A 70,767-nucleotide genomic window follows, 5' to 3' on the forward strand; every position below is an offset into this window, starting at 1 on the left:
GGACCGATTTGGACCACTTAGGGTGGACCAATCGAAAAATTATCAAAAACGGCACCGTTTCAGACCATGGCGCGTCTAATGGTGAAGGTTTCATCGAAATCGGTCCAGTAGTTTCGGAGCATGGGCTCGTCTGCACCAGTTTTTAGGGGTTTTGGACCGATTTGGACCACTTAGGGTGGACCAATCGAAAAATTATCAAAAACGGCACCGTTTCAGACCACGGCGCGTCTAATGGTGAAGGTTTCATCGAAATCGGTCCAGTAGTTTCGGAGCATGGGCTCGTCTGCACCAGTTTTTAGGGGTTTTGGACCGATTTGGACCACTTAGGGTGGACCAATCGAAAAATTATCAAAAAAGGCACCGTTTCAGACCACGGCGCGTCTAATGGTGAAGGTTTCATCGAAATCGGTCCAGTAGTTTCGGAGCATGGGCTCGTCTGCACCAGTTTTTAGGGGTTTTGGACCGATTTGGACCACTTAGGGTGGACCAATCGAAAAATTATCAAAAACGGCACCGTTTCAGACCACGGCGCGTCTAATGGTGAAGGTTTCATCGAAATCGGTCCAGTAGTTTCGGAGCATGGGCTCGTCTGCACCAGTTTTTAGGGGTTTTTGACCGATTTGGACCACTTAGGGTGGACCAATCGAAAAATTATCATAAACGGCACCGTTTCAGACCACGGCGCGTCTAATGGTGAAGGTTTCATCGAAATCAGTCCAGTAGTTTCGGAGCATGGGCTCGTCTGCTTTTAATGGAGTGTATGGTTCTGGACCATTTTGGTCCGATTGGTCCAGTCAGAGTGAGCCAATCGCCAAAAGACGAAAAACGGCACCTATATAAGTTCTCTGCTATTGAATGGTGAAAGAATTATCAAAATCGGTCCAGTGGTTACTGAGCATGGGCTCGTCTGCTAATCTCGTCTGCTTTTTAGACACTCCCCGTATCAACTCCTGCACAGTGGTATGGACATTGAGGCAGGCGGTTTCTTCAAGCCGGGAAACGCTACTACAAGAGGCCACTCGTTGAAGCTCATGAAGTTTCCGGCTGCATCCCGCGCTCGGAGAAATGCCTTCGCTTCCCGGGTGATAAATGACTGGAACGGGCTGCCAGCTGGGGTTGCCTGTGCAATTTTTTAACGCAGTTTTCGCCGCGGGACTTCAAATGTTATTCTCACGTTATGCTAGCAATCTAATTATTGTTTAGTGAATACACCTTTCCAACAATTGTCAGGGCATCGTTATTAATTCTAAATCTAGCCTGTAAAGAAGAGCACCTTCTACGAAATTCCATCGACGGCCTTCGACTGCCGGCTTACCGCCTGGCGCCTACCGGCAAGGCCGGAAGTTACCGCACTTGTCGAAGTCGCCCTGGCTGAGTGCAGTGGCGGCGGAACACCTTTAAGGGGGGGGGGGGACACTGCCGACTTTTGGTCCCATTCTTTCCATGCAACGTCCATAGGGCTAATGTTTAAATGCCAAAATCAAAGGGGGGCATGGCAGCCCCCCCCCCCGTTCCGCCGCCTATGGCTGAGTGTTGCATTTCAGTGCATTTCAGAGCATTTTAGTGCTCAGGCTGTAATTCCTCGAAAGTAAGAGGACAGCTCCAAAACTTTCTCTCAGGATTCGGTTCGTACGCCGTGCGTTACCTATGGGTCGCGCAGTGTTTTGGACCGGAACCGAGTCCGACATAGTAACATATCCTTCCAGGCGGTGGGGGGGTGAATTTTTTTGCCCCCCTTTGGTTTTTTCAATATATCTCGAGAACCGCTGCGCCGATCGTCCCCAAACTTTCAGTACCGTCCCGGGAGCAGCTAGCGCACATGGTGACCAAAAATTTTTCCAAAGGCTATAAAGGCTATGATAGGTTGGCCGCTAATGACGTCAGAGTGACGTCATTTTTGCCATTTTCGACCCAAAAAAAAGTTTCGCGGGAAGAGCTGTCAGGCCTACAGCTTTAGAGATACAGAAAAATGTTTCAGACATAAAAGGTATGGAATGAAAAGGGCTACAAAACTGCTATTTCGGTTTTTCGAATTTTTTGGATTTTAACCCCCAAAAATCAAAAAATAGATTTTTTGAATATAATATCAAAAAAATCCAAAAAGTTTTTTGAATTTCGAAAAAACCGGAATATATGTGATAGTCCCTACCGCCTTCTATCTACATACCAAATTTGAGATCGATAGCTCTTTTTTTGGCCAAGTTATAGCGAAAAAAACTGTTCAAAATTGATGACGTCAAATTTTCAAACTCAATTTCTAGCAATTCTAGACCTCGTAGCGCAAAACAAAGACCACCATTAGACTCCCCGTGACGAGCTGCATCGAATCGATACCCATTTTATGCAAAAATATCAACTTTGAAATTTGACCTTTTTTGACCTGACCTTGACCTGACCTCCACCAGAAAGTGACCTAAACCGTACCTGATGGTCCTATAACCAACATCATTGAGTTGGAAATGAAAAACTGGTCATAAAACATGCATCGCATAACCTAAGTAAAGTTGGGCTCATGTGGTGACTTGGTGACCTTTGGTGACCTGACCTGTGACCTGACCTGGTATGACCAGTGACCTCTAATAGCAACATATGTACTAGACAACTGACGCCTTATCGCTGATTTTCGACAAAATGCGTTTTACTCGGTGTTATAGCGCTTTCCCTAGAAGCCCCGTGAACGGTGAAACATTTTATCTTTGACCTGACCTGTGACGTCATCGGTGACCCCGAGGTCAATTAAATTTGCTTTCCTTCAACAAATTTGACAGGGCTATCGAACGCCGTTTGAATTTTCCGGATCCGTCCAGTAGTTTCGGAGATACGGGGGGGGGGCAAAAAAATGCCCCCCCCCCCGCGCGGAAGGTGGCTGGTAGGCCCACCACCTGCCGGGATATAGGCGCGGATCGCTTTGGGCCTGGCAATGACTTTTGGGAAAGATGACAGACAAGCTGTCATTATTGAGTGTGCTGCACTGTGTCCATAGGCGGCGGAACGGGGAGGGCAACGGGGCACCGTGCCCCCCTTTGATTTTGGCATTTTAACATTAGCCCTATGGGCGTTGCATGGAAAGAATGGGACCAAAAGTCGGCAGTCCACCCCCCCCCCCCCTTAATTAAAGGTATTCCGCCGCTACTGACTGTGTCACGGAAAATCTGGAACAATAATCACCAAAATGTTAATCGTAATGCATGTCGAGAAATAAAAGCTTGTTTACGTATACTGCTTTAGAAATAGAAAGGCTGGTTGCTTTCGGGTCTGAGCAGGTATCGTCTTGGTCCGTGTCGAGGAATATCATGTGGACCAGCTGCCGTCAGGATCTTAACCCGGCAGTTGCTGGGGTATTTCGCCACCCACCGTTTGCTGGGGGGGAGGGGGGGGGCGTTAAACGCCCCCAGCCGATAACTCGAGAACCAATAGGCGCAGCGAAACGCACGAGGCGGCAAACGAAAGAGCGCGACGAGACGCTTCAGATGAGTACTTTAAAGTTGAATTTTGAGGTCACAGGTCGGGTCAAGGTCAGGTCAAACACCTGAAATCGGGCTTTCAGTAGCACGGACTTCAGGACTTCGCAATGGGCGCCTCTCGCCAATTCTAGACCTCGTAGCGCAAAACAAAGACCACCATTAGACTCCCCGTGACGAGCTGCATCGAATCGATACCCATTTTATGCAAAAATATCAACTTTGAAATTTGACCTTTTTTGACCTGACCTTGACCTGACCTCCACCAGAAAGTGACCTAAACCGTACCTGATGGTCCTATAACCAACATCATTGAGTTGGAAATGAAAAACTGGTCATAAAACATGCATCGCATAACCTAAGTAAAGTTGGGCTCATGTGGTGACTTGGTGACCTTTGGTGACCTGACCTGTGACCTGACCTGGTATGACCAGTGACCTCTAATAGCAACATATGTACTAGACAACTGACGCCTTATCGCTGATTTTCGACAAAATGCGTTTTACTCGGTGTTATAGCGCTTTCCCTAGAAGCCCCGTGAACGGTGAAACATTTTATCTTTGACCTGACCTGTGACGTCATCGGTGACCCCGAGGTCAATTAAATTTGCTTTCCTTCAACAAATTTGACAGGGCTATCGAACGCCGTTTGAATTTTCCGGATCCGTCCAGTAGTTTCGGAGATACGGGGGGGGGGGGCACAAAAATGCCCCCCCCGCGCGGAAGGTGGCTGGTAGGCCCACCACCTGCCGGGATATAGGTGCGGATCGCTTTGGGCCTGGCAATGACTTTTGGGAAAGATGACAGACAAGCTGTCATTATTGAGTGTGCTGCACTGTGTCCATAGGCGGCGGAACGGGGAGGGCAACGGGGCACCGTGCCCCCCTTTGATTTTGGCATTTTAACATTAGCCCTATGGGCGTTGCATGGAAAGAATGGGACCAAAAGTCGGCAGTCCACCCCCCCCCCCCCTTAATTAAAGGTATTCCGCCGCTACTGACTGTGTCACGGAAAATCTGGAACAATAATCACCAAAATGTTAATCGTAATGCATGTCGAGAAATAAAAGCTTGTTTACGTATACTGCTTTAGAAATAGAAAGGCTGGTTGCTTTCGGGTCTGAGCAGGTATCGTCTTGGTCCGTGTCGAGGAATATCATGTGGACCAGCTGCCGTCAGGATCTTAACCCGGCAGTTGCTGGGGTATTTCGCCACCCACCGTTTGCTGGGGGGGAGGGGGGGGGCGTTAAACGCCCCCAGCCGATAACTCGAGAACCAATAGGCGCAGCGAAACGCACGAGGCGGCAAACGAAAGAGCGCGAAGAGACGCTTCAGATGAGTACTTTAAAGTTGAATTTTGAGGTCACAGGTCGGGTCAAGGTCAGGTCAAACACCTGAAATCGGGCTTTCAGTAGCACGGACTTCAGGACTTCGCAATGGGCGCCTCTCGCCATAAACTCTGTGAAAACGGTGCACAATCCATCTTATAAGGCCTACAAGAGTGTCAGCTCCATGTAGGGGTCAGTCAAGCATAGGTCAGGGTCAAGGTCAGGTCAACCGGGTAGGCACATATCCCCGAAAATCAAAACTGATATTCGGAGCCTGTGGCAGATGTTTTATAGGTAATTTGGGGCGTAGAACACGATGGTGACATTCATTTTATCATATGTGTACGTGTTTGGCTCAAAAAGTTCAATTTAAGAAATTCATGTATCATGGTCGTGAAGTAGTCACGAAAAATTGCCAAGATTCAGTTCAAGATTATGGAAAATGCGGAACGATAATCAATAATCAAAGATAGCCATTTGATTGATCATGGTATTGGCAGTCTAATGGCGTTTACGGCATGTCTGTATGTCTATTCTGTGATTTTATATGATTTTTTGAACATATGCCGTTTTTGGTCGAAAACTCAGAAATCATGACGTCACTAAAACCTCGATATCTCAAAAATTTTCCGACCGATTTTTTTGAAACTTTGTCACAATAAACTTCAATTAATTCCCTACAGGTACCCAAAATTTGGCGCGCCTGCGGCGCGCCGTTTTTATGCTATGGCCCGGCGAAAAAAGTGGGGGCGTTTAACGCCCCCCCCCCCAGCAACTCGCGGGTTAAGCAAGTACCCGAAACTCCATTTCACCACGTGCATGACCAGTTAAACACTACTTCGTCCTGGCCCCTGCGCCTGCGTATCTCATCTCATACATCATACTCACAGTCGCCGAGCCGTGCTGCTGAGGCCAACGAGGGCTCAGAGGGCGCCACGTCCCTGCCTGCTCGGCCCGACCCGAGTGTTTGCCGTTCCGCCCTCCCGCCGCTCCAGTCGGAGGGCCTGCGGCGCTGGACAGTGCCTCCGCCGCCGCCGGTGGAGAGAGGGACGTGTGAACTGCGGCACAGAGGTCGGAGAGTGAGCCGAGCGATCTGCGCAGTGTGGTGCGAGTGCGAGACTCTGACCGCGTGCGCTCGCTGAAGACCGCACGGAATAGCGCCGGGCAGCTGTGAGGTAAATTACATTATTTGTTTCGATGCTGTTATCGTGTAAACGTCTGCAATGTGTGATTATTTGTGTTTGACTTATTGTCGCTAGAATAACAAATGTGCGTTCTGGTGGCGTGGGTGGCGGGGCCACCCCGGGACCACTTCACTGGCCCGAACGAGCAGCTGCCCCACCGAGGTCCGTCCGTCTGGCCACGCCTGGCGATGCAGCACAAGTCTTAGACTGTATAGGAAGCCTTGCAATGCGAATCATTTTGTTCAGTGGATGCCGTCTTGTTTGGATTAACGCGCCCCGGAAAGGGATAAAGCGGTCCAATGGGTGAAAACTGTCCGTTTAGTTATTTCGGTTACCGTCTCACACTCGCAGCCGATGGAAGCAAAACACAATTCCTAAGTCCACCAACGTCTATTACAATTACAGACCAACCGTAAAGCAGAATTACGAGCGGCAGGTGCCTTCACTTCACCAAATGTTAAGATCCATTGCGGGAGTCATATCCAAACTTCATCTGTGTGGCATTCGCATGTGTCGAAGCATGACACTTAGCCTCCGTGGAAACTTCCAATCGATGCTGAGTTATTCTTGTAACGTGTTTTTTCTATCTTATAGGCGTAGCCGCGCCACCAGAGACGGAGTTTTATAGCTGATCAGTCGAGCCGCCGAGCCGTCCAGCGGAGACCATGACCTCGTGTCTGAGCGTGGACCCGCCCGATATTGAGGTGAGGACTGCCCTTAGTTCGGACGCCGGTGAAGACAGGGCGCCGGAGGGCATATTAGTCACGTGACATTTGGAACTTCTCCCTCTCTATGGGCCTTCTATATGCCAAACGTCACGTGTAAATTTAACGAACCTTGATCAAATCGCCCCAGGCGCCCTGTTTTCACCGTCGTCCCTTAGTTCGACATACCGTGGTCTGGACGACGTGTGTCGGCGGTCCGAGTCCCGAGGACCTTGGGCCGTCCGGCTCCCGGGGGCCTGACAGGACATGGGGGGAGGGGGGCGGGGGCACAGTGTCCGTTATACTGCGTACTGCGGCGCCGGCCTCGTCCCTCGGGCTCTCACGTCTTCGGGGACATATTATCACATTTGACATTGCTGTTAGTTTAGCGTGAAGGAACCACGTCCCACTTTGTACCATTTCTCAACAAAATATCGTGTGTGTTGGGGTTTAGGGGCGCCTCAACTCGGGAGGTTATATGGCGCCCATAACGACTGGTTTACATCGCTGTTATTGAGGATGTCGACACATCAATCATATCGTAAACATGTAGAAGATAAAAGGTTGCGGAAACAATGAGATAAAACTGCGGACTACCAGCCCTATGAGTTCGTCGAGAAGATGACCGAAAAACGAACGTAGTTGAGAAATTCAAAAACATTAGGGATCAGAGTCGAGTCGTCACCTATAAGACCCCGTAAAGATACGGTTCTGGATCCGAATATACGAGCTCGGTAGTCGTCAAGATCGCGGCAGTCAATGAGAACGTGACGGATAGTTAATGGAAGGTCGCACCGCGAGCAGAGCGGCCGCCTTGCCCCGCATAACAGGTATCGGTGCGTGGCGTACGTGTGACCAATACGTAACCTGCTCAGTATTACCTCGTCTTTTCTCTTTTTCTGGTAGCATGATTTCCAGTGTCCCAACGAGTGGTTTCATATGCTTCAATTTGTTATCATTCGTGCTATTCCACGAATGCTGCCATTTGTTCATTATAAAACCTTTGATGTCGGCATTAAAATCTGAGGCGGGGAGACGCATCCTGCGGGTACAAGGTAGCTACAAAATATCAAAAGTACCTAAGCATATATTGTGTTTTGTGACTTGTGAGTCCCTTTGATAACTCTATAGTTTGTTTTTTTTTTTTAATCTGAAATCAGACGCCTCTTGGCGACCACAGTCCACAATTGCGGCCAGCCGCCAGTGAGCGTCGTGCTCGTGGTCACTCGCTCACTCGAGCGCACATGCAGGCACACCGGGCCGCCCTCCGGATCCAGATACTAACGACTGTGTTAGTCTGCTGATAAGGTCACAGCCGAGACTGTCAGATAATGTCAAGTGTCAACGATCCAGATCACTCGCAGCAGCATGCCAGGGCCATGACCCGAATGACCCTAGGTCATGTCATATTTGTTTTGATTTGGTTTTGCTGAAATTGACTCTTTCGTACTGATAAAACCCCTTTCGGACCGTTGGATGATAGGATAGATAAGGGTTATGGACTGGTAAGGCAGTCAAGCGCGACCCTGAAGCTCGGCAATCCCAAGTGACCAGCCACTAAAGAAAAGTCACCAAGCCGCGCTAGCGACTACCCCGTCGGAACTGTTTATTTGGTTCCTCCAACCACTGGTTATACCTACTGATGACCGCCAGCCGGGCGGTCCTCTGGTTTCCATACGCACACGCTGTGAATACAGGCTGGTGAGCGACTGTGCAGTCCACATCCCGGATCCGGCCCCTCGTCCAATGTTATGTTCCGACACTGACCGGCTGTGCGGAGCCGGACCGTCCGCAGTCGCACTCGTATCATTATGTAACGCGGCGGCCAGCAATCGCTTTAGTCAGCGTAACAACTGCGGTACAGGTCAGGACTCAGGATGTTTCTACAAACACCAGTGATGTGGAGCTGAAGGCAAGGCGGCACTTTTTGCCCGGAGATGGAGTCGGAAACGTTCAATAATTTCTCTAAATCGTTAAGTTTGTTTTATTGATTTGTTACGTCCGTAAAAGATCATTCCTTTGACGGATCACGGGATGATGTAAGTTATATTTTATCCGCGTCTCCGTCCTCCGGTTTTTATTGCGTCGGCCTGTATGCGAGGCGACACAACGCGCTAGAGTCAAATTGCAGGGATCAGTTTCCGATTCGTAACGACCGCATTATACAGCCGTCTTGTCTCACCGCGTGGTTCATGTTCCCAAAAAGGCACTGGTTGCTTTTGGTAAATGAGGATTCAGCGAGGACCACCAGAACCGGTAGACTTTTCTCGGAGTTAGTGCCCGGACTGGAGCCCGAATGTCATCGGAGACGAAGCAATAAACCAACGGGTTCGCCATCGATGAACACCGTACAAGTTATGGCAATCATTATTCACAACATATTCGGCTTTTTCTCGTTTTCTTATAAGGCATTCATAAATATTTAGAATACCTATGCGTCTGCAGGTCGCATCACCGCATAAAATAATTATAAGCTACGATCATTAACTCACGTCTAGCCTAGGCATACTTGTAGATAAAGTTCCTGTGCAAGCATCTGCCTCGGTCATCAGGCACCCAAATGTGATACCGAGTGAACCTATTGTATTCAGAAACATCCACCATATTAGAGGAATCACGTTTCTGTTCCGTTTACCCTATGCTCCACTTGTGTCAGATAAGACAGGTCGCCTAGGTTTGTTTATTCAGCCATCGAGCTGTCGCTGACTCTGGGATACCAGGAACGACCGTATCCAGACACACCCCCTGCGTTCGGCGGTGTGGTGCTCGGCTATATCCGGGCGTCTCCGGAGACTATAGCGGCGTAAACACTGCCCGGGGTCCGAGCTGTCCCATGCTGCCTGCCGTTCGACACTGCCTCCACTGTTCTAAAGGCAGGACACATATTGCCGGTTTCCGCTGTCCGAAGGGCGATGTCAAGGCTCTGTGGGTACTAACTAGAGGACAGGAAAACCTGTCCGCTGATCATAGTGAGGATGATACTGCCACTAAGATGGTGCCGCATGAAAATGGGGGGGGGGGTAAAGTGAATAGAACAATCCCGTAGTAATGTTTCCTAGTAAATACAGTAGCATTATATTTCCCACATGCTATAGGAAGACGTGAATAGACCAATGATCAGTGCTATTCCATTTGCAGGCCATCCTGACGCTGAACCCGCAGATAAAACCGTATGCGAGCATCGTACCGTCTGCACAGACCAAGAAGAACAAGAAACATTGGAAACGCAACGCCGACAAGAAATGCGGGGTGAGTAATGCTATGCAAGATTTTATTGCAGTCATCCAGATACTCTGCTCTGACCCTGAACTTTCCACGGATGCATGCTTAGCTTGGCATGTGTTGGAGAGAAATTCGGCTGGTTCTAAGAACGGCCGGGGCTTTGGGCCGAGACCGGAACGTGTGTAACAGGTATCTGTCAACAGGTCAATCGTCACGTCTATACGGAAATCATAGTTATTCGGACAAATATAATTAGATCTCGACATTAAAAATGCAAAAGCCAGTAATGCATTTTAAAATACATTATTCGGCTTTTTGCATTTTTAATGTCGAGGAAAAGGTCAATTTCTTTTACTTATCTAATTTTGTTCAGTATGTTTCTCGCTCGAGCACTTAACAATGTTATTCGGACAAATGCAAGGCTATATAAACCATAGGACAAATGTAAGCAGATCTACTTTAGCTACTCGTCCGTAGGAAAAGTGAACCATGTGTGCTGTGTGTATAAGCAACACCTTGCTTACCGTTATACCGTGCACTGAAAGAAAAGTACACCTTGGTGGTATTTTTGGGTGATATTTGTAACCACTTTACACCACTTTCTAGACTAATTGTACCACCTTTAACCGAAAATTCAGAGTAAAAAGATGACTAGGTGCATTTTTACTCAACTTAGGTGTAATTTATACAGTACTTTAGGCTTTTCTTGCAACTATGGTGTAATTTCATGTTCTTATGTTTTTACACCTCAGCCTTTTGGTAGTAAAATTATTACCCAAGGGTAGTTTGAATCTCATGCGGATAATAAATGGCTAGTTGGTAGCATAAATTTACACTAGCGTGGCTCAGCTGATTACCGCAAAACCTAAATGGAGTAAATTTACACCGTGGGCTTGATGAGCGATGGATTGTTAGGTGTGGTTTTATGCTACATGGTTATTGCACTCTTCAAGGATATATTTTTACAGCTTGGAGCGTTATTTTACAACAGTGTTCCACGTGGCCATTTTAACCGCCATTTTGAATCGCCATTTGCATGGTGAACTGTGAAGCGTGGGGTGGCGTGGATGAAGCGCGGCAGTTCCCTATACACCGTGCATACTGCATATATCGTGAAGCGAGGCCTCCGGTGCGGCGAAGCATGCAGTGTCTGCTAGACGACCAAAACTGCGGCAAGCAGTGAACAACAAAGGTAAGGCTTTAAATGTATCTTTTGGCTAGGTATAGGCAAGGTGAAGGATGTTGCCGCATTGGTTATGATGCGCACATATGCAAGATCCCATTCAGTCTGCGTGAAGACCATGACCGATTTGAAGCTGCATCACAATTGTCAATCATTAACCCGCGCCCCGTAGGGCTATCAGCGAACCCTGCCACCCGTAGCCCCCCCCCCCCCTAAGATCTCGGAAAGTCACCGGCCGATTTTCAAAATTCAAACGGTGTTCGAAAGCCCCACCAAGGAAGTACCTTGTGACTTAATTTCATTGACCTCGGTCCAACCGATGACGTCACAGGTCAGGTCAAAGGTCGCATTTTTACCACTTACAGGCATTCCAAGAAATGTATTGTAAAATAGAGTAAAAGGCATGTTATTAAAAATCATGGATGGATAATTGTCTGTCGAACACATTTTGCTATTAGAGGTCACTGATACTAGGTCAGGTCATAGAGGTCAGGTCACTGAGGGCGACGATATGAAAGTGTCGTTTGATACATGTTTCATGGTCCATTTTACATGACAAATGTGATTGTGTGGATTAGGCAACCTTTGGGGCCATTTTAGGTTATGTTCTGGGAAAGGTCAGGTCAAGGTCAGGTCAAATTAGGTCAAGTTTCAAAGTTGATATTTTGCATAAAATGAGTAATGATTCGATGCAACTCGTCACGGGGAGTCTAATGGTGGTCTTTGTATTGAGCTACGTGATCTAGAATTACTAAAAATTGAGTTTGAAAATATGACCTCATCAATTTTGAAGTTTTCTCTCTACAACTTGGCCAAAAAAGAGGTATCGATCTCAAATTTGGTGTGTGGATGGAAGATAGTAGGGACTATCATACAAATTCCGTTTTTTTCAATCCGGAAATTTTTTGGGATTTTTTGTTATTATATCCAAAAATAACTTTTTGGATTTTGGGGGTCAAAAACCAAAAGTTACGAAAATCTGAGATGACAGATTGATAGCCCTGGTAATTCTATACCTTCTATGCATTAAACATTTTTCTGTATCTTCAAAGCTGTAGGCCTGACAGCTCTTCCCGCGATTTTTTTTGTTTTTTTTTTGTCGAAAATGACAGAAAATGACGTCATTCTGACGTCATTTGTGGCCAACCTATCGTAGCCTTTGAAAAAATGATCACAATGTGTAAAATTGATGTTCGGAGGGGTTCTGAAAGTTTGATGACGATATCTGCAGTCGTTTAGGAGATATTCACGGAAAAAGACAGGGAGGGGCCGTTTCGCCCCCACCCCCATCCCCCTCCTACGGGGCGCGGGTTAACCCGCGCGGGGCTGGGGGGGGGTAAATTTTACCCCCCCTCGCGAATATTTGCAATATCTCAAAAACGGCGGCGCGCAGCGCCGCCAAACTTTCAGTACCTTTTCTTACATCAATTTTACACGTTCCCTGAAAATTTGAGCGAAATTCGTCGGAAAATTTTTGAGAAATTGACGTTTTAGTGACGTCATGTTCGCCATTTTCGCCTCAAAAACGGCAAAAGTTCAAACGCCGCTAACATCTTCATTTTTAAAGATATCGAGACGTAACAAAAAAGGATATACGTAATTCTACTTTGTCTATCAAATGGCTATCTCGGTTTTTTGAAAATTTTGGATTTTGGCCCAAATTTTTTCAAAAAACTGACTTTTTTGGGAAAATAACTATAAAATCCAAAATTTTGAGTGTATCGAAAAAACCTGAATATATGTAAGAGAAGTGGTCTATGTGCACCTACATACCAAGTTTTAGAAGAATCGGTTCAAAAATGTGGGAGTTATTCAAAATTGTATGACGTCACGACACACAAAATTTTTGAAAAATGACTTTTTTGGAAGTTCTAGACCTCGTACGGAAACAAAAATAGCACCATTCGATTCGCCGTGAAAAACTGCATCAGATAGACACCTTTTTAGGCCTTAACAACCAACTTCAAAATTTGACCTCACTTGACCTGACCTTGACCTGACCTCGGCCTGAAATTCATCCAGAGGTGGTCCATATCACTTATTGAGTGTGCCTATTGAATTCTATGAGTAAAATGACCCATAAAACATGTGTCGCACATGCCCTTTTCTATATTTTGTTTTTGGTGACCTGACCTGACCTGACCTGACCTTGACCTTGACCTCTGAATGATATTTTATGCAACGAATATTGTCTTGGTAGCCTAAGAACACGTTTTGGGCGATCAGTCTCAGTCCATGACTCCATTCTTCGGCAACTACGGTGCAAGGCCGATACTGTAGGAACTTGCAATTTGTACCCTTGACCTGACCTTGACCTTGACCTCAAACTTAAAATTAAGTACATGTTTTTAGTTGTTCGTGATGAGATCTTTCGATTGCCGTTTGAATTTTCCAAATCGGACCATTAGTTCGGGAGATAACAGGGGGGGTAAAATTTACCCCCCCCCCCAGCCCCGCGCGTTCGGCTGGAGACCCCAGCCCCGCGCGGGTTAATAAAAATTATGCAAGACTAGGTACAGGCACGTAGTCAGGATTTTGCTCAGGTTGGGCCACAGGTCGCGGCCTGGTGTCGTACCTATACCCCCTCCAAAAAAGGAAAACTTCGGATTTCGCCCACTATTTTCGGGGTGTGTGGTGCAGCTGATTTTTTTTACTTTATTTCATTTTATGTTTGGCCATCAGGGGGACCATGGTCCCTGTGACCCCCCCCCCCCCCTTGGCTAAGTCCCTGACTAGGTAAGGTGTTTTAAGGTTTTCAATATTTTCATTAACAGTCATACTTCTTATCGATTCAAGCGGGAACATTTTTTTCTGGTATTTATTATTATTCCATCATTGACTGCATTGTGCCTAAAAGGCTATAGGGGTATTACCTACTATATCAGACGTCCAACATGCTAACATGCGTCTAGCACGTCTAACAATATTTGTTTTCCTTCCATTTCAGTCGTGGCACGACCTGACCCCTGATTATGGGGACTAGTGAGGAGCCAAATGAGTTAAAGGAAAGAGTCGTCAAGAACATCCAGCAAGTGTGTGAGTAGCGTGGGGGGAACGGTGGTTGCGGGGTCATTGGTTACTTTATATATGTCCCTCTTAGTCTTCACAGACCAGCTACAAGCGTTGGCATTTTGGCCTCTCTCTGATCCCGGCGAAATTAGCACACTATATTCATTCATGACTTAAAGGGACCCTCCCACCTTCAAAAAAGTTAATGAATTGGCACGAAAGTGATGTCGCTCGGTTCAGAAAGAGCGAAAACGAATATCTACCAAATTTCATCGAAAAATATTCACCGGTTTTCAAGATATTAGACTTTTACTTTTGTTTACTTTTTGGGATCTCCGCTGTTCCTAGCGACTTTATTTGAAAGTGCGGCATTTGTTGCGCGCAAAGCAGCATATACCACCGCGTGCTACCAAACGTTTTAGTAAAAGATTTAAAAATCGTTAGATCTCCGCTGACGTCACAAATTCTAAGGGGGCATACCAATGCACTAGCCCCTTAGAATCCGAAAACTGCAAGTTTGAAATTCCATATCTCCGAATTAAAGGGACCCTCCCACCTTAACATTAGATTTGAGTTGAGATAGCCAAAATGGGGTCCCTGGCTCACAATTACCGGTTTCGGCACTCACAACATCGAGAAATGCCTTAAATCGGAAATATTGAATTTCAAAATTGCAGCATTTTGATTCAGAGGGGCTAATGCTTAGGAATACCCCTCTGAATGTGTGACGTCAGCGCAGATATCTAACGATTTTTAAATGTTTGACTAAAACGTTTTGTAGCACGCGCAAGGTATATGCTATTTGCGCGCAACATCTGCCGCAAACGCCGCACTTCTAAAATAAAGTCGCTAGAAACAGCGGAGATCCCAAAAAAGTAAACAAAAGTAAAAGTCTAATATCTTGAAAACCGGTGAATATTTTTCGGTGAAATTTGGTAGATATTCGTTTTTGCTCTTTCTGAACCAAGCGACATCACTTTCATACCCATTCATAAACTTTTTTGAAGGTGTGAGGGTCCCTTTAAAGCATTTGTCGATGTTGTGAGTGCCCAAACCGGTATTTGCAGGCCATGGCCACCAATTTGGCTATCTCAACTCAAAACTAATGTTAAGGTGGGAGTGTCCCTTTAAAGATGCGAAATTATAATTACACTTTACCTGATTTGCCATTTTGATTCTATCCGTATACACATGTCTGATGTATCTTTACTCAACAGTAAAAGTAAATCTACGTATTGCATCCTGAACCGGTGAATACATGCAGTCAATTTATATCTCAGCTGCACCACGGGAGGGCAGCGAGCCGCGCTCCTGACGGGTCCCAAGGGGCTGAGGCTTCAACGGTAGTAAGCAACCCCACACAGATTTTTATCCTCCGGGCTCCGCTTTGTCGGGAAATCTATCACTGCTAGTTACCCACTTTATTTCCCTCCTCACAGGTGACGAACTGGTGGCGCTACTCGCCTACGGACGCTGGGCGATCTCAAGAACGAGCAGAGCTCCGTGAGTGTTCACTTCTTCAGTCGTCCCGCCTCAACGTTCAGGGAGCACTGGGCCACTTTAAGCTGTCAAAGTCAAAGGTCGGTGAAGTTGCCACAATCCTTGCAGCCCATGCCCCCATGTTTTGTCTTCCGTTCCGTGGACCATGCAAGCATATATGTACCTATTCGAGGTGCTCTACAAGAAAGCCCTATAGTTCGTTTTTCTTAAGTTCGACCCTCACTGTAAACATCTGTTTGAACACAGCACGAGAATTGCTAGCTGAACTACTTAGAAAACTGGTTAGCGCACATTGAATTAGAGGTATGAATAATATTTTCAAAATAGGTTGTGAACACTGATGATGTACCGTTATGTTAAGGGGACCCTCCCTTCCCACCTTCAAAAAAAAAATTATGAATTGGCATGAAAGTGATGTCGCTCGGTTCAGAAAGAGCGAAAACGAATATCTACTAAATTTCACCGAAAAATATTCACCGGTTTTCAAGATATTCGACTTTTACTTTTGTTTACTTTTTGGGATCTCCGCTGTTCCTGTTCCTAGCGACTTTATTTGGAAGCAATAGTTTGGCAGCTGAAAGTGCGGCACTTGTTGCGCGCAAAGCAGCATATACCACCGCGTGCTACAAAACGTTTTAGTCAAACATTTAAAAATCGTTAGATATCTGCGCTGACGTCACACATTCAGAGGGGTATTCCTATGCATTAGCCCCTCTGAATCAAAATGCTGCAATTTTGAAATTCAATATTTCCGATTTCAGGCATTTCTCGATGTTGTGAGTGCCGAAACCGGTAGTTGTGAGCCAGGGACCCCATTTTGGCTATCTCAACTCAAATCTAATGTTAAGGTGGGAGGGTCCCTTTAAGCGCCGCAGGATTTATCAATTAGTTAAGTTATAATTCCTGAGAAGTCGTCGATCTTTGTGTGGTTGTAAACATGGGCAAATACGAGCTACAAGTCTGGGAAGTAGGAGCCAGATATAAATAATTTTGATACCTACAGTTGATCACCTGTGAAATCAATGTGCGCCAACCAGTTTTCTCAGTAATCCAGCCAGCAATTTTCGTGCTGTGTTCAAAGAGACGTTTACAGTGAGGGTCGAACTTAAGAAAAACGAACTATAATTATCATCAATATTTCACTAAGTAAAGCATCGCAGAAAATAGTGTGCTCCCTGGCTGAGTAGAGTGCAAGATGCGCGTGCGAGTATACTGGCAATTGCGGTACGCCACCCTAAATGTCATGCCGGAACTCGGAAGCTCAGATTTATCACTGACCCACACACGAAGAGTGTATACTGCGTAGTCTGCGTGCGTTTCATGTTTCAAAGTTTTTCATGTTCAAGGGCCAAGAGTACAAAGTACAGGGTGGCGCACGCAAAACACCCGATTTGAGGCTTTAATGACTTCCATCATTCTTAACCGAATTAGATACTATTTTCACACAGCGTAGATACACAATTGGAATGATATTCATCCAAGTCTTAGACAAATCCATTCACGTTCAGCTCAGTTGTTCACCTCGACGTGACCCCTATCGTTTTCATCACTTTCTCGAGGCGCTCGCGGTACGCAAACGCCAAGGCCATCTATAGAAGGTACAGTCACTCCCCCGCCGACCAATCAGAGACAGATCCTGAGTGACGTCACCCCTGATGCTCGCAAGGGGTACTCCATTCCTTTACAACGTAAAAATGACTAACTTCATTTGATGATTGTTGGTGACACTATACACATATCGCTCAATTGTTGATGTCATTGGAAAGTTCAGCTAATTTTCTAGCGATAAAAAAGAGCAGCAATATGCTAAGAAATGGCCGGTTTTGAAGATATAGACGATTTAAAAATCCTCTGCAGTTGCAGGAAAGCAACGCAAAAACGCATCGAGCTTCCATTTTTACTATGAATAAATCATTTTTCAGTAAGTTTCTAGATATGGTATCGATTTATTCAACAATTTTATTACAATATTTTTATTACTTGGAACTTTATTTCAAAATAATATTTTCAAAAATGGCAACTGTTGGCAAGTAGCTTTGAAGCGATTGTGGCGCACCGCACCATTATTGTCCTGAGGCCCCCTTATGATGTCATCAAAAGTGGAGTGACATGGGCCTGGCAAACGCTGCTTTCTTGCGCATTTCGACGGTGATCTTTGCAAAGGCGGCTCTGATCCGACCTTTCAACACCGGAAGGTTCGCCGGCCGCGTTACGTATACCTTCGACTTCACAAGCCCCCACGTGAAAAAATTCACACGCGTGGTGAGGTCGGGCGAGTGCGATGGTCAGGGCACTTTAGGCGAAGCCCAACCTCACCACGTGTGAATTTTTCATGTTGTGGTTTGTGAAGTCGTAGGTATACGTAACGCGGCCGGCGAACATTCCGGAGTTCCAAGGTCGGCTCCGAGCCGCCTTTGCAGAGATCACCGTCGAGATGCGCTAGAAAGCAGCGCTGGCGTACCGCGAGCGCCTCGATAAAGCGATGAAAAACGGTAGGAGGCACGTCGAGGTGCAACACTGAGCTGAACGTGAACGTATTTGCATAAAGCTTGGAAGAATATAATCCCAAATGTGTATCTAACTACATTGTGTTAACCCGCGCCCCACTGGGAGGGGGGGGGGGCTATTTATAGCCCCCCTCTCGTTTTTCTGCAATATCTTCAAAACCGCTGGACGTGTCAACACGAAACTTTCAGGACCTTTGCCTGCATCGATTTGACACCTTGTGTCCGAATAAAAACTTTCTAGCTACCATAGGTCGGCCGCAAATGACGTCAGAGTGACGTGATATCCGTCCGGTTTTGATGCAAAACATTGAACTACGGCAATCGCTTTCAAGAGCTCAGTTTTTAAGATAGATCCGATTTCTTTGCATAGAATGACTCAAAACACATTGGACTATCAAACTGCTATCTCTGATTTTTAAAATTTCGATAATTTTGAAAATTATACATATGAACTATCAAAAATTTTAGATTGGTAATTTTTAAGACAGTTTTTGCTTTTTCGGAAAAACCTATACATTTGTGATAAAACACCTACCAGTGACCTACTCTAGGACGTTTTAGCCCGATATCCTACAAAATAGCCAAGTTATATGCTTTATAGTAAAAATATCCGTCATTATCAAATTTTCAAATCAATTTTTAGCACGTTTTTGACATCGTACACCAAAATAAATAGCACCATCGTGTTTCTGAGCTCAAACTGCATCTGATAGATACCTTTTCTGTTGAAAATTTCAACTTGAAAATTTGACCTTTTTGACCTGAAAATGACCTGACCTCAGCTTTTTCAGCTGAAAATGGCCTGATATGACACAGACGACACTGATTTCGCAATCTGGCCTAAATGGACCATAAAACATGCGTCACGTGACCAATTAAATATAATATTTCCGTGACCTAGGATGACCTTGCCGTGACCTGAAAAATTCAACAAGTTTGGTACCCTCAGGGTATCTTAGGCATGTATTCATGAGTGTGTAAACCAAAAATGAGCCAGATCCGACTTTTGAGACGGCGGCCAGAGCCCAAATAGTTAACAAGCCAAAACGTCGATAAATTTTACTTTGACCTGACCTGTGACGTCATCGGTGACCTCGAGGTCAATAAGAGTAGGTTCCGCTCGACAGTTGTTCCTGGGCTATCAGACGCCGTTTGAATTTTGACAATCGGCTTAGTAGTTTCGGAGTTAGGAGGGGGGGGGGGGGGGTCGGCGTTATTAAAAGACCCCAGTGGGGCGCAGGTTAGTATCATTCAATTTGGCTACCTATGATGGAAGTTATTCAAGTTTCACATTGGGGGTTTTACGTGCGCCACCCTGTACATAGACCAAGGTGATTGTGTGGTTTGTTACTGTATGTGACTAATGTGTCTGTGATTTAACGTAGTCAACCTCATCGAGATCGATGCGAGTGATTGAACTGTGAGTGATTGAACTATGATCAATACATAATATGTGATAAACATGATTTTTCTTAATTACTATTACATTGGTAGCAATCACGTTTTATCGCACCGACTGGAAGACATCACTGTTTTATGGTTTCATAATTTCGGATCCCTCGTACAACGCGTTCACAATGCGTATCCTGACCATAGCGTATCTGACATCCCATGGTTACACGATATGTACTATCTGAAATGGTCATTGCATGCCATCTGTTTGACTTCACCATTAACTTTGGTGCAAAGTATATATAAGCAGACGATATACCATTACATTGCAGCGTAGGCATAAAAATACACCAGAGGGTAAACTGAAATAGTGGTGTATATTTAACTCGGGGTAATTTTACTCTAAAACTTTTCAGTCATAGAATTATCTTTCTGAGTTTTTGTTTCAACGTGAATTAGAATGTGAATTATTTTTACTCTCTCAACTTTTTTCTACTCTGGTGTATAAATGCTGTTTTCTGTTTTTACACCCTGAAGCAGGGGGTGAAATCTGATTTGATATTATTACACTTGGAGTGCAGTATTACTCCCGTAAATCGCATGCTTTATTCGGTTTTACTCCCCTACACCGGGGTGTAAAATTATTCCTCTAGGGTTGGAGTTTTAGGCACCGTACTTTTACTCCAGAGAAAGTGTATTTTTAAGCTCATGGGAGTTATTTGATAACACCCGGTGGTAAAAATAGTCGCTAATCGCCCATGTTAAAGCAGTTTACACTGGGGAGTGGAATGATCACTTAGGGTTGGAGATTTAGGCACCGTAAAATTATTCCAATTTTGGGTGTACTTTTCTTTCAGTGTGTCTTCACAATTAAATTTCACAATAAATTTGACAATTCATGAAAAATGCTCACTGTTTTTGTGTAATAATTCATTAAGTTATCATTTCATCTTTCATTTCAATGCACACAAAAACGACATTGTTTAATGAACTTCCCTATAGTGGCCATCCTTTACCCCGCACTTATTAATTTATTACATAATAAGGAATAGAGGTGGCAAAATGTGGACCCGAGGACCCGGTCCAAAGAACCAGTCTGGACCCATATGGGTCCAGACCGGTTCCTGGAAATTTTCTGACGGGTCCAACCGGGTCCTACCATGAACTATAACATCTTGCACACTACACATTATTGCAAAATATAAAGTGAATGAAGTGAATGTTTCTTTGCACACAGTAGCTCATGAGTATTCCCAGTGGAAAATAGGCTGTTTTACATGATGCAACTAATGATACCTACAAGTAGTTTGTATTAATTGACTTTTGGGGAACGGGTCCAACTGGTTCCGATTCCAACTAAGACCGGGTCCGACTGGTTCCAGAAATGTCCAGCCGGGTCCGGTTCGAGTCTGGTTCCCAAAATTTTCATCTTTTGCCACCTCTAATAAGGAAGTCTGATAATATGCACTAAACCTATTTATATACCAGCCTATTTATGGTTATGTGTCGCCTTTTCAAAGACCTGTGGACCGGACCTGACAAAGAATTTCGACGACATCAAGCACACCACGCTGAGCGAACGGGCCGCGCTCAAAGAAGCCAGCCGGTGTCTGAAGTGCGCCGACGCGCCCTGCCAAAAGTCGTGCCCCACCCAGCTGGATGTCAAGGCGTTCATCACCAGCATTGCAAACAAGGTGGGTCAGCTGCCTGTGTTGTTAAACTACTACCATGCATAAATATCGTTTTTATTTCATTTGTATTCATGGTATTTTAGGCTCACAGCCTCTTGGACAAAAGGTCCAACTTGATCTCTGGTCCTCGACTACGACCTTGAGCTGAGTTCTTGGCTTGCAAAGTTATATCTCGTTGAAAGATGGACTGTGTTCGCGGCGCTCCAGGCGACGACGATCATTTGCCATACGGCCTTGAAATGCGTTGCAGCGCGCGAGGGCGGCTCAAGAGTACCACTGCCGGGCCAGTTTGGGTTCAGCGGGCGGATCCTGCGCCGCCGGCCTCCAATTGGCACAACAGGCCGTGATTGGTGCCATCCTATAGCCGCCCCTCCGGTCACTGAAGTGGACCCCAGGCTGTTACGGTGGGATACTGATGACTCTCAGTATCGGGGATGCGGCAGACATTCTTCCTTTATGTGTAGGACCGCAAGAGACGGCCGCTGCGCCGTCTCTTTCTTTTTGTCTTCGTCCCAGTCTTATAATCTACTGCCTGCATTGTCTCTCCCCGCAGAACTTTTACGGCTCGGCGCGTCAGATCCTGTCTGACAACCCGCTGGGCCTGACATGTGGCATGGTGTGCCCCACGTCGGACCTGTGTGTCGGCGGCTGCAACCTTCACGCCTCAGAGGAGGGGCCGATCAACATCGGCGGCCTGCAGCAGTTCGCCGTGGAGGTGAGGCAGTGAGTTTGTGAGTTTGTAAGTTCGTGAGCATGCGAGTTCGTGAAATCGGGGGTTTGCGAGTTCAATGTGGTTGTGAGCTTGCGACGTTAATCGTTCGTAGGTATGTGAGTCCGTGTGCTCGTGAGCTGTAAGGCTTTGGTTCATGTTAGTAAGTCGGCCATTTCAATTGAAGTGGTCAGACCGTTGTTATCTGAAAATCTGAGAAGCGGCCGCCTGTCCCGCCGCATCGTGTCAAGGACATCCTCGAACGCAGGGACGCGGCTCGGTACAGCTCCTCACAGGAAGGAAGAGGACTACATCCGTTAGTGCATCCGCACTGTACCATATTTTAAGTGTGTGTGTGTGTCAGATGTGTCTCCCGTCGAAATATGGACATGATGCAGTAGCTGGAATGGATGGAGCCGCGTGACCTTCTGTAACGAACAACGTAAAGCAGCGGTTGAAAAAAATCGCTAGCCGATTAACATGTGAAGCCGTCCAGAACTTGTCCCAGTCACAGTGGGCAGCAATACCCAAAAATCGAGAACGCTATAGCTATCCTGTGATAAATTATTTATGCAAAGTAATTTCTACGCCGATAAAGTCTCCCGATTCTGTAGTCGAGTTCTGAAGTCCGCTTGCGGGTCCGTTAACATGCATCCGTTTTCTGCCGAGTTCAGGTGTTCAAGAAGATGCGTCTGAGCCAGGTGCTGCCTCCCGAGGTGGCCACCGCTGCCGACCAGCGTCCGCCCAGCTACTCGGCGCGCGTGGCCCTGCTCGGCTGCGGGCCCGCCTCTATCAGCTGCGCTACCTTCCTCGGACGGCTCGGCTACACGGACGTCACCATCTTCGAGAAGAACGAGTACATCGGCGGACTCAGGTAGGTGATCATGCCTCTCATACGCTAGTCGGCCGCAGGAATTATGTCTTCATGCCTGACTTATAATCGGTCCCATGTGGATTAATGCATTTGCTATGTAGTCGGCCTCAGATAGGTACACTCACTTCTCTCGGATTGTAAGAGATGCTATGAAAGTTCATCTTGAGGGCCGATGAGAGTCAGACTTTTCCATTCTGTCCATTTTTACGGTTGGATTTCTGAGACAATAAAGCACCAATAACTGTTTCTTTCGCCACAGTTCATCGGAGATTCCTCAGTACCGACTGCCGTACGACGTGGTCGACTTTGAGGTGGAGCTTATGAAGGACCTGGGCGTCAAGGTGGTGACCGGCAAGGCGCTCGCCGAGAACGACCTCACCGTCAAGGTCAGCGCCCGGTCATCCAGACGCCAGTCCCGCTAAATGCTGTGCATTTCCTAGACGGGTCATTTAGAGAATCAGTTAGCTCCATCTTACCGGGTCCCTTAGCTCCATCATTGCTTAACTAGAAAGTTGTTTACTGGAGTTCAAGAGAAATCGATGCTTTCGTTATTCCTTGTCGCCTTCAACATATAAGTGCCTTACATAACTATCCTGATGAACGGTGTCTTTACAGGGACTTCAAGCGGAGGGATACGAGGCCATCTTTCTGGGTATAGGTCTGCCGCAGCCCAAAAAGATCCCGATATTTGAAAATCTGACGGAAAGCATGGGTTTCTTCACTTCCAAAGATTTTCTGCCGAAAGTGGCAGCAGGCAGCAAAGCAGGTATGTGAGTGGATGCAGCTGCCGAGGTACAAAGCCTTCCTTTTTGCTTACATCCAAGGAATTTTATAAGAGAATCCCTACCTCAGATGGTTCAGCGATAGACGAGCCGGCCTGGAAATATCGCTCAAGTGTTAACCTACATCGCTGACTTGCCAATCGATGACAGAACCGGCTCGTTACGGGGCTGAATGCGGGGCCCCGTGCCTCTGTACGGTGCGGTGAGGACAAAATGCAACAATTCAAGCAGCTCGCCTGAGCCGGACATTCCCCGTTCCCAGGAATGTGCAGCTGCAAGTCCCAGCTGCCGCAGCTCTCCGGTAACGTGATTGTGCTCGGCGCCGGAGACACGGCGTTCGACTGCGCCACGTCGGCGCTCCGCTGCGGCGCGCGGCGCGTCTACGTCGTCTTCCGCAAGGGCTTCACCAACATCAGGGCCGTGCCCGAGGAGGTGGGTGTGGAGCGAGCGCTGTATGGTGCAAGGGAAATGTCTCCTGAGCGTGGGTATGACGTCTGCAGGCGGCATTCCCCCCCCCCCCGTTTCATTCACGAACAGCAGATATGCGGTCGATTCGGCTGTGAATGATGTTATATGCGGCGGAATTAGAATTCGGGCCTTGAACCAAGACGCTTCTAGACAACAATTTCCAAATAATAACAGATTTGGCAATTTACATTTATGGATACTATTTTGTTTCAAAAATCCTTAAAATCCACCTAGGGCTGTCAATGGCTGGGCTGCAAAGTGCAAACACAGCACCAGACCTAGCCCTGACCGCCGTCAGAGACCTGACCCCTGACCTGGTCCAATGACGGTCATCTGACTTTGAAACTGATCGGACCACTGACGGTGACTGCAGATGGAGCTGGCGCGCGAGGAACAATGTGAGTTCGTGCCGTTCATGGAGCCCAGCAAGGTGATCGTGCGTGACAACCGCATCACTGCTGTAGAGTTCTGCCGCACCGAACAGGACGACTCGGGCCGCTGGGTGACCGACAACGAGCAGACCAACCGGATCCGAGCCGACTTTGTCATCTCGGCGTTCGGCAGCGGCCTCAGCGACCCCGGCGGTGAGTCATTGTGAGCGGGTAAGAGGTAGGTTAGCGGAGAAGAGGTGAGAGTGGCAGTAAGTTTAAGCAGCACCGGAGGTGATCAGGTAACCAATCAACTGGTGGGAAGGGAAGTGTAACGACTAACGAGACCTTGGACTTCGGAACATCCTGGTACTTTATTGACTTGGAAACTGTGCTACTCAGTACGTCTGGCCCCTTGGGGCCTGCCCACGGTCTTTGAGGCCTGACCGTTCCCTGTGACCGACCCTGCAGTTCAGGCAGCCATGGCACCGGTGCGTCTGGACCATTAGGGTTTGCCCGACTCCGAGGTCTAACTGACCTGCCCCTGCATATACCCTCTGCAGTTCAGGCAGCCATGGCACCAGTACGTCTCGACCGCTGGGGCCTGCCCGAGGTCAACCCGGACACAATGGCCACCAGCGAGGAGGGTGTGTTTGCCGGCGGAGACCTGGCGGGCGTGGCCGAAACCACCGTGGAGTCGGTCAACGACGGCAAAACGGCCGCATGGAGCATCCACCAGTACTTGCAGGTGGGTAGGAATGCAGGGATGAAGTGTAAGGATGATGTATAAAGCAGGCAAAAAACAAAAATGTATCGGATGGATCAGATTGATAAGAAAGATGATAAGAGAACATTTGATTCTAACTAGATGTAACGCAAATCAGACGATGCACTTACTAGCCAGAATCGAACTGTGATGCGCCCATGATGATTCAGCTGTTAAATTCGGTGTGTCATACCCGTCGTTCGCAGTCGTTGCACGGCATCCCGATCCCGGCCCAGCCGCGGCTGCCCAAGTTCTACACGCCCGTGGATGCCGTCGACCTGAGCGTGGACATCTGCGGCCTGCGCTTCCCGAACCCGTTCGGCCTGGCCTCGGCGCCACCCACCACCTCGGCACCCATGCTGCGCCGCTCCTTCGAGGCCGGCTGGGGCTTCAACGTCACCAAGACGTTCTCACTCAACAAGGTACGCGGCGGGAACCCGATTTTCCGACGGACTCCTGCCCGAAAGGCCACTGACGACGGCGTACTTCAAGCTCTCTTTTTTCACAGTGCTTCGTTTAACTCCTTCAAAGTCGCGGTACAATCACGGGATACGCAGGTTTCGGGCGGTTTGGGAAGACGTTCCGATGCGCCGGCACTGTGGCAGTTACCGTCCATATCTGCTCGTTAAACCGTGTGTGCTCGACAGGATCTGGTGACCAACGTGTCGCCTAGGATCGTGCGCGGCACCACTTCTGGACACACCTACGGACCCGGCCAGGGCTCCTTCCTCAACATCGAGCTCATCTCCGAGAAAACATGCGAGTACTGGTGCCGCAGCATCACCGAACTGAAACGGGACTTCAAGGAACAGGTGAGGCGCTGATGCGAGATTACCTCTCTGAACTGTTACTACCTCAAGTATACATAAAGTACTTGCCTCTGAGGTACTATTCTGCAGTTTTAACCACAGCGGTAAACGAATTCCAGAGATCTCGTTTGCTAGCTTAGTACAAGATGTAAGCTTGCCGATAGCCAGAGGGGCGAAGTGTCTGACCGACAGTCCTTTGCTGACAGATCCTGATTGCCAGCATCATGTGCAGCTACAACGAGGAGGACTGGACGGAGCTGGCGCAGAAGGCCGAGGCTGCCGGTGCCGACGCCCTAGAGCTCAACCTTTCCTGTCCGCACGGCATGGGAGAGCGCGGCATGGGACTCGCCTGCGGTCAGGTGAGCTGACAAGATGTAACATGGGGCTGGTCTGCGGTCAGGTGGGGATACTGGGCGGGGCCCGGCCTCGAGTCACGATGGTCGAGACGGTTGGGAAGACGTCTGGCCGACCAGGGACATGTTAGGAAGACCCAGGGCCGGTAGGGGCTACGGCATCTACGTCCAGGCGTCTTTTGTGTTTGAATTTTTTTATTATACAGCCTGCTCGCCTCAATCAGACGCTAAAGCACCTCTGACATCGCATTCTTCCGGCCAGGACCCCGAGCTGGTGCGTAACATCTGTAAGTGGGTGAGAGCCGCCGTCAAGATCCCCTTCTTCGCCAAGCTGACACCAAACGTCACGCACATCGTCGACATTGCCAAGGCCGCCAAGGAAGGTAGGACCGATCGCATTGAGTACGGCGCTGTAACGTAGACTCTACAACGAAAAAGTTATGTCCTGGGTTGAATGTGACGAGCCACGTTCGCAGATTCTATGCCGAAGCGGTATAACGTGCATGTCTGAACCTTCAGTCGATTTCGTACAGTTTGTAGGGACTGAGGAGCGGAGACAGATGCGTCTGTGACAGGGGGAAGCACTCGCCTTGGCCGTATATGGGCCAGAATGTCTAGCGATTTCGGCCATGTTGTGTATACCAAAGTCTTGAAAAGTTGATCGATGCAATCAAACTGCAAGCATGAAGCAGCAGCACTTTTGAGAAGTGTACCTCTCACTAAACTGCACCTCTGCTACCGTAATGCAATTTATATTTCTGGTATACACAACATGGCGGAAATCGATAGACAAAAACAAGCCACCAATGGTCCTTCCAGTATATATTAGAGTTCAGTGGTCTGTGACCACTAGGAAATAACCTCGATGCGTTGGAACTCGAATTGATGACTGACTGCGTGTCGACAGGTAACGCGGACGGCGTCACTGCTACCAACACCGTCTCCGGCCTGATGATGCTCAAGTCGAATGCGGTGGCGTGGCCGGCCGTCGGCAGTGACCTGAAGACCACCTACGGCGGCGTCAGCGGCAACGCCATCCGGCCGATCGCGCTGCGGGCCGTGTCGGCCATCGCGCGCGCCCTGCCCGGCTTCCCCATCCTGGCCACGGGAGGCATTGACTCGGCAGAGGCCGGACTGCAGTTCCTGCACGCCGGAGCGTCGGCACTGCAGGTTGGTAGACGTGGAACACCGCCCCTGTCTCATGCCGTTTCATGCCCCACATATCAATTGCCTGCTCGGCCGCATTCCCTCAGCTGTTCTGTACTCATTCATTCGTTCCCGCTCAAATGTTGGCCATTCAGGGCCCACGTTATATTTACAAATGCGAGACTATGGCGAAGGCTTCGGGCAGTCAATCAGCCAGGTTTTTGACTCCTCCGGACTTGTTTCAGGTGTGCAGCGCAGTGCAGAACCAGGACTTTACTCTGATTGATGACTTCTGCACCGGCCTGCGGGCGCTGCTCTACCTGTCTACGCTGCCGAGTACTGCCGACTGGGACGGTCAGAGCGCGCCCACGCCCAAACACCAGCTCGGAAAACCGGTGCCGGCCATCAGCGAGATTATCGGAAAGGTACGAAGCGCTACTCTATTGCTACAGAGTGCTGATCAGCCCAGGCAATATCAACGAAGCGGTCTGCTAGTTAACCCTCGCATGTGTAGGGGGGGGGGGGTCGGATGGACCCCCCCCCCATGGTGTTTCGCGAATAACTCGCGTAAAAAGCGGCCGATCGCGACGAAACTTTCAGTACCCTCGCATTGATCAATTTGACACCTACCCTGAAAAGTTCATGACCCTGACCCAAATGACCTTTGACCTGTGACCTCTTTTCCGAGACCATGTTTGGCCGGAATCGCGATTCGGCGTACGTCGGCTCGCATTGGCCGCGCGTTTGCAAGCTTTTCGTGGTTTCAAACGTTCAAACATGTGATTTGATGTTGCTCCCATGCATTAGGGTGGGTGTCGAGGTCACCTGAAGGTCAGGTCAGGTCATTGACCTTTGGTGACCTCGGGTGACCTCGGTTCACTTTTTCGAGTTTTACATGTTTCTAGGCTAGTTTTTGGAGCTGAATTCGAATTTAGCAACCATTTGAACATTTACGAAGTAGTTTTGGTGCCTTCGTAACATGTTACGAAGCTGTCAGAGGCGGTTGACACGTACTACGAATACCCGTCACGACGCCTACTGATTGACCTGACCTGACCTGACCCGACCTGGTCTAAATGCTTAAAGACATCATCTGTGATCAAAACTAACACGATTTTCGTGATCAGCACCCCGAAAAACCCCTTAGCAGCCTTAGCACTTTACGACTTTCTAATAGGTCCCGATTTTCCCGACTTTGGGTCATTGACCTGACCTGGAAGGTCAACCAATGACCTAGGACCTTAAAATTGGGTATCATCGGCTTCCTCTCGTCACGGGCAACACGCTCGTTTTTTCCGCGAAGCTCTAGCTCGATCAGGGGCCAAACGGCAAGGGGGGGTCCAACCGACCCCCCCCCCCCTACACATTAGAAGCTGGAAAACGCCGCACACATGCGAGGGTTAAATTACCTAACAGTTTGTGTAGGATAGACGAGCTATGAGGATGATTTGCCTTGACCGGGCGCACCAGTAACGAGGCTACATTGCAGACAGACCAGCTGACGGAGTGATGCACTTTGAGTAGAAATTGAAACACTTACTGTCCCCTCCGCGTATCACTACCACCTATTTAGAACACGAACGTTTCCAACACAGAGCCGATCAGTTAAACCGCCTGAGTAACCTACATCATGTACCGCCGCAGGGTCTGGCCAATTTCGGTCCGTACCGCGCAGAGCGGGACCGGGTACTGGCGGAGAAGCACCGCTCGGCCGACCTGCTGGACGGGAAGGCGGAGCCGCAGCGGCCGGCAGTGAAGCCCGCCGCGCCCATACCCACCATCGGAGAGCTGATCGGCAAGGCGCTGCCCATGATCGGCGCCTACAACGACCTGGACAACCAGCAGCACAAGGTGGCACTGGTGGACGAGGTGAGTGCTGAGAGCTGGGCGGTGGCGGGAAAATGGACGTTCTACATAGATGGAGGGTAGTCGTCGGAAAGAACAACAGATTCGTTGACCGCCAGTTAAATGAAGTAGATCATTCTTGGTCGGTTATGATTCGTCGACCATCAGTATCCATCCGCATGTCCAATCGAACCCAGTGCTCATGCGACGTTGCCGGCGCTGCCAGGCTAGACAGTGTCGCTCGCTCTCAGACGACATGAAGGTACGGTTAGCTAACTCGCCCTCTAGCACCGCCAGGCCGGTATAGCTGTCGGTTCGCTCCCTGGCAATGCCACGCTACATGCCATAACCGCGAGTCAGCTCACCTCCCTCTCCCGCTCCCCTCAGGACATGTGCATCAACTGCGGCAAGTGCTACATGGTTTGTAACGACTCCGGGTACCAGGCGATCGAGTTTGATCGGCGCACCCACCTTCCGAGGGTGACCACCGACTGCACCGGCTGCACGCTCTGCGTCTCCGTCTGCCCCATCATCGACTGCATCAAGTAAGACGCGCGATGGTAGTCAAGCAGCCATGATTGGGCGATGTCAGTCGCATGAGGGGAACTCACTTAATTGGCGGCAACCGCCGTTAGGCATTCTAGTCGAATTTCCCCTCTTTCTTTCTTTCTTTCTTTCTTTCTTTTCAAATATCCAAATCAAATTTCATCCCTTGGTATGGTAAGGGCGTGCGCTGCTCATTGCGGCCAAAAGTATGACCTAGAAATGGCATTGAGTGATCTTTTTTAATGCTGTGCAATTATCACCCTGTATCCATTCACATGTCTAACATGAGTCAGCCACGAAATCACAGGCCGTGCGGTAAGTTGTATGCTCAGGCATGGTCACTGACGTATGTTTTTACCAACAGGATGGTGCCACGGACCACGCCCTACGTACCCAAGCGCGGCCTGCCCCTACCGGCCTAAGCAAGAAGAGGCAACAAAAAAGAGGATCTTGCCGTTCAGAGAGACACAATATCGCCACGGACTTGCCGTATACCCACCGGTGGCATGACGCGGGGTAGATGAGTAAGCATGATGGTAGCGACGAGCGCCAGCAGCGGCCAATAAAGGGGACCAAGAGATTTGATATATGCCTTTATAGTATTATCATGATAAAGCTTACATAGTAGCTACTAACACGGGTGCGTTCTAGCTTATGTGCTTCTATCGAGGAAGATCGATAGTTCGGTAGACTGCCTTGGTCAAGACTTGGTGCTAGCATATTATTTCTGAGTGCGGGTTCGTTCTAAGGGTAAACGAAACGCTTGTTATGATAATACTCAATATATGATATTATAATTATGCAACATGTTTGACTTTCGGCTAGATTCCCCAAAAATTCAACGTTGGAAATCTCAAGACATTTGGAAACTAGAAGCTATACGAAGTCATGTGTGTATTTGATGACATATTGAGGCCGATCACAGCATACTCCCCATAGTACGCTCGCCCCCGAGCGCGTTGCCCTACTTGGTTTTCTTCTTGGTGGGCCTGGCCGCATCTGCGCGCTGCCGTTTCGACGCCTTGGAGCTGGGTTTTGTCGGCTCTGGAGCGGCAGCGGGTTCGGGCAGTGGTTCCGGCGGCGGCTCCAGCGGTTCTACGGTGAAACCAGGGATCTGTCGGCATCGGTGACGATCGGTCAGAGGGCAAGGCCGTCAGAGCTCACGACACATGGTCCCAGTAAAACCATGAGACCAGTTGATGGGAGCACTGTGCCATGTGGACCTTATATTGGCACCTCCAAAGGAATGTAATTATCGTTCGGAGATTTACTAATTGTGACAGAATGTAGTTATGACTGCGCGACTAAGTGAATGAGGGCATACATGAATCATGAATGCATGAGGTCCACCGCGGCGCAGATACCGGCCGGCTGTTGTAGCCGCAGCGCAGCGGAGCACGACTCACCTCTGGTTTGACGAGTTTCATGACGAGCTTCTGCTGCTGGATGTTGCGCGACTCTACCGACAGCTGGACTATGACCTTGTCGAAGGTGCGCAGCGTCACCCCCGCTGCAGACTGACAGGGCACCTGGCGAACACCGGACCGCACGTTACGCAAGGAATGCCACAGTTACACATCAGGCGTCGACCGATGTCAAACAGGTAGCTTTTGCCACACCGCGCACGGTCCCAGCCACCCTCACCAATTCGCCAAACGACAAACTGTCCGTTCCACCTTGGTTCCACCGACCTATTACAACTCCTCTTCGGCCCGTCCCCGCATTTTGTGACTGGTCATTAGGGTTGTTCAAAAAAACCGAATTTTGGAAAAGTATATAGGCTCATGGCTCATGTGGTGCGGTATTCTTTTCTGAGTCCAATGATACCCTTTTTTCCGAAAAGAATTACTACTAGGCGCTGCTCAAACGGCTTAAAGAGGACCATGTTACGCCCGCCGACCGGCCGGTGTCAATAAGGGCGAGAATTCGACGCCGCACGGCGGCGGCAGCGCCTTATCGGCACCGCGCGCCACGACATCTGCCGGGCGGCCGGCTGGGCGGTGGGAAGTTATAAGTGCGTGGTCTTATTGCACACGATCGGGGTGAGCTATCCCATGTTTTCGGGGCGGAAAGTTTCAGTGCAGCGTCGGTGCGTCTGCCACGGTGGTCTGTGTCGATGGTATTGAAAATAACTCAAGCAGAGCTCAGAAAAGAATGAATGATTCCGGGTAGTTGCCTCGAAACAATCCGTTTCAAGAATACAGCTGCCTTCTTTACGTACCGTATCACTTGTTAATTCTTCAAAAAGCAAACTCTGAGCAATAACACACCTCTTTGCGTTGCTGTTGACAATTTACGTTAGTTTTTGACGGTGGCTCGCACCCCCAATATGCTGCCGCGCAACTTTATTCCAACGGCGAAACGTCAACTTCGCGGGAATCGAAAATTCACGATATACGTACAGCAGGGGCTGGCAATGCAGTATGCACAAGGACAGAATATGGAGGAGACCCGACAGTCATCGGCCCAAGTTTGGGGGTGGCTTTGACGAGCATATGCGTCACCAATGTCATTATTCAGATACGTTGATGTCAGATGCTGGGGCAACAGAATCGACGCCAGGTGTAACTTAGATTAGCGGGTCGAAAGAAAACATAACATGTCTGGGAATGACAGAGTGGCCACCCTGACAGTGTGACGAAGTGAGACATGAGTAGAGACATTAGCCGGAGTACCTACTCATATAAATCAAGCGCCGTTTATCCAATCCTTCGAGCATAAGCGACGCCGGCAGTTCGGCCAGGGCGGCCGTGCCCACCGATGCCGATCAAGACCCGAATCCAGACCCGGCATAGAACACAGCTCTGCCCTGACGTGACACATTACCCCGGTGTGTCACTCATGACGGATAGACCAATGCAGGAGCCTTGCCAGCTCCTGTTGTTCCTACTTCGTTAAATTTTCGATTCTCGCTAAGTTGCCGTTTCGTCGTTGGAATAGAGTTACGCGGCAGCATATTGGGGCTGCGAGCCACCGTCCAAAAGCAACTTAAATTGTCAACAGCAATGCAAAGAAGTCTGTTATTGCTCAGAGCTTGCTTTTTGAAGAATTAACAAGTGATACAGTACGTTAAGAAGGCAGCTGTATTCTTGAAACGGATTATTTCGAGGCAACTACCCGGAATCATTCATTCTTTTCTGAGCTCTGCTTGAGTTATTTTCTATACCATCGACACAGACCACCGTGGCAGACGCACTGATGCTGCACTGAAACTTTCCGCCCCGAAAACATGGGATAGCTCACCCCAATCGTGTGCAATAAGACCACGCACTTATAACTTCCCACCGCCCAGCCGGCCGCCCGGCAGATGTCGTGGCGCGCGGTGCCGATAAGGCGCTGCCGCCGCCGTGCGGCGTCGAATTCTCGCCCTTATTGACACCGGCCGGTCGGCGGGCGTAACATGGTCCTCTTTAAGCCGTTTGAGCAGCGCCTAGCAGTAATTCTTTTCGGAAAAAAGGGTATCATTGGACTCAGAAAAGAATACCGCACCACATGAGCCATGAGCCCATATACTTTTCCAAAATTCGGTTTTTTTGAACAACCCTACTGGTCATCCCATCCATCTAGTCGAAGCGGCCGCTCACCGACACTTTTGAACACCATCCCTCCATCTCATCTCCTGCCATCTTGTCTAAACGTCCTGACTCGCCGGCTCGATGAACCAACTCACCTGTTCGTCATAGACGAACTGCACTGTGGCGTTTTGTCGCTCGGAGCCGGGCAGCAGGATGGTGCTCTCCAGGCCGTACTTGGGTACCAGCACGGAGACGGCGTTCTGCTTCACCTGCAGCACGTAACCCTCCTCCTCCCGCACACGCTCTCTGAAAAATAACTGAGGGCGCACAGATATACCGGTTAGCTATGCGAACAGACGGCAGAAATGGTCACGAATGCTCGTGGTTTTGACTGTTTGGTAACGTCATCAACAACACGTCATCAACAGCCTAAGCATTTAATTTTTGTAATAGCTGTGCAGTACAAATGCCGTCCGAGCAGTTTATGTACTAAGTGCGAGAACGTAAAAAAAAAAATAGACGACAGGCGAGCAAATGACCCTGGCACCGATCCAGTCTGCACTTCGCCGATGAATTTCAGCTGCTGTTGAACGCATCCACTATTATCAGTTCAATACGACCCTCTACGGGGCTGTAATAATGTTCGTTGATAGTCTAGTCCTTCGTGCTTTTCCAATAAACTGTTTCACTTTTCCACGATATATTTGAATGTCCGAGATAGGCCAGTGATAATGACGGGTAAAAGAGACCGGCGAGGGAGCGGCCCTCGCACGGCCGACCAAGTCTGAGACCGAGACTGACTGCGACTGACTACCCGGCGGCGGCCGGCGCAATCGACGGCTCCGAGTAGAGGTCGCCTCGGTCGTACAAGCTCTGACAATGTTACAGGGGCATCTCCATGCTTCAGGGCTGTGAGCTTTAGACTGGAGCCATGCTCTTATAGACTAGCAGACACAGGCGATAGAGTCCCACTGCTACAGTACTCACGTGTGTGTGCAGGCCGACTGAGGCGCGCTGCGAGTACTGGGCCATCCGGTGCCGGTAGTTGATGTGGTTGCAGGTGTTCTGCGTTCGCCGCTTGTCGAGCAGCTCCTTGTAGGTGGAGTCCTGGCCGGTGACCACGGCCAACAGACGGTGCACGATGATATCTGCGTACCTGAGAAGAGAATAGGAAGCAGGGTACTTTGATACATGGGCAGCACAGGCAGCACGACAATATACCTCAGATTGCGCCACTACAGGCAGTACACGTATGATCCAGTGGGACAGCGTTGCGCTCAGGGTAGCGAGCATCTTGAGGCATTAAGTCTGATGGCCGGATGGGTGACGAAGTGGGTGTAGAATTGTAGATGCGTGCCCTTAGTTCTTACCTTCGGATCGGCGACGTGAAGTGTGTGTAGATGGGCGCCGCCAGTCCGTAGTGCTGGTACAGCTCTCTGCTGACGGTTCCCGTACAAAAGTACACCGCCTGCATCATACAGCGGGTGGCCATGATGCGCAGCATCGTGTTGAAGTAGGGCGTGGCCGGCTTCACGGCGGAGTTCAGAGACTCCTGCAGACGCTTGTTGGAGCTGACGTCCAGCTCGAAGCCCTGCCGGACAATTAAAACGTGAGCCGCATCAACACAGACTCTTCCTCTCTACGGGGGCCGGGTAAGCGAGCACAGCAAAGTAACGAATATCAAAATGAAACCTGACATGGATGCTAGATGCTTTCAAGCAGGTGCGCTCGGTGGTGGTGGGTACCCTGAGAATGTGAGGAAGGCTATCAGCCCATCAGCCCACGTCCCGTGAGCCCCCATACCTGCAGTCTGGCGGCCTTGATGAGCGGCAGGAAGTTGCTGGGCGGCGGCTCCGGGTGCCGCCGCAGCAGCGCGCACTCGGGGAACTCGTGCAGGATCTGCTCAGCCACCGACACGTTGGCCAGCAACATGAACTCCTCCACCATCGAGTTGGTCTCCAGCAGCTGCTTGGACTGGACGTCGATCGGGTCGTGCGTCTCCGAGTCGATGTGGAACCGGATCTCGGGAGAGGCCAGCAGCAGCGCGCTGCCAGAGCAGACGGAATGTGTCAGAGCTCAATATTCACGGAGAATGATAGAAACGCTCAGGTGAGCAGTCAGACTGAACGGGGAAAAGCATAAATAAATAATACAGCAACCAAGCAAACATAACGTCGTTTTTATAGCCGTAGAGAAACATATGACCAACACCAAAGATATAGACAGGACTTAATTTCAGCGGTGAACATATGGAATGTTCCCCACTGACGTAATCGATCATTCGGTCCATTATCGCTGACGACCTGATACACTGCATTCGGTCGGCGGTGCGCACCCGTCGTCGAGGCGTCGCTGTTTGAGCTGCTTGGCCAGCATGTTGAGGCCGCGCAGCGATATCGACACGGCGTCCTGCTGGGTGACATCGTCTATCTTCAGCTGAGCCTCGGCGTACGTCAGCGCTGCGCGGGACCTGAGGAGATCGGTAACAGTGACAGGGGTGTTCTCCGGAAAGTGTAGAATAAGCTCCATCCCAGCCCACTACCCATCTATTGTTACCTCGACACCATGATTAGAAACATAAAAATATGACAGTTGTGGAGTACTTGTAAACAGTCCTAAAGTGAAAAGTGATAAGCAAACGACACATCTTATCATGTTACGTTTCAAATACGTTAACAAATCCCTGTCATGACAAATGTTCGATAGGAATTAATAAAATGATCAACGAGTCACCAACTAAACCGGCACACAAAAAGAAAACAGTTTGCCCACCTGATGATGGACTTGTGGAACTTTGTGTTGACGATCTCGGCCTTTGGGGTGATCTCCCAGATGCAGGAGAAGGCGAACCGGGTCTCCCCACCGCGCAGCGAGCAGAGGTTAGAGCTGAGCAGATCTGAAATGGCACCAAACATCGTTTGAGTTATAAAGACAGAGTACGTAACTGATTCGAATGATGATTATCAAAGCATGCTACTTGATAGCGACTGCGAGTCACCTGTACGGGATGTTGAAAAGATATCCAAAATGAGCCTCTCTCCGCGACTTGGGAGGGAAATGTGGTAGATGGCAGATAAAAGACGAGTAGATGACTGGACAGAAGTGGAGTGAACGGGGACAGAGGTCATCGAGGGTATGGGATGGGCGGAGGCCAGTACAGCATGAGAGGCTGAGCAGGCCGGGCCGGGGCATGCCATACCTGGCACCATGTCGATACGTTTGTCGATCAGGTAGACGGTGGTACCCCGGTTGGCGGCCTCCTTGTCGATAGCGGTGCCGGGCCGGATGAAGTGCGACACATCGGCAATGTGGACGCCCACCTGCGGTCAGAGAAAACACGGTCAAAAAGCGCCGAAAAACTCTACAGACCGGTGCACACAACGGCCACCGCTTCCCCTAAAAAATAATGTTGAAAGTCTTGAGATGCAGGCTAAACGTACGATACAGGCAGTCATAGGAAAGAAAACGGGTTCATCTAAGCTTGTGGGCAGCTGATATATTCATGGAGAAAATTTCTTTTTTTTACAAAGTGAGGACTCTTATAACACTATCCGAACCATATAACATTTTAGTCAGTTTGCCGTTCTAGTGACGCAGACCAGTGAAGAAATCTGACACGCACCTCATAGTTCCCGTTCTTCAGCGGTATGCAGTGCAGCGCGTCATCGATGTCTGTGCAGCCCGGCGGGTCGACCTGAGGCAGAAAAATGACGCATCAGTCGATAATGGAAAATACTGACCCTGCTTGATGTTTGGGTCATTGGAGAAGCACACTCCATGGGTGGAGTGGACTTAACTGGAGAACCGAATGAGGGCCGATTCAAAAGCAAGTTTCGTCAAAAGGGATTACAAATACATCAATTTACCGCAGGGCGGAAAAACGTCTACTTCAAACAAAACAAGAAGCCTGCGCCAAAAATCAAATACAAATAGCAACCTGAGTCTGAGCCAGCCGTCTGAGCCGGATGTGTGGAATGCAAAGTGAGTTATGTCTCCACTGAATAGGCAAAGTGAGGAGACACTTACCGAGCACACATCCACATGGCGAAGGTCCACACGATTCGCTTCATCCTGGAACAACGGGAGAGCGGGATCAGCATGGCACATGTATTTGACATTCATATAATTTCCCAGCTCGATATGGGTTAACCTAGCGGATAACAGGGGCGTAAATAAGCAGGGCTCTGTCCAAAACACTGTCACCCAACTTTCCCCAATTTTCCAACTGGAATATAGCACGCTCGATCTGAAAAAAAATAACGTCTGTGTGCGCATGGGCAGAAAAGGTGACGACTCCTTTCTTTAGCGTCTAGCACAAAACTATACGCACGTGAAAAACAGTTGCCAAATGCGTTCTTAAAAAGACACGCAAATTGCAGACATTTGTCCGTTTGTAATATAGCGACATAACTAAATTTCGCGGTGAATATTCTAATGCTAATCTAACTTTTCTTACGGGACTGAACAACTCTGCTGATGTATCAACAAATAATTTATATCCAGAGCATAAATTCCCTGGGAGTGATGGCCACAAACTGTGAGGACTAGCAGCGCTACAGCTTCGCTTATGAAATGCCCGCGTCGGCGCCCTCCACGAGTTGGTGGGACAGGTGGTTCAAGAAGCAGTCGCCCTCCCGACCGTCTCGGCCACAGAGTCGGCAATCGACTCAGGCCCGGCAGGTTCGCAGGAGTTCCACGCCGGCGACTTCCAGCGGCCAGCCGGCGACTTCCAGTGGTCAGCCGGTGAGTTCTGGCAGTCAGCCGGCCGCGACACCGGTACAGCCGGACCGCACACCGCCCGCCGCCAGCTGCCCCGCGATCGTGATCCAGCTCGCATCGTCCACGGAGAGCCAAGGCCAGGACCAAAACGGTGACCTCGGTGTATCAGGATCCAGCGAGCCCATCGCTACCACCTCAGCCTCTCCCGAGTCGAGTGCGAACAGACCGACCACTGCAAGACCGACTAGAGTTGGATTCCGTGAAAACGACTTGGTTTCATCTGATGAGACTGAGGAGGAAGACCTACCTAAGGTGAAGAGGCAGCGGCCGGAGTATCAGACTCCACCGGACAAACCTGACAGCACAGTTCTCGGGGAGTTCGAGAAAGTAAACAGGGTAATACTAGCCCAAGAGTCGGAAAACGAAGCCCTGGCGAGCGCAGAGGATACTGATAAGGACGAACAGGAACCGTCTCCGTTGGAACAGCAAAATGCTGAGGCGGATAAAATCAAAACACAAATCGGAGAGGCCAACGCTGCCATACAGGGTGTCAAAAGCTTCGAACACCAAACAAAGGAGAAAAAGAAGATTAGCGAGCTGAAGGCGGAAGGTCAAAAACTGTTGGATTTGTGGGGAGACGCACTGGAAAAGAAGGACGTACTGATGCAAGTTATTCGAGAGTGTACCGACGCCACCAAGTAAGTACCGTAGTCCCTCAATATTAAACAATTCAAGTAAACAGTCGATAATTGACCTGATGTCAACTAGCTGATGTCAACGGTCTGATGTCAACTAGCAGAATTGGAGGCTAGACTGGCTAGATCACCCAAGGCAAGTGATCTTGGTGCAGAATGCTCGCATACACGTGCTAAATAAGCGCACCTACAAAAGTTGTCAGTGGGGGAGGAGGTGATGGACCTAATTCATAGCCAGTGTCATAAACTCATAAACGTTAGCATTGTAACTATTCTACAAATTTGAACAAATGGACGTTCTCGTCAAATGGGCTGAGTCAGCGCAATCTTCACTGTTGCCAGTCACCAAAGATTGAAAAGCATTGAAATGATTGTCAAACTCCCTCCGCTTCTACTTTGCAGTCAGTCGACAGAGCGGCTCAGCAGGGATGTCAAAGAGCTCGAGCAGCTCTACGGAGAGCTGGCTGAGGCGCTGGCCAGTCTACAGAGGACCACCAGCTGCCACAAGGCCGTCAAAAAGGACATCGCTGTCATGAAGAAAGCCGTCACCAATGCCACAGCCAAGGGTTAGGAATTAAACGTTTGGAAAAAGTGTAACAACCAGATTTAGCACAAAGTGACGTAGCTGATTGATAGAATAACATTTTAACGTGATTGAGCTCATAATGTCCATCGGAACCAACATCGGAACCATGAATCAAATGAAAGTACATGCCACAGTGTGTTCCTTAGATGTGCGTTATGCCTTCGTCCTGTCGTTTTGAGTGAAACACATGCATGTAATATATGCTGTTCATCTTATTTGTACCTATTTGATTCACTGGTTCCGATGGATATTATGAGTGCAAATTTCGCCAAAAAAAGCAATAGCGTGCCTAGAATCAAACGAACTTCGGCAAGCTTAGGTGCATGGCGAACGCAGAGGGACTAAGTTATCCTTAACAATATGCTGAAAGCCACTAATTAGCCCGTCTACCGGTATCGGCGTCACGTATAAAGCACCACAAACGCTTGGACCAGTGATTGCTTCCCTTCGAGAAGAGACTAGGTACATGATAAATGAGTTAGAGCAGGTATTGTACCTTATTGTGAGGACCACGTAAAGGTCTTTCCCCTTTGTTTGTGCAGAACAAGCTGAGGTCGGCAAGCTGGCAGCCGCGCACGAGAAGGAAGCTTACTCCAAATGGCAGTCGCTGAAGGGCACCTCGGCTGATGTCGAGGCACTGGAAAAACTGCGCACCGAGTTGACGGTGAGCGAGATCGATTCCTTACCCCACCAATGACTTCGTTAGCCCTGTACACGTAGAGATCAATGGGGAGGAGAAGACGGCGAGTGTGTAGAGGGGGGGGGGAATTTGTTTGCATATCTTAATGCCGACACCACCGGCAGGAGAAGCAGCGAGCTCTGACCGGGCTGCAGACTTTGGTAGTGCGGCGGCTGGCGCAGATGCAACAGTCTGACGCGGGGATCACGGAGCGCTCCACAGGAACCGCCGGCAAAGGTCAGTGGTTAGGGCACAAAGACTGGGGCCCCGTCCGGGTGTGTAAAAGGGACATGGAGTGTTGTGTAATCCACTTTGTAATCATCGGTCGTGCAGGTCCTCTACTGACGTGAGCTGGTGTCAGTCTCGCCACAGCGCGTTCCGCCACCGCCGCCGCCGGCCGGACGACGAATCGGCGCCGGCCGCAGTACCGGCAAACGGCGACTGGCTGAGGAGGCGCGGCACGAGCGGCGCGGCGGCGGCGGCCAGCGCGGAGCGGGCGCGCCCAGCGCCGTGGCCACCCAGGCGGGCTCAGTGCCGACGCTGGGCCACGGTCCGCCCGCCACCGTCTCCGTCTTCACCGGCACCGTGAACTCCATGGCAGGCGCGAGCAGCGGCATGGCCACCACAGCCACCACCAGCGCCATGGCGGGGCCTCCTCCTCCCCCTCCGCCGCCACCTCCACCGCCGGCACCGGCGCCGCGGAACATCGACGAGGACGATATCGACGATAGTGGCGCCGACGAGACGAGCACCAGTGCCGAGGAGGAGAACGCACCGTTTGACGGGGAGGAGGCCCTGCTGGCCGCCGCGTTCCCTCTGCAGTTCGGACCGGCCCTGTTTGACGGCCTGGAGCCGGCCGAGGCGGCCAGAGCCATGGCCAACGCCATCAACTTCCGCTGAGTTATGAACGACGATTGACCGAAAGTGGTAGCCGTAGGCCAGTACAACTACCAAACACATACCTACCGATCAATAATTATAAGTGGTTAATAAGTGTAACGTCACGTCAATGCGTTAGCAAAGGTTTTTTAGCCGTCTCTGGCCAAAAAAAAAATTAAAAAAAAAATCGTCACGTCAGAATAACAGAAAATCGCCAAGTAAATGTCAATGCTTCCCTTCCCACAGCGCTATTGTTTTGTGTTTCACTGAAATTAATATATTTAGGGACGAAATGAGTTGCAGCTGGGAAATAAATGCATACCGTTCACTCGAGTAATTAATTCAAGTCAGCGGGCAGGCCAGCACCAGAATTTGAACGGTAGCCGGTAAGCACTGTGAAACGGGCGAGTGCCGTGGTTTCGGCGGTGGTCGGGCACTGCGCACCTGCGGGGTGATGACCCAGGGAAGCTGCGGTACACAGGCCAGCACTGAGACTCGGGAGGTAAGCACAGGACGAGTATCGTGGTTCGAGTCCGAACAGTAAGCGGGCGCTGCTCACCTGCGGGGTGATGACCCAGGGCAGCTGCGGCAGACACGCCAGCACCGGTTCAGAGAAGTGACTGTGCGGAACGTCGTGCTCCAGAAGCAGTACTTCGTTCTCGGCAGATTTGGTGCCGATCTTACCGAGGTCGCGGCAGAAGTGGCCCTGGAGACAGAGCCGTTATCAGAGTCAGATGGGCGGGCTCAGACGACACAACACACAATGCTCAACGCACACTCCCAACAAGCAACGAAATCAAGGCACTCCAACCACTAGCTGACTCGAAAGCCTCTGAGATGCAGTCTCACCGGGCAGGTAAATTGCCAGCTTACAAAGGATCTTAATGCGATGTTATGACCTACGTGGCATCGACTTGGCTCCTTGGTTTTGGGACACTTCCTGCCAAGATCGCTCTACCTGTCGATACTGTGAGCTTCCGTGTCTGACCAGCGGGTACCGAACGCTACTATCCACTGTATGTACCAGGTCTGTCTTCTATCGGGGTTGCCGTGTGTCACCTGAAGGGTATCGGGTACGGTGACGGGTACGGTGACCGGCGCGGTGGGCAACGGGAGTTACTATCACCTGTCTCACCTAAGGGTAACGGGAGTTGCTGAGACTCACGGGCGGATATCACGGGCGGATATCGGCATTGGTCTCATCTTAGCGCATGAGTTCCTGAGAATACTTAATTCTGAGTACCAGCTGGATTTGTCTTACCTGCGGATAGCGGGAGTTGCGCGGCCAGCTGTCGATGGACACCACCACCCTCTGCTCTGCCAGCTGACGTCTCGGGGCCTTACCTGCGGATAGCGGGAGTTGCGCGGCCAGCTGTCGATGGACACCACCACCCGCTGTCCGGCCAGCTGACGTCCTTACCTGCGGATAGCGGGAGTTGCGCGGCCAGCTGTCGATGGACACCACCACCCGCTGTCCTGCCAGCTGACGTCCTTACCTGCGGATAGCGGGAGTTGCGCGGCCAGCTGTCGATGGACACCACCACCCGCTGTCCGGCCAGCTGGCGTCCTTACCTGCGGATACCGTGAGTTGCGCGGCCAGCTGTCGATGGACACCACCACCCTCTGCCCTGCCAGCTGACGGCCCCGGGCAGTCTGGATCACCACCCGCGGTATTCGGTCGTTGGCCGGAACAAACTGGTGGGACATCTCCTGCAGAAGTAACGCGCAAAGTCACGGGGGTGACCAGTTTTAGGACGTAATTAGGCAGCAGGTTAGAAAACAAGAAATACTCGATAATGCAAAATAACTAAGCGATTGTCCGACAAATTCAACGAATTACTTGTGTTCATGTTTTTATTATGAAATAAATAACATACCAACCATATAGCTCAGAGAAGTGGCCGCTGACTTACCTCAGCGATGGGGTTGAGTTCGACCATGCCGCAGTACTGGCGCCACTTGCGTTTGATGATGCCCACCACGCGGCCGGTGGGCTGGGCGCCCGGCTGGCCCAGGCACGACGCAGGCGGAAAGTCCCGCTCACAGGAGTAATCTGCGCAGAACACGATTGAGACTTTGTTAGCGGAGCGGGCTCGTTTCATAAACGGATAAACCCCTTAGCAATCCTCGTTCCTCATTGGCATCGTAAAAAGCAAATTCAAACATAAATAAACATAATAAACCAGGCAGTACAGCGGGTAAACCATACTGCTCCGTAACCGGCCGAGCGTCGAGCGTCCTGCGTACTGACCGTTCTCAAAGCCGGTGTCGAGCAGGGCCATGTTGGAGGGCACGGACCACCGGTCCTTGGGGTACAGTTCCACGGCCACGATATCGTCCTGGACGGCGCGGTTCAGGTCGTACCGGCCCTGGAGCAGCACCTGAGAGATGGACACACAAGTGATGGTCAGATTATCAAATAAGCACACATAGAGACGAACAGCAAATCAACGGCTACAAAATCGGTCAAAGATTAAAAAAAAAAACACGGTCTAAAAAGATTACAACGCGTATTTGGCGTCCAAAACGAGTTAACATTATCTGTGAGACCGAACAAGACGCCAGCTTGGCTCCCGAGTCCCCGACCCTCACGCACCGGCTGGTCCAATCCCTCCACCATGACCGTCGCCTCCAGATAGTTGTCGTCTCTCGCGAAGAACTTCCCCTGTCGCAGCCGTCCGGTGCGCACACCGCTCTGCAGAGCAGCCAGGCTGAGGTGCTCCGGGTAGGTGACGGCGTGGTCTCCGGCGCCGGCGCAGTCCAGGGCGGCCAGCTGGTCCACCAGCTCCGGGTGGGCGCTCAGCGACCACACGTACGCGGATACTGGCGACGGAGAGGGTATAGCATCAGCGGCCAGGTAACAGTGGAAAATAACAGCGCTGCCGACAGCGCCAGCTAATAGTTAGAAGCGCGAGCCAAAGTCAAGTAATATCAAGAGGTCGCCCTTAGCTAATAAAACCTAACCACTGACATATTTCAAACCACGCCTCTAATGTCAAATTCCAACAATGAAATACGGTTTCGATCCTCGAACTTCTCTGCCTGGTCCCCAGTCTACTACCGGTCACGTCCATAGCCCCGGCTATCTCCGGTCGATATGAGCGGCCCCGTACCTCTCATGCAGGGCACGCCCTCCTTTTTGGCCCTGCGGAGGTTGTCCCGGTCGTCGGTGAGCAGCAGGGCCCTCAGGCCGGAGCCCTCCAGGTGCTCACTGTACCAGTGTGCCGCCCGCCGGATCAGGCGGTCACTGTAGTCGTTGGACGTCTCACCGGCCACCCGCTCCACGAATGTGTCCCTGGATGGAAGATCGGCGGTTAGCGAACTGAACGGGTTGTCACAGGTTGGAACGGGTTGGACAGAACAGAAAATCGCCGATATTTACAAACAGCAGTTCGCCAGCTTGCATTACTGAATGGAGAAAGTGGCGTCTGTCTGCCGGCAGTCTCTATTGTTAGCTTTATCATAATTGTTCAACTGAGTGAGATAGTAATCCTAGAGACAAGAGTAATTCAGCTGCGGGGTATCGTACTTGTGATGTTCGTTGATGAAGACGTAGCAGCGTTTGTCTGTAGCCGACATCAGATCTGTGAGCTTCTTAAACAGTGGAGGACTGCGCTTCCGCGCCTCATCCAGCACAGTCTTCAGTAGGACCACGTTCTTGATGGCATCACTGGAAAGGATCTCCAGCTGCCACAAAGAAAAAAAAACGGGCCCACCACCAACATCAAAATGTGTTGCATCAGTGAAAAATGCGAGCCCACTTTCCGGTAAGATCAGGTACCCTTCCACCACCCAGTACATCCCCTGCAAATGTTCGTCGTGCGGATCAAGATGCAGGGATGAGGTCCGCACACTTAGTGCCATGTTTTTCACCCACCTGATGCAGGATAACATTGGTGTCGGGTATCAGCACGTGCGGCTCAGGCACGGCGGTGCTGGGCGACTCCAGGGAGCGCGACAGGGGCGTCTGGCCCGACGTCTGGAGCTCGCACTTGGAGCAGCCGTCGACGCCGCACCACAGGTCATCGCGCAGGTAGTGCTCGCGGACAATCTGCCGGGTCGGCCGGGCGTCAGCACGGATGGACGCGATGTGGGACAGGAGTGCCGGCTATTAATCAGTGTCATGTGCTCATCTGGCTGATTAGTTGTGAGGCTTGTTGAATTACGCTTATTGTCCTTTTTATTGGCTGCCTGAGCCCCTTTTGTCAATCAAATGGCATATAAGGACAATTTAGACCTCCTGATGGATCTGAAAAATACACACATGGGCGACTTTCCATTTATTCACCTGCCCGGTGCCCATGCTTTTGTATAGCTGACACAATGAAACTTGGAAAGCACATAGGTCTGCATGACAATCATTTCAGGTAGGTGGTGTAATGCAATATATTCATATCCAACAATAAATGCTAATGTTTATAAAAACTTGCCCTTCTCAAAACTTCTCAATGAAATATATCGTGCATTTTAATGAAGAGCTAGAATGAAAAAGGCAGCAAAATATGTGACTGCCAATTCTTATTAGTGATTCTTGCATTACAGTATCCTATGTCAGTACCTAATTAAGCCTAAAGTGAAGTCATACCTTAAGAACATTTCCTCTTCTGTTCTTCTTCAAAAACACTTTTTGCTTCAGCATTGTCTACTAGGTAGGTGATCAGTTACACCCCAAAAGTCTGAAACACAAAAGAGACCCATCACTCCATGAAAGGTGCAATAAACATAGATAACTTATCAAAAATTATGTTTGTCTTGATAAAAAGGAGTAAGTACTTCTCATTAAACTAGCATTTGACCTTGCAAACAAAATGCAATATTTCTGTCTATCTTAGTGATATAGCAAGGCCACCTATCTTTCCATTACAATTTCGCATTCAGATCACAGATGGTACATGAAGAGGGAGATATTCCAGGCTTCAGAACTGCCAAAAATGACCATACCTAAAGCTTCTGAAATAGGTAACTAAACATAAACTTAACTATTCACAATTCCAGGAAATCAGGAATGAGATCTTGGTTAGCTTCAAAGTACCTCCCTAACTTGAGGAAAATATACCATTTTTAACACATAATTTTTGAACTGGAATACCAGCTTTGTAGCTTGAGCTGAGGCTAGCACAAATCAGGAGCTTGTGTCATGTGTGCCTCAATAATCACCCTATGCAAAGATATTTAATTGTTTGCAAAAAAAGTGCCTGCAGAGTGTAGACTGTAGTGTAGAGGACATGTCACATGTAGAGGAATGCCAAGAATGCAGCCACCTGTTGCAAAGGCTAAGCTCAGCCAATCAGCATGCAGTTGCTTTTGAAGTACACAATATGATTTATGAACATTAATAAGCTTCCGTGCCACCACTATTTAGCAGAGGCGGATCCAGCTCAGAAGTTTGGGGGGGGGGGGCAAACCATAAAAATTTGGTAAAAGTATACATTAAGTCCGAGTGACTGTTGATTTGAAAGATAAAGTTTTCACATTCTTACATTATTTGACATCCTGAATCCAAAAATGATACTTATATGTCCTGGAAATAAAAGAAAAACATAATCAAACCTGACCTAACCTTACCTATTTACCTACAACCTACCAACCTACAACCTACAAACCTACAACCTAACCTAACCTAACCTACAAACCTACAACCTAAAACCTAAAACCTACAAACCTACAACCTAACCTAACCTAAAACCTAAAATTTTTGCTGTTACATATTTGTATCAACAGCGTCACAATTGTCCACTCGGACCTAATATATACTAATACCAAAAATTTATCGATTCTTTCCATGCATCGTCCATAGGCGTAATGTTAAAATCATGCCGTTTGGGGGGCAAATGCCCATTTTACCCCCCCCCCCTGGATCCGCCACTGCTATTTAGCCTCTATCAAAGATGGAGTATAGTTCTTCCTATACAAAAATGGTTTTAACAACTCCTTTTGAAAATATTTATTGTTTCTTTTCTGATCATTTTAGGCATAAAAATCATTAAACTGTAGCAAAAAAAAATAAATTGAGGAAAGTGGTATATTTCCTTTTAAATATGAATAATCAATCATATGTGTGGTTTGTGAGCAGTGCCACTGCCTTATCTATGAAGGATCATTGTGCATTTTGCATATTTTGTAATCCACAGACCAAAGCTATCTGGTGTAAACTATGGGCATGGGCACACATTTCATTTTTCAATGTTACAAAAAAACATGGAAGAGGTTGTGGTATTTGACAATTTAGCCAAAATCACCAAGCCTAGGCTATATAAATATAAATGGCTTATGTAGGTTATGTAGGTTAGGTACATATCTACAGTATGACCCAGCACTTAATGCTAGATCCCCATTCGGCACCCAATCTTATCTCAGTGATGACACTCCATTGGTATTGACTCCTCCATTACAAACCTAATAAATTGATTGAATGGTTTGAATCGTTTTTAAGCATGACATTTATTATAACTGTAGAAAAATAACAATGACCTGTTTGCTGGCTTTTGCTCGTAACTTAGGAAGGAAGGAGCGAAAGGAGCCAAATACAAAAATCCATGGACTTAATTTTGGCTTCCTTTCATTATGACCAAAGGGGCAAGGGCTATTATTCATTCAAATGAAATGAGCACAACTAAACGCAGAAATCGATATACATCTTCACCAAACTCTTGGCCAAAGTCACTCTTAGAAAATAAATTAATTTGCTTTTCGTACTCAACCAATATTATTCAACATTGATTCAACACACGCGTGGCGTTGCGCGACGCGCGACACATCATGACGCGCCAAATATGTATGACACGCGGCAGATTTGAAACAGAACTAAAGTACAGCAAAATTTAGATGCGAACACTATTCAACCGCCACCCGTGCAGCCATCCTATTTGCATCCTATGGCCGTTTTCACGACGGAATAGCAGGCATCTATTTAATCCCCATTTGATCCTTAAGTTCCTCAGGAATTTTAGTAGTTCTTTTTAGTAGGTTCCCCAGCTTTCGAATGAATGGTGCGTTAGTTTGCTATTTTTCTATTAAATATCACATCGATTTACTTTATCTAAGGATTTATCACTAATATCAACATAAAGCGTAAGCACAATTATAAAATTATGAAATTATTAAATACTAGTACAATAGTTAAAAAAAGATACTGAGTTGCCAGGCTGCAAAGAATATATTCATTTATGGCGCACGACAGACATTTAGAAAGCAGCGCCCTGTTTTATTGCACGCTGCTAGCCGCTTCCATTGGGTTTTGCAGGCCGTCGTCATTGGTCGTTACACGTATGATGTCACGCGACTTGTGGCCTGTCACGGCTCTTTAATGATCTCCACTAAATGAATGCAACAATGGCCTTTGAAGTTGATCTCTGTGGCCATCTGTCTATGGAGCGACCAATATGAAAGTTGGGTGAATTTACCGGGGTTACATGACTATGAGCAAGCAAATGTGTATCAGGAATGGATTTAGGTGGAGAATTGCGCTGGACCATGAGTGCTCGAACGCTCCCAATTCCACGCCGGTTTGGCTTTGAAGCCGAGACAGACGATGCGGGTCAAGGTCACCGCTGGGGTAACGGTGGATTGGGTGCGCCCGAGCACCCGTAACGCGGCACAATTCTCCATCTATGGATTTTCCTATTCGCTCAGCATTGTGATAGGCGTTCGTAATAGCATTTACTCTGCTCATGTACCTATCCCCGGTTATTTAAAAGAAGTTTTTGTGGGGGAATATCACGGCTTTAGGTACTCGGTGGCCCTATTCACGACTTTCAAAGAATGCTCCGATAACTAAACACCGCACAGACCTACTGCATTAGTGAATCTGACAGAATGTCTGTGGAATTACATCCCCCTCACCACACCCCTAAAAACTCATCCAGTGTCCAAAACCACTTTTATCGACTCGCCAAAAAAAAAACACACACACACACATACACATACAAAGCATGGGGCATGTCAGCTCTCAGTTCATTTATTATTGTCTTTACCATGGTTCAATTGCATTGCGCGATTTAAAGCACGTGAGTGCCTATATAGTATATATGTAGAAAGTAATATCTACAGCAAAACATCCAAAATTACAAAGGCTACAATGCTTAAAAAGTAGGTTCATCAAGGAAGCCCATTTTTACTTGCGTTGTGTTCCCAACCATGCGATTCCAACGCGGGCTATTCGCAACGTCTGTTTTAAGGCACGTTAACAACTGACAAGCCGCCACCGCTGCCACTTATTCATAGATGGTTGATATCGCAGCTTGGGCGTCAGCAGCGCGGCCCACAACGCGTCGGCGCCAGCGCACGCAGCTGTTGGCACTCGGCAGCCGGTGTTGCGACTTAACGGCCGGCCGGCCCCATGAAGGAGAAGCTCTTGGTGAAGCTTTGTGATCGCCTCATAGCCGCCTTGGATGTCATCTTTCTTGGCAGATCCATCCGTTCAGATGGTACGGTGCAGTCTGGATAAAGGACGAAGTCCAACGCCGCTAACCCCGCGGGCCGCGACCGCCACCCCACAACGTGGCCGCAGACCGAACGGGCGTGAGGGCCGTAAGGGCCACCCCGCCATCCGGTAGGTGGCTGAGCAGCCGGGCGCAGCGGCGCCTGGGCGGCGGCCGCGCTGAGATGAAGTCCCAAACCGCCATGTCGCCATCACCGCCATCACCATTGCTGCAGCTGTTCCCAACCGCCTCAATCGCCGCCGTTTTGCCAGCAGTCGCGCCGCGGAATGGCAGAAGCTCCAGAGTAGCCTCCAGCGCCCCTCTCCGCACGTGTGCAGGTGCACTGCGGCCGCCGGGTCCGACGTCCAGGCAGAACATGATATTTCCATGCTGCTCCGACGGTGGGCTGGTCTTGTTTGGGCGTTCCTCCACTGTGACGTCGGTCACGCCTGCCCCGGCCAGGGCGCAGAGGCCGACGTGTCACCATCCGGTTGCAGTCCTCAGTCGGGTCGCAACGTGTACCTCTTCCGCAGCGTGGAGCGCGCTCCCGCTGGGCAGCGATACAGCCAAAAGTAGCATAGCATGCGGGCGGCCAGCGCTGCGCCGGACAGCGGACCCATGCCGGGGGTATGCCGGTCTCGGCCATTAGCGGGGTCGTCGGGGCCGAGGCTGTACAGTGGATCTAGTAAGGATCTCCAGACGTAACTAGATGGCGTTGAGCCTTAGTCGAGTCCATGTCAAACTCAAGGGGAGGTCAGTACCGAGCTGGGCCCAGTGGGGAGGTGGGGAGGGGCGAGGTCACGGTGCGGGTGACCTGTCAAACAGCCCCGGCGCAGCTGGGCACTGCCGCAGGCAAATGACACATTCCAGCCAGCCCGCTGTTCCATATCGCGGTGGCGGGCCTGGCGGCCGTTAGCCTGGCTGCTTGGAAGGAAAAGATAAAGGCGCGGGTTTGCCGTGGCCGGTTCATCTACTGTCACCTATGACGCACTCAAAATAACGCATATGTGATGTTGTAATGCATGATGCTGTGGTAGGTATTATTGTTGGTTATGATATTGATGTTGGTAATGCAGCTGGCAGTAAAATGCTAGCGAATGCTCCGAGCGCCCAAAAGCATAAAAGGATTGTGATTATTTATATATCCTGAAATTTTCGTTGAAGATAATTCCAGCCCCAGAAAGATCGTTCGCCAGTTTTGGACTGGCTGGTGTTTCTTGCGTAAAGCGCCTTTGGGCGAATAATTGTCATGGCCGGCGGTTTTTTTTTGTAAGACGGGTCACATCAGACTAAGGTCAAATTTAGTCGCTAGAAAAGGATGAGGAAAAGTGGACGAGTATCGCATTTTTGTGTATAAATTTCGAATTGAAAAAGCTAGAATAAGTTAAAAACCATAAAAAAGTGCATACAAATATATGACCCGAAACTAACTTCTGTTTTGTATGACCATGATTGAGTGTAAGACCACGGTCCAGCCTGGTTCCATAGGCGGCGGAACGGGGAGGGCACCGGGACACCGTGCCCCCCCCTTGATTTGGGCATTTTAACATTAGCCCTATGGGCGTCACATGGAAAGAATGGGACCAAAAGTCGGCAGTGCCCCCCCCCCCCTAATTGAGGGTGTTCCGCCGCTACTGCCTGGTTCAACCCGCCACCCGGTCCAACCTGGTTCGGCTCCCTCATTTACCCGAAGGCTTGGCCTCGTGACATTCACAGACGTCAGACATCTAACCAACAACTTTGGCCGAAACACTGTCCAGCAATCTACGCAGGGGCGCAGGGTGGCAGGTGCTCGTGGTGTTGGGGCTGGGTGATCTGTGTGCCGAGCACGATGTCGTGGGTTCGGGCCCCACCCGGCTCTAGTTTTATCTAGACACTAACCAAAACCTTTCCTTCTACTGCAACACTGACAAGCGCGATCATTTATCTCTCCCCGATATTCTCTAAACAAAGTCAAAATTGTCGCACCTATATATTTATATAAATGTTTTGCTGAGTTTCATAAATATGTTTTGGTCGTTTCTCCGGACCCATTTCAACTCGTGATTCTTTTCGACCCGATAAAAACCCATGAAGACTGAGCGCGCCAAGGAATGAAAGAAATTATGCAACTGAATATAAATTTAGACAAGCATAAGATATCATGCAAATATCGACTGAAAGTATAGGTCCTAGCTTTCAATTATCATTGGTTGACATTTTTACTGAAAGTTTAAGGCGTTGCCTCTCGCTTTCCCGTTTGCCGTTTGTTTGAGATAACTTTTTCGACTTTTTCCTTCAATCGCATTCTTGCTGGCTTCACATGAACAGGATACCACCATACCGGAGTGAACGCACCCGCAACCAGCATCCCCTTCCCTCAGCCTCGGCGCAGTGACGGGCGGCCCACTCCCGCCGCGATAGCTGCGCGCCACTCCCCATCCCTCCTTCCCCCACAATGACCGGTGACCTCAGTCTCACTCACCTCGGGATTTGGACTCGCCCTACCCCGACCGTAGCGCCACGTGGTGGCTCTGGAGATCTTAAATAGATCCACTGTACATACAGCTGGTGACCGCGTGAGCCGCCAATCGAAGCTCACGGCTTATAAGCTCGACGCGGGCATCACACGCCGTCCCGATGGGAGCTCCACGACGCCGCCGCGAACTCCAGCGCGGCTCGCAGCGCGAAGACCAGTACGGACGGCCGGGGCAAACGGCGTGCGGGAGTCGCAGGCGACGTTCTGCGGACAGAAAGGGTTGGGCATAAGCGGGTCGGCAGGACACTCTTGAGCAGAGCCTTTGATGTTATTACAGATGATCCAGAAGCATGCACAAAAATTCATGACACACTATTCTCATTACGGAGCGAGCGAAGCGAGCGTAGTCTTTCCTTAGATTAACGGAAATTTCTGAGTATGAGCGGCCGGCCGGCCGGCCGTGGTCACGCTTTTGCGAGGCTTATATCTCAGCAACCACTTGACCGATTTACACGCGGTAATTTTTGTAGGGTAGCTTCATTCCTTCTACCAAGTATTGGACTATTCCTGATGCATGTGGGTGACCCCTTATGCACGTGCCACGTGCAAAACGAAGAGGTGTCCGTTTTCTAATTGTTGCAATATCTCGGTAACTACTTGGCCGATTGCGCTGAAAGTTGGCATGTAGGTAGGCACCCACTAGGCACTGCATATCCATGTGCCAGAGTTGGGGTGCTGCTGCACGTGCGCACGTGCAGGGGTCGTTTCCAGATCTCGAGAACGGCTGGACCGATGGCGCTCAAATTTGGTACACGGTTAGGGACCAGTTAGTAGGGTGCCGTGCACAAGTCAGTTGGGACCCATTTTGCACGTGCGCACGTGCAGGGTGCCGCTCCCAGATCTCGAGAACGGCTGGGCCGATTGTGCTCAAATTTGGCACATCGCTAGAAACCGGTCAGTAGGGTGCCGTGCACAAGTCAGTTGGAGGTACCCCCTCGAAATTTCGCACGTGCAAGACTCACCCCCTCGCTCGCTCCGTTAGTCGCCCCAAAAGGCGTTATACTGGTTTATGTATTTGCTACATATGATATGATATACCAGCTCATGATCAGTGACGCATTCTGGGCAATATGTTCTAAAGTGAAGTAACTGAAGTTACAGCTTAAAAGCTTAAAAAAAAGTTCAGCTTAAAAAAACACACACATTCGATAGCTTATGAGAATAACATGCCTTGTGTGCTTAATGCAGGAAAATATTTTTTCACTTTTTTAGAAACAGCAAAAGAGTTGTCAACAAGCCATGTCAACTATCTAAACAATTTTTATGGAAACTGCTCTAGCTAGCTTAAAGTTCCACAACGTTTCCGGAGCACCGTACCCAAACTCAGTTCATGTTACAAGAAAAAAACAGTAATAATGCCTCCTAATTTTGAATGAAATATAGGTATGAGTAATTTGATTTGGAAAGCAACAAATTTCCGCACATCATTTTAGCAAAATTACTATTTTCTTTAGCCATCAGGTTACACAAAACTATAGTAAACTTTATGATCTAGTTTACAAAAAACCAAAGCCCCGATTTTAACAAATGTAGATAAAATTTAAACAATTTTAAAAAATGTATCGTGGAGAAAATGAAAAGTGTAGATTTGTAAAGCCGGGATATTTCAATTTCACGGATTAGGCACTTAAAGAAATATCTTCACCTTTCTTTGAGCCACCAGCCCTCACCCAAGTTTTACACGAATGTAGTGAAGCAGACAATGTGGCAACTCAAAATTGTGATGGTTTGAGATAATTATGACGGTAAAAGAAAAAGCAACACAAGGTTCCTTACCCTCGTTTTTTCACATGGGTTCAGATGAGGCTTCAACTGTTGCCGACCTGAGGAGCTATAGGGACTTGAGCTTTCCAAAACTCAATTTCTAAGGGCACTGAGCAGTGTTTGGCTTTCACACGAATGCGATAGTAAGTTATATGAAGTTGACAAAGCAAGCAAATCAAAGCATGATGCCCCGCGCGTCCGCCCGCGACCACGCCCCGCGTCCGACTCCCGACCGCCGCGTGACCCGAGGCACGGTATATAGAGAACTAGGTAAAACCGGTTTGCCGCTCCAGCACTAAGGTATTTTGACCACTATTTTCAGCTGACCTTTTAAGTCTAAAAAAGAGAACTAAAGAACAAATTTCAATGAGTTTTATGATTTGTATATATATTTTTGATTTATGATCACAGAGCAGGTCATGTATAAATCTGTGAAGCAATAACGAAAATAAATTGTTGACTATCTCCGCCATTTCAAAAATTATATATCTTAAAATGCAAAGGTTGTTCATGGACGAAATTAATTTTTCACAATCAAAAATTAAAATTGAAGGCCAAAAAGTAATATCAAAGGCCGACACTCTTTCATTCAATTTCGAAATTATCATGGTTCTGAGCTGTTGAGCCTACCGGACCTGCCAATGCTCTACCCTGAATTGTCGAGTAATTTCAGTGAGGTGGGGCTTAAAACATGGTCAACAAATATCAAAATTGAAATATCTTTCAGATTATGTGTGTTTTGTTGCCTTTTAAACATTTGAAACTGTATTTAGTTGATGTTGAATACACAACCGCCATTGGTGTCCTTGGTCACCCTGTCCCACTAAATGAAATATTTTTTTAAAACAAGACCGAGTCGGCATCTAAATGAATCACTAAAATAATGAAAAATACTCACATTATAACATATCAAAATATCAAAGCTCATCTAAATCGGGAAATTTGGCAATTGGCTTCCGAATATGAAACTTAGCTTTTTTAGAAACTGAACAGTCCTGAACAAAAACAACAATATTTCGTAAAGCTGTCGGAGGTTGGCGTGCAAAAGGACTTCTTTAAAATTGAAATTTAATTTTCTTTCCAGATATGCATGTTTTATTGCAGTTTTGATATTGTAAGGCACATTTTTTTGGCCTAGAATGTATTAGCTTCCTCTCATCTAAAAATCTCACTGGAACATTTCATTGAATATTACTAAAATACAAAACCGAGTCGGCATCTATTGAAATCACCATAGTAAATAGAATTAAATTCTGTATCTGATATGATAAATTTCAAAACCAATCTAAATCGGGAACTTACGGAATTAGGTGTTGAACACTGCGTACCATGATTCAACACCCCAAGCTGTGCACAGTTCACTGTATTGTGAATGCTGCTAATATACTTCTGTCGCTAGCAAACCCATGTGTTTGCATTTGATTGGCTGAACAGCGTTTCATTCGCTAACAGAGAACATAATTTTCTACATTTCCCTTGTTTCGGTTAGCCCAAATTCAAATTGTGAAGGCTGTTGATGTTTGTGGTAGACGTTGTGGAGAGCGATACATTGAGGAGAGTTTTGGATACATTTTGTGGGGAATAAGCGTTTTTGAGTTTCCTTTTTCTGGGGCTGTACAGGTACCTAACAATGCCAGGAAAACCAAGACAGTGTTTATGTCCCAATCATCTACAACACAGCGGGACAAACCTGGCCTCGAGTACCGGCTTATATGAAACCTTTATTTCCATTCAAGGTAGCAAGTCTGTGCCCAAATGGATGCTGAACCTTTTGAATATTCCTCCAAAACGAGTGACAGGGTTCATTTGTCGAGGCTGCATGGAGTATGCCAAGCAGCAGTGCCATGCTGCTGGAGAGACGTGAGTATGAAAAAGACTAGGTACAAAACAATGCATGGCAAAAGGGTTTTCACTCATGTTTTAAATTTAGCAAAATACATCAGCTATATTATGACAAAGCTAAGAAGGAACAGATTTAAAGTGCAACACTTACTGATACACATGTCTGTATCGATAACTTCAGTTTCAGTGAAGCTGGCGTCACCGTCAGCGCTGAACATCAAGTCTGTAGACGAAATTCTAGTAAAAGACATACTCCAACCTGATTAAACCAGTTTGTCAAGATGAGGTCCGAACTACAATTGCGCTGCTGTTGATACAAATATGTAACAGCAAATATTTTAGGTTTTAGGTAAGGTTAGGTTGTAGGCTGGTAGGTTTAAGCACGGTTTTGCCCCGCGTTCGATGTCTCTCGGACGGCGAAGATTCTATGCCGTCCGGCCAATCACGTTCCATAACCGCAGCCGAGCCCCCGCTGACCTTGGCCGGGATTGGCCGGACGGCATAGAATCTTCGTTGTCCGAGAGACATCGAATGCGGGGTTAGATTGTAGGTTGGTAGCTTTGTAGGTTTTAGGTTGATAGGTTGTAGGTAAGAAGGTAAGGTTAGGTCAGGTTTGATTATGTTTTTTTTTTTCTTTCATTTGTGAGGCATTTAAGTAGATATAATTTGTGGATTCAGGATGTCAACTAATGTAAGGATATTAAAAAAATATCCATGAAATCAGCTTAGGACTTTATCTTGACAGTTACCAAAAGTTGCATGTTGCAGGAAGTAGGTTGTAGGTCAGGCAAGGTAAGAGGGCTGTTCGGGTGTGCAGCAAAAATGAAATATGCCGCAGCATGGATGCGCAGTGAGGGCTACGTTAGTCCTGTTAGTCCCACCGGCACCGTTACGTCATCGCATGTGTGACGTCGCTACTGCAGCATATGCTCCTCCAGCACAAAATTTGGTGCTGTAGGAGACGGAAGTGGGGCTAATTACACATTGACGTCCTGTATTTCATATTGTAAGCGGTTTGTATGCTGTTTTTTTTGGGGGGGGTAACATTATCACTCTTTCCAGTGACACGTTGTTATTAACCACATTTGAACGCATTTTATCCAGTTATTGAATGAAGCGCACTTAGGGTGGGTGTGATGTGCTCATGGCTGCGTGTTCCGGTTACTACACGAGCTGCGAAATTTAGTACTTTCCGAACGCAAGATATTTGGTTTTCGCAGGTCCCACCCCAAACTGGCAAGCAGTGCAATATCTGGGAAAAGACGTGTGCCTGGATAATCAGAATAAGAGCCTCAGCAGTCGGGTGTATCAATGTGTGGTCTCACTTTTCAGCCTTAGCAGGATGTGTTCTTTCTTTTATTTCCTATTCTAAAATTTAACATTGCTGTTAATAAGGGCTCCTTGCATGCCAGTTCTTCTAGTGAATGCTCTGAATATGTCTTGGTGAGTTCAATAGATTACCCGAGGGATCAGGATAGGACATGAAAATAAAATGGTCCCTAATCAGCCATTAACCATTTGATGTGTTTCAGAACTCCACGCGACCGCGATGGGGCGACAGACGATGAACTGCAAGCCGACGGCGCCCCGCCCGCCGACGGCGCCCCGCCCGCCGACGGCGCCCCGCCCGCCGACGGCTTCTCGCCTGTCTATGGTGCCTCGCCACTGCCAGTCGACGATGCCCCGACAGCGGACAGTGGTCTGGCGATCGATCCTGGTCGTGACTATGTCACCCCCAGTACACCACTGCGGCGGCACAGGTAAATTGGTTTATAGCGTCTTGTATATAATCTTACCAATAGTTAGATATTTAATGGTTAGGTAGGTACCTGGTGTCTATTTCTATCCTTTTTTATTTGGTGAATTTCGTTAGATTTTAAAGGGTGCAAAAGGAGGAAATATCTTGTTTTACGTCATGTCTTGTCTCATGTTTTCTCTCATATCTTGTCTCATGTACATCATTTAATAACGGGGACATTTCATGGGACAGGCGAGCAATGATACATCCCAACCCAAATTTCCACACTGTCAGCTGTCCGCCCAGCGGTAGGGCTAGAAAGATGAACACGGCTGATGGGAGGGGGATGGTATTGCACGCAGCTAATAAGTCCAGCTAAAATCCAAAGGTGTGACGTAGGCCACATAGCCGGTCCATGGGTTTCCTATTTTTTCCTAGGTTAAGGTCAAATGATGTGTAACAGCTCTTTTCACACCAGAATATTATAGTTAAATAGGTAATGTTTTACCATTGCCAAGTTTCATTCATTGCTTTGTCAATTTATCATTTATAAATTAATCATTGTTACGGAGCGAGCGAAGCGAGCGTAGTCTTTCCTTAGATTAACGGTAATTTCTGAGTATGAGCGGCCGGCCGGCCGGCCGGCCTGTTGTGCGGACGCTTTTGCGAGGCTGACAGCCACTTGACCGATTTACATGCGGTAATTTTTGTAGGGTAGCTTCATTCCTTCTACCAAGTACTAAACTATTTCCGATGCATGTGGGTGATCCCTTATGCACATGCCACGTGCAAAACGAAGAGGTGTCAGTTTTGTAACAATTGCAATATCGCGGTAACTACTGGGCCGATTGCGCTGAAAGTTGGCATATAGGTAGGCATCCACTAGGCAATGCATATCCATGTGCCAGAGTTAGGGTGCTGCTGCACGTGCGCACGTGCAGGGGTCGATTCCAGACCTCGAGAACGTCTTGACAGATTGCGCTCAAATTTGGTACACAGTTAGGGACCGGTTAGTAGGGTGCCGTGCAAAAGTCAGTCGGGACCCAATTTGCACGTGCGCACGTGCAGGGTGCCGCTTCCAGATCTCGAGAACGGCTTGGCCGATTGTACTCAAATTTGGCACATCGCTAGAGACCGGTTAGTAGGGTGCCGTGCACAAGTCAGTTGGAGGTACCCCCTCGCAACTTAGCACGTGGAAGGCCCACCCTCTCGCTTGCTCCGTTAGTCGCCCCAAAAGGCGTTGTACTGGTGACTAATTGCTGTTGAACATCATTCTGTCAATGTAACCTCCGTCTTTCTTTATCCACTCTCCACCCTCAGGCCGGCAGCTGAGTCGGAGCCAGGGCCAGCTCCGGAGCCTGAACCTGTCGAAGGCCGGCAGGAACCGCCGATCCTTCATTGTACAATCCTTCGGTATTACAGCCATGCTTCATTAGTGCTCCACTCAGTCTCCTGTTTATTGACCATATAAAGTTTTCTGTATGGCATGGCACGTGCCATAAGAAAAGAAATTTAGCATTGCAGTTAAAGGCTTTCTTGCATGCCAATGCTTCCAGTGAATGCTCTTAATATTTCTTGGTGACTTAAATAGGTAATGCGAGGGATCAAGATAGTGCATGGAAATAAAATTGTCCACAATGAGTCATTTACCATTTGCCGTTTCAGATCGTCATGCGACCACGATGGGACGGCTGACGATGGCCTGCAGACCGACGGCGTCCCGCCAGCCGAAGGCGTCGCGCCCGCCGGCAACTCGCCAGCCGACGGTACGTCGCCAGTCGACGATGGCCCGACGGCGGACGGCGCAACGACAGTCGACGATGCCCCGACAGCGGACAGTGGTCTGGCGATCGATCCTGGTCATGACTATGTCACCCCCAGTACACCACTGCGGCGGCACAGGTAAATTGGTTTATAGCGTTATGATCTAGCCAATAATTAGGTATTTGATGGTTAGATACATGCTTAGTAGGGTTATGTATGGTTGCCAGCCTGCCCAGGCTCCCATGATTCGTTTAATTTATTTCTTTTGATGTTTACCTTGAAAATACACCAAAATCATTCCCGTGTAAAACGTTTTTATCATAATTGCATCTCAGATTTGTATAAGATAATGCAGAATTGATTGGAAATGCATCAGTCATATAAATAGCGGGATACTTGTAATGAAAAACAAATCATCCCACAGATAGTCATCACCATTCCATTTCTTAATTGTTGCCATTTCCACAGTCGCTCCACTCCAAGGAGGGCTAGGGCTGTGTCCAGCGCTGGAACACCAAAAAGACGCTGGAACACGTCGCCGCGGTAAGCAACTGGCGGAAGGGACGAAGACACATCATTATGCTTTATGGTTCAAAAACTATAGGCATTTGATATTTTCATTAAACAACTGGATGTCAGAAGCATGTTGTTTCCCAATTGTCTTTAATCTTATAAGTGTCAGTAACTTCTGTATCACTAGCACTGTCTGTCAATTCAAAAAACGTTTATCTTGACAACAATTCATGATGCTTCTTTAACAGAGGAATTGTTAAATATGAATTCAATGGATCTATGTTAGGTGTATAGTTGCACGCGTTCATAATGCCCTGTTTTCAGAGTTGGTCATGTCCGGACGCCGATGAGATGCCGGCTGTGGAAGGGCGACCTCAGCAACTCGCGCAAAAAACACAAGGCCTTCGTGGCTCGGAAGGCGGCACAGATGGCCCGCATGCGCCGTGACCATGCCGCGGCAGAGAGGGTGTGGAAGGCGGAGAAGGCCAGCCTGGAGGCCCAGTTGTCGGCGGTGCAGCGTGAGCTCGCCGAGCTGCGCCGTGCTATCGGCGAGGTATTCACCGACACGCAGGTCTCCCGGCTGCAAACCAAGGGCCAAAAGCAATGGACCGAAGAGGACATCGTTCGTGCCCTCTCCATCCGCTGCGTGTCCCTCCGGTGCTACCGGTACCTGAGGGACAAGCTTCACTTCCCTCTGCCTGGGCTGACGACGCTTCGCACCTGGACACGGGCCTTTCAGACTCCACCCGGACTGATGGACTGCTCGTTGAAGATCATGCGCAGTGTCCGGGACACCCTCCTGGATATCGAACGGTTCGTGGTGCTGTCTTTCGACGAGATGACGGTGGACCACCGTGTCTGCTACGACTCGACGGAAGACAGGGTCTACGGCCCGTGCAAACAAGTCCAGGTGCTGATGGTGCGCGGCCTGTGCAGTCACTGGAAACAGCCAGTGTACTTCGACTTTGACCAGCCGATGACCCGCGAGATCATGTTCTCGGCCATCGCCGCCGTGGAGGACGCCGGATACCAGGTCGTGGCCATGGTGTGCGACCTGTCGCCAACAAACCGTGGCTTCCTGTACTCCGACCGAGGCCTGAACATGAAGCCGGAGGACGGCTGGTTCACGCATCCGTGCGATCCCTCCCGGAAAATTTTCCCGTTCGCGGACATCCCTCACATGCTGAAGCTCCTGCGAAATCACATCATGGACGAAGGTGTCCGCCTTCGGTCCGGAGCTGTGCTCAACAAGAGCATGTTCGTCAAGCTGCTCGGCGTGGACAACGCCGAGTTCAGGCTGTGCCACAAGCTGACGATGCGGCATGTGACGGCGGAAAACCAGGAGCGTCAGCGGGTCTTCCTGGCGGCACAGACGCTCAGCGAGACTGTGGGTCGCGCCCTCCTGCACTGCTTCGGCGAGGAGTACAGGGAACAGGCCGAGTTCATCATCGCCGCTGACCGCGCGTTTGATGTCTTCAACTCGCGCCACCGCCTGGACTCCAAGCTGCACCGGTGTGGGTTCGGCGTCTCGGAGGCGTTCGAGGCGCAGTACGACTCCCTGATGGCCTTCACCAAGATGGTGGGCGACGCCCGTGTGGTCGGAAACAGGGGTCGGCTGCCCTTCCAGAACGGCTTCGTCATGTCGTCTGCTGCCCTCCGAGGACTCCACAGTGCCCTCTGTCAGCGACAGGGGGCCGAGCTGTCCTACATCCTGACGTCGCGTCTGACACAGGACTTCGTGGAAAACTTCTTCTCGCAGGTAGATATATTGAAACTGAATTTGGTTGCATTGAATATATACTTTAAGAAAATTCCTGGAGTTAAATGTTGAAAAACTATTTATTGCAGCAAACAGTTAAATAACTTTGAAAGCGCGTCCATGATAATCTCCCTGCCTGTTAACGTGTCTTGGATTTGTGTTTATTTTATAACTATTTACAATTGTGTTTACTTTTGGCATCAATGTTAGATTTTCATTACAGGTGCATTACCGATGAGTGTCCAATATATATATATATATATATATATATATATATATATATATATATATATATATATATATATATATATATATATATATATCACATTTTTCATTGCCATTTGGTTCACTAGGTGGGTCTTGGGGTGGTCAGGAGTAAGTAACAAAATCGCCAATGTTCCTAGGTCCGCGGCATGGGTGGGACAAACATCAACCCCACGCCACCGGAGTTCAAGACTCGAGTCCGGTTGCTCCTGCTGGGCGCTGCGCCGGCGGTGGCTGCCGGCTCCAGGAGCCGGCCGTCCACCTCGGGTGCCTCGGTCGCCATGGAGGAGGACTCGCCGGTGTACCTCAGCACCCGACCTCTCAGAGAGCTCGGGGACGCGGAGGAGCCGGCGGAGCCCCCGGACGCGGACCTGCAGGACATCGGCCGCCTCCTGGAGGCCGCAGAAGCCCAACAAGGTGGGTCCCTCGATTCGTTCGAGACGGCCGATTCCGAGTTCAGTCGGGAGGGGCTGGCGTACGTGGCGGGGTACCTGGCCTATAAGCTCCGCTCTGTGGACAGCAGCCTGGGCACCGTGTCCAGCCAGTGCACGCCGGGCGGAGCTGGTCCCGACTGTGAATGGCTTTTTGAGCTGAGCCGAGGCGGCCTGTACTTGCCCTCTGCGGAGTGGCTGGAACAGGTGAAAGCCTTCGATGTGGTGTTCTGTGCTATGCACGCGAAGAACATCGACCGCGCCCCAGGCGTCATCAGGCGGCTCCGTGCGGCCTTGGAGCTGAAGTACCCCAACGTCGACGCTCGGGTGGTGAAGAAGTACGCAGTTACGCGAACTCACCTCCGAGTGAAGCTGATACAGCGCAGCAACGAGGCTAAAAAGAAAGCCAAACAGCCGCAAGCTCAGCGCAACGCCAAGCGCATGCGCTTGTATCATCAGGCTGGTCGATAGGTTGGGGATAGCCTGAGCGCCAGTGCTTCACACTCTGGAATGCATGCACTATGCAGTCTGTTTTTTCATATTCCTGGATTTCATTCCAGTCGTCACTATTTCGGCAGTCAGTTTTTTCTCTTTGTATTCACTGACGGTCCCAAGGGGGGGGGGGGGGTTGTAGCAAGCACCCCCTCGCAACACCAGAAAGCCACTTGAAATTTGTCGTTTTTCCGGATTTCAAATGGAAACTTCAAGTAATGGCACAATTTGAAAAATATCATCGGCAGTTACCAGCATTAAAAAGGTTCTAAATGCTCCGTTTCCACTTATGCCGCCGACCGTCCTGCATTATGGAAGACATGCGTTGCTGTTTTCGTATTGTATTCAGATTGCATACGCATCACGTATTCCATTCATTATTCATTTGGTCCTAATGTCGGTCCGTCACGTCGTTTCTTTCCTTTTTTTGATGAGTGTCCGGGAGACTCGTAGCTGCCGCTTGGTTCATTCCTCGTTCCAGTACTTTTAATTACCAGTCGCTTCTTTCCTTGCTCCGTCGACAAAAGTGGCGTACCGTCCACTTCTAAATACGGGCTTGCTCCACGTGCCTCTCCGTCGCCAGGTATAGAGTCGGGTGGACGTGAATTAACCATTTGATTTTTATTTTGATAACATATGGTCATCACATAGTGTTTTCATTTGTTTTTATGCTATTGTCATTTACTGCACCGATTAAAATCAAGAATCAAGGTTGTCTGGGCTCTGGAACAAGACCGCGAGGTCCATGTAGCCCATTTCTTTTTTGAATCACACGTTCTCCTGCATCAGTTTGATTTTTCTTGGATTGGGATCAGTCTTGTCTGTCTGCCCAATGTTTGTCATATCTCGACTTGGACTTGCAAAAGTTCAAGTTGTTTCATTTCATGACCCTATCCATTAGCTCTCTATTCTATTATTTTCTTTTCCGAACAGGTTTCCAGTCTTTTGAAGTTTTCCTTTTTATTTTTGAACTTATGGCTACTTTTCCATAGATTTCCTTTAAAAGATTTGTTTTTACAATTGTTAATTGTCAAGATAAAGTCCTAACAACATTTCAAGGATACATTTTTCATATTCTTTCGTTTTTGACAGTTTAAATAAAAAATGCTACATGTCTCGCAACTACGAGAAGAAAAAACAACAAAATCTAACCTAACCTTACCTACTTAGCTACAGCATACCAACCTACAACCTACCAATCTTCAACCTTACGGCATACAAACCTACCAGCCTACAACCTACAACCTAACCTACAACCTAAGATTTCTGCTGTTGCACCTCAGTTGGGGAAACTACGAGGCGAAAATCCAGAAATTGATTGGTCAATAAATGGACTTTTGATCATGGCCATATATGGGCAACATGCTAGCACATCACAGGATACATTTTGTATTATGTGTCAGCTCTGACCGATGTGTTTCTATTCATACAGTATCTGGACCGGACGTCTCGTGACAACCTCTCAACGGTTAGTTGACATTGACCCCTAATGCACCACTAGGTTTTTGTTGTTTTACGAGCTCTTGTCATTTTAAGAGATAGGAGTTCATGCTCTGTTCACATGCCAACATGTATACCTCCATGATTATGATATACATGCCATAAGTAATTATATTCAATATCATTATTCAAAGCATCATATTATGTCTATGTTGATGCTTACATCATATGTTTCAAATATACTGTCTAACCATGTTATTTTCATAACACGGCCATTCCTGCAGATCACATAACGTACGTAACAGTTGCGACTGTAACATACAACTCATCAGCCTTCTATATTTAAATCTTTTGTACTTTCCACGTCAGACTTGCATCAGACTATACTTAATGCTGTTAACATATCTTTTTAGATGCCGAAAAGCCGTTGCAAGAAGACCTGGAGGCGCCTGCAAGCCCTGGAAGCTGAGGTGGCATCCCAAGCGGCACGCCGCGAAGCCGGGCAGCGCCAAATCCGAGCCCTCGAGGCCGAAGTGGCCTCCCTGAGGGCTCAGGTGAGTGAGGCTCCTGGGCCTTCTGCCCGGGAGCGACCCGAAGTCTCTGAACTCGAGACTCGGGTGGTGCGCTACTCTGCTGCTCCGGAGGTGCGCTCTGCCAATCCGGGACAAACATGTCACCTCCTCCTGGGTGACTCCATCGCCCGGGACGCTGGTATGGTGGTGGACGCCCCAGACCTATTGACCAATATGAGCGTGGGAGGAATGACCTTCCACAGGCTGGCAACCGGCGCCCGCGAGAAGATCGCACGCTGGCGCCAGCACTGCCGTGCCGAGGGTCTGCGCTGTGGCCACATCGTCATATGGTGCGGTGGTAACGATGCCTACGGAGGTCGGGGGCTTGCCACGGAAGATGTGGTGGCCACTGTGCGTGCCTGCGGGGAAAATGAGGTGTTTGTCCTCGGGCCCACTCCTCGCATCCACGGGCGTGTCTACGACCGCCCTGACTGCTCGTGGAGCGGCACCCTGGCGTTCCGAGCGGAGAGCCGGATCGCCTCGGCCCTGGCTGGCTTCGGCAACGTCACCATCGTGCGCCACCTCGGCCGCCAGCTGTGCTCCGGCAGCCAGCGCAAGCTGGGCAGGCGCCCCGGCGTCTTCAGGTCCGACGGCGTCCACCTGTCCCAGGAGGGGTACCGGCGTGTATTTGCCCGCGTCAGTGGCGTACTGACGTGGCTCCACTCCACAGTCTGAATGGGTGTTCGTGCCCTTCGGTCCGTCCTCTTTTTCACAGTCCTTCTGGCACATTATAAATTGTTGATGTTTGCTGTTCTTCTGTCCTTCGTTTCAGCTCATCCAGGTTTCAGTTTTTTTTTGCGGTGACTCCTTTTATTTTCATGATGCATATAACAACACACCGTGTGTACAGTGATTCAGTTCAATTGTAAAATGAGACTTCAGCATTCATAAAAAAACTGAGCACCGTGTGTACGGTGGCTAAAAAAAAAAACACAAAAAACAAAAATACAAAAACAGTTCAGTGGTGGAATGACCATCAGACAGCACACTTATGTGTATGGTGATCCTGAAATGGTGTGTATTGTGATCAGTTTAATCGTGCAATAAGCTTCAAACATCATACCCTTTTAAAAAGAAACTGAGCACCGTGTGTACGGTGACAAAAAAAAAACACAAAAAACAAAAACACAAAAACAGTTCAGTGGTGGAATCACCATCAGACAGCACATCCATATGTATGGTGATTCAGTTCAATCCTGAAATAAGCTTCAATACCATTTCAAATTCAAATAGAAACTTCACACCGTGTGTACGGTGATTCACTTGGGTCCTGAAATAAGCATAAAACAGCACAATCTTACAAACAAAAACAGAACACCGTGTGTACGGTGATTCAGTTGGGTCTTCAATGAATCATAACACATCATCAGCATCCATCAAGTAGAAAACTGAACACCGTGTGTACGATGATTCAGTTGGGTCGTCAATGAATCATCACACATCATCAGCGTCCATCAAGTAGAGAACTGAACACCGTGTGTACGGTGATTCAGTTGGGTCTTCAATGAATCATCACACATCATCAGCATCCATCAAGTAGAAAACTGAACACCGTGTGTACGGTGATTCAGTTGGGTCGTCAATGAATCATCACACATCATCAGCGTCCATCAAGTAGAGAACTGCACACCGTGTGTACGGTGATTCAGCTCCGTCCTGAAATAAGCATTAAACAGCATAACCTTTCAAATAGGAACTGAACACCGTGTGTACGATGATTCAGTTCGGTCGTCAAGTAATTATTACACAACATCAGCATCCATCAAGTAGAAAACTGAACACAGTGTGTACGGTGATTCAGTTGGGTCTGCAATGAATCATCACACAACATCAGCATCCATCAAGTAGAAAACTGAACACAGTGTGTACGGTGATTCAGTTGGGTCTGCAATGAATCATCACACAACATCAGCATCCATCAAGTAGAAAACTGAACACCGTGTGTACGGTGATTCAGATGGGTCGTCAAGGAATCATCACACATCATCAGCATCCATCAAGTAGAAAACTGAACACCGTGTGTACGGTGATTCAGATGGGTCGTCAAGGAATCATCACACATCATCAGCATCCATCAAGTAGAAAACTGAACACCGTGTGTACGGTGATTCAGATGGGTCGTCAAGGAATCATCACACATCATCAGCATCCATCAAGTAGAAAACTGAACACCGTGTGTACGGTGATTCAGATGGGTCGTCAAGGAATCATCACACATCATCAGCATCCATCAAGTAGAAAACTGAACACCGTGTGTACACCGTGGTGTACACAAATCACCGTGGTGATTCAATATATTCCTGAACTGGGCATCGTTAAAGGAGCACCATACCCACAGCATCACGGTTAATCAAGAAATAAACTGAGCACCATTTGTGCAGTGACTCTGTTTGGTCGTCCAGGAAGCATCACACATCATCAGCGTTCAGCAAGTATTTAAAAAAAAAAACGGCACCTTTGGAGACCGACGTCGTCCACCTGGGAGTTTGTCCAGTTTCCGAGGTGTTGCTTTTGACGTTGTTCTGCTTTCAATCTGCTGGTTTCCATGGTCATCACGATATGTGTTTTAAAGTTTAACATGCAGTAGTTTTTTTGGCTGCCGCTCGTTGTGGGGTCCCGCTGTCCCGCCATCCGGAATTTTAACACCGACGTCGTCCACCTGTGAGCTTGTCCAGTGGGCGAGGTGTTGCTTTTGACCTGGTTCTTCTTGCCATCTCCTGATTTTTATCGTCCGTCACACTCTGCGTTTTAATATTAAGAGATACAATAGTTTTGGTGTGCCGCCCCTTGTGGGGTCCCGCTGTCCCGCCATCCGGAATGTAGCACGTTTACAGTTGTAGTCCGTTAGATTGTCGTCCGATGTCGGAACGTGCCACGGTAACGTACTTTTAAGTAAAACATTGACTTACAACCTTTTCATAAATGTAACTTATTCTTTGAGTACGATATTTATCATGAACATGTGGTATCTTCTGTGCCTGCCTGCGGGAAAAGCAAGGTGTTTGTCCTCAGCACCACTCCACGGTTTAACGGGCGTGTCTGACCTCCCTAACTGCTCGTGGCGCTGGACCTTGGCGTTCCGAGCGGGAGCAGAATCGCCTCGGCCTTGGCTGGCCTCTCAAATGTCACCGTTGTGTGCCACCTCGGCCGCCAGCTGTGCTCCGGCAGCCAGCGCAAGCTGGGCCGGCGTCATCAAGTCCGACGGCGTCCACCTGTCCCAGGAGGGGTACCAGGGGTGTTTACCCGCGCCAGTGGCGTCCTGACGTGGCTCGACTCCACAGTCTGAAGGGTGTTCGTGCCCTTCGGTCCGTCCTCTTTTTCCTTCTGGCACATTATAAATTTTTGATGTGTGCTGTTATTCGCTCCTTCGCTTCTGCTCATTCATATTTCAGTTCTGTGTGTTTTACGGAAACTCTTTATTTTCATTAAGCTAAAACTGCACACCGTCTGCACAGTGATTTAGTTCAATCCTGAAATGAGCATCAGACACCAGCATTCATAAAATAGAATCTGAACACCGTGTGTACGGTGATTCAGTTGGGTCGTCAAGGAATCATCACACACAACAGCAGCATCATCACACATCAGCATCCATCTAGTGGAAAACTGAGCACCTTTAAGACCGACGTCGTCCACCTGGGAGTTTGTCCAGTTGGCGAGGTGTTGCTCTTGACCGGGCTCTGCTTGCCATCTCCTGATTTTTATCGTCCGTCACACTCTGCGTTTTAATATTAAGAGATACAATAGTTTTGGTTTGCCGCCCCTTGTGGGGTCCTGCTGTCCCGCCATCCGGAATGTATTACGTTTACAATTTCAGTTCGTTAGATTGTCGTCCGATGTCGGAACGTGCCACGTGTAACGTACCTTTATATACAACATTGCCTTTTAGCCTCATGAAAACCAGCTTATTCTCTTAGTTCGTACTTCGTTATGTATCATATTGGATATTTTTTTTTTCGCCCGTAACGCAGGTATGGTGTTGGACGCCCCTGATCTCCTGATCAACATGAGCGTGGGAGGGATGACCTTCCACAGGCTTGCCAACTGCGCACGCTAGGAGATCGCTCGCTGGCGCCAGCACTGCCGTGCCGAGGGTCTGCGCTGTAGCCACATCGTCATATGGTGCGGTGGTAACGATGCCTATGGATGTCGGGGGCCTGCTATAGAAGATGTGGTGGCCACTGTGCCTGCCAACGGGGAAAGTGCACCTTGGCCACATCAGGAAGCCGCGACGTATTTAAGACCGACGTCGTCCACCTGTGAGCTTGTCCAGCTGGCGAGGTGTTGCTCTTGACCTGGCTCTGCTTGCCATTTCCTGATTTTTATCGTCCGTCACACTCTGCGTTTTAATATTAAGAGATACAATAGTTTTGGTGTGCCGCCCCTTGTGGGGTCCTGCTGTCCCGCCATCCGGAATGTATTACGTTTACAATTTCAGTTCGTTAGATTGTCGTCCGATGTCGGAACGTGCCACGTGTAACGTACCTTTATATACAACATTGCCTTGTAGCCTCATGAAAACCAGCTTATTCTCTTAGTTCGTACTTCGTTATGTATCATATTGGATATTTTTTTTTCGCCCGTAACGCAGGTATGGTGTTGGACGCCCCTGATCTCCTGATCAACATGAGCGTGGGAGGGATGACCTTCCACAGGCTTGCCAACTGCGCACGCTAGGAGATCGCTCGCTGGCGCCAGCACTGCCGTGCCGAGGGTCTGCGCTGTAGCCACATCGTCGTATGGTGCGGTGGTAACGATGCCTATGGATGTCGGGGGCCTGCTATAGAAGATGTGGTGGCCACTGTGCCTGCCAACGGGGAAAGTGCACCTTGGCCACATCAGGAAGCCGCGACGTATTTAAGACCGACGTCGTCCACCTGTGAGCTTGTCCAGTGGGCGAGGTGTTGCTCTTGACCTGGCTCTGCTTGCCATCTCCTGATTTTTATCGTCCGTCACACTATGCGTTTTAATATTAAGAGATACAATAGTTTTGGGTTGCCGCCCGCTGTGGGGTCCCGCTGTCCCGCCATCCGGAATGTAGCACGTTTACAGTTGTAGTCCGTTAGATTGTCGTCCGATGTCGGAACGTGCCACGGTAACGTACTTTTAAGTAAAACATTGACTTACAACCTTTTCATAAATGTAACTTATTCTTTGAGTACGATATTTGGCATGAAAATGTATCTTCTGTGCCTGCCTGCGGGAAAAGCAAGTTGTTTGTCCTCAGGATCGTTCCGCGCTTTAACGGGCATGTCTGACCGCCCAGACTGCTCGTGGAACTGGACCTTGGCTTTCCAACCGGAGAATCGTATATACCATTCTTTTAAATGAAGTAAGTGTAGGTACTCAAATAGCTGGCTCTCATCTATCAAGCGGTCTTGTTTGTCCACGAATTGGCATGGCTGTCAGTTCTTCGTTCAGATAAAAGGCATTCTCGTGCACAAGGTGCAGGTTTCTTTACGCTTTTATGTTACATTCATATCTCGCACTATCTCTACTCCAGCGCCATTCATCGAACGTCGCCGCCCGCTGTGGTGGCCTGCGACGTTTGATTTAGAAGTAAGTGCAATATTTAATTTTCTAGTAATGCTTTTATTGACAATACTCTCCAGGAGGTTATCCAGTGGACGTGGTGTTGCTTTTGACCTGTTTGCCTAGCCATCTCCTGATTTCCATTGCCCGTCACACTAAGCAAGGTGGACATCACTGACGTCCCCTTACCATCGACCGTGGACTCTTCCTAATCATGTATCCGTCATTCATCTGTTTGAATTTGCCAAAGCTGACTTGATTACCGTGTGCACGGTGATTCAGTTGGCTTGTCAAGGAATCATCATACATCATCAGCATTCATCAAGTAAAGAACTGCACACCGTGTGTACGGTGATTCAGTTGAGTCTGCAATGAATCATCACACATCATCAGCATCCAGCAAGTAGAAAACTGAACACCGTGTGCACGGTGATTCAGTTGGGTCGTCAAGGAATTATTACACATCATCATCATCCATCAAATAGAAACTGAACACCGTGTGTACGGTGATTCAGTTGGGTCGTCAAGGAACCATCACATCATCAGCATCCATCGAGTTGAAAACTGCACACCGTGTGTACGGTGATTCAGTTGGGTCATCAAGGAATCATCATACATCATCAGCATCCATCAAGTAGAAAACTGAACACCGTGTGTACGGTGATTCAGATGGGTCGTCAAGGAATCATCACACATCATCAGCGTCCATCAAGTAGAGAACTGCACACCGTGTGTACGGTGATACAGCTCCGTCCTGAAATAAGCATTAAACAGCATAACATTTCAAATAGAAACTGAAC

At 48.7% G+C, this 70,767-nt stretch overlaps 3 protein-coding genes and 1 long non-coding RNA gene across 13 annotated transcripts; 3 read left to right on the top strand and 1 right to left on the bottom strand.

The window, feature by feature from the left end:
* The first annotated feature begins 5,711 nt into the window (after positions 1-5,711).
* Positions 5,712-30,645, top strand: LOC122379804 (dihydropyrimidine dehydrogenase [NADP(+)]-like). Of its 2 annotated transcripts, none has more exons than XM_043362307.1 (20): positions 5,712-5,957; positions 6,566-6,675; positions 9,814-9,924; positions 21,009-21,182; positions 21,733-21,894; positions 22,563-22,762; positions 23,022-23,148; positions 23,378-23,528; positions 23,807-23,976; positions 24,386-24,596; positions 24,944-25,128; positions 25,353-25,568; positions 25,794-25,958; positions 26,162-26,314; positions 26,571-26,691; positions 27,216-27,478; positions 27,700-27,879; positions 29,099-29,323; positions 29,687-29,844; positions 30,210-30,645. In XM_043362307.1, the coding sequence occupies exons 2-20, from the start codon at positions 6,637-6,639 to the stop codon at positions 30,265-30,267; spliced, it is 3,069 nt and encodes a 1,022-aa protein (XP_043218242.1). In that variant the 5' UTR covers positions 5,712-5,957; positions 6,566-6,636; the 3' UTR covers positions 30,268-30,645. The 2 variants fall into 2 exon arrangements, with proteins under 2 accessions (XP_043218242.1, XP_043218241.1); XM_043362306.1 differs by having other exon boundaries at positions 5,781-5,962.
* Positions 10,858-15,953, top strand: LOC122379808. The gene is made up of 3 exons (XR_006256230.1): positions 10,858-11,089; positions 14,028-14,116; positions 15,529-15,953. It is a non-coding gene; the product is annotated as an uncharacterized LOC122379808 (long non-coding RNA).
* A 77-nt stretch (positions 30,646-30,722) lies between the features above and the next one.
* On the bottom strand, positions 30,723-54,991 carry LOC122379805 (exosome complex exonuclease RRP44-like). 9 transcript variants are annotated; one of them, XM_043362309.1, is made up of 22 exons: positions 53,633-53,886; positions 51,920-52,060; positions 45,504-45,594; positions 44,796-44,969; positions 44,448-44,605; positions 44,032-44,213; positions 43,515-43,741; positions 43,170-43,299; positions 42,832-42,971; positions 42,491-42,628; positions 41,478-41,624; positions 37,387-37,431; positions 36,983-37,054; positions 36,560-36,680; positions 36,133-36,256; positions 35,696-35,830; positions 35,164-35,407; positions 34,731-34,951; positions 34,348-34,516; positions 33,516-33,677; positions 31,252-31,374; positions 30,723-30,959 (listed from the first exon to the last, which is right to left on the bottom strand). In XM_043362309.1, the coding sequence occupies exons 3-22, from the start codon at positions 45,555-45,557 to the stop codon at positions 30,810-30,812; spliced, it is 2,916 nt and encodes a 971-aa protein (XP_043218244.1). In that variant the 5' UTR covers positions 45,558-45,594; positions 51,920-52,060; positions 53,633-53,886; the 3' UTR covers positions 30,723-30,809. The 9 variants fall into 9 exon arrangements, with proteins under 9 accessions (XP_043218244.1, XP_043218243.1, XP_043218245.1 ...); XM_043362308.1 differs by having other exon boundaries at positions 51,803-52,060; XM_043362310.1 differs by lacking the exons at positions 51,920-52,060; positions 53,633-53,886 and adding exons at positions 42,415-42,485; positions 47,554-47,617 and having other exon boundaries at positions 42,562-42,628.
* Positions 37,508-41,246, top strand: LOC122379807 (actin cytoskeleton-regulatory complex protein pan1-like). The gene is made up of 5 exons (XM_043362317.1): positions 37,508-38,777; positions 39,177-39,340; positions 39,903-40,024; positions 40,165-40,276; positions 40,401-41,246. The coding sequence occupies exons 1-5, from the start codon at positions 37,933-37,935 to the stop codon at positions 40,937-40,939; spliced, it is 1,782 nt and encodes a 593-aa protein (XP_043218252.1). The 5' UTR covers positions 37,508-37,932; the 3' UTR covers positions 40,940-41,246.
* Positions 54,992-70,767: the final 15,776 nt, after the last annotated feature.

This window comes from Amphibalanus amphitrite, unplaced genomic scaffold, assembly GCF_019059575.1.
Source record: "Amphibalanus amphitrite isolate SeventyFive unplaced genomic scaffold, NRLGWU_Aamphi_draft 000084F_arrow, whole genome shotgun sequence".
Taxonomy (NCBI): Eukaryota; Metazoa; Arthropoda; class Thecostraca; order Balanomorpha; family Balanidae; genus Amphibalanus; species Amphibalanus amphitrite.

Excerpts from the sequence above, each read along its gene's own strand:
- LOC122379804 (XM_043362307.1), top strand. The coding sequence starts at position 6,637 with ATGACCTCGTGTCTGAGCGTGGACCCGCCCGATATTGAG. Across the intron at positions 25,569-25,793 it reads AGACGTTCTCACTCAACAAG|GATCTGGTGACCAACGTGTC; the intron begins GTACGCGGCGGG and ends TGTGCTCGACAG. Across the intron at positions 29,324-29,686 it reads AGGTGGCACTGGTGGACGAG|GACATGTGCATCAACTGCGG; the intron begins GTGAGTGCTGAG and ends CGCTCCCCTCAG.
- LOC122379807 (XM_043362317.1), top strand. The coding sequence starts at position 37,933 with ATGCCCGCGTCGGCGCCCTCCACGAGTTGGTGGGACAGGTGGTTCAAG. Across the intron at positions 38,778-39,176 it reads GAGTGTACCGACGCCACCAA|TCAGTCGACAGAGCGGCTCA; the intron begins GTAAGTACCGTA and ends TCTACTTTGCAG. Across the intron at positions 40,025-40,164 it reads AACTGCGCACCGAGTTGACG|GAGAAGCAGCGAGCTCTGAC; the intron begins GTGAGCGAGATC and ends CACCACCGGCAG.
- LOC122379805 (XM_043362315.1), bottom strand. The coding sequence starts at position 45,557 with ATGCTGAAGCAAAAAGTGTTTTTGAAGAAGAACAGAAGAGGAAATGTT. Across the intron at positions 35,831-36,132 it reads TTCCACAAGTCCATCATCAG|GTCCCGCGCAGCGCTGACGT; the intron begins GTGGGCAAACTG and ends CGATCTCCTCAG. Across the intron at positions 34,517-34,730 it reads TTCACGTCGCCGATCCGAAG|GTACGCAGATATCATCGTGC; the intron begins GTAAGAACTAAG and ends TTCTCTTCTCAG.